Source organism: Dermacentor andersoni, chromosome 1 (assembly GCF_023375885.2).
Source record: "Dermacentor andersoni chromosome 1, qqDerAnde1_hic_scaffold, whole genome shotgun sequence".
NCBI classification, from domain to species: Eukaryota; Metazoa; Arthropoda; class Arachnida; order Ixodida; family Ixodidae; genus Dermacentor; species Dermacentor andersoni.
The window spans coordinates 81847260-81919348 of record NC_092814.1 but is presented as its reverse complement, the minus strand read 5'-3'; the positions used below and the strand labels follow the sequence as shown (position 1 = coordinate 81919348).

Sequence of the window (72089 nt, the reverse complement as noted above, 5' to 3'; positions counted from 1 at the left end):
AGGCGTCAAACACTCCCATATGTGGGCCGATGTGGGCCGATAGCGAAGATAGTGCAATACCGTCCCGACCCGCGGCGGAGGTGAAGCAGGCATTCGGCACTCCCAATACCTGGCCCGATCCCGAAGATAGTGCAATTCCGGGCCGACCCGCGGCGGAGGTGCAGTTCGCCATTAAGGTGCCCACATACACAGCTTCGCTGGTCATCCTACCTCACAGAATGCAAGGGCACTGAGTTTTTTTTTTTTTCAGATTGTTTCCCGCTTTGAGATCTTGTTTTCAACACCCTTAGGCTTCTAATCTTATTTTTCTATACTCGCAACGTAGGTGCAAACGCATCTGTGTGAAAACTTTTTTTCGGTTCAAGATGCGCGAGCCAGCACGCCATGCCACTCGGCTATGTTGTAGTAAGTAGGCAGAAAAATGTTTTTTATTCACTTTTTATTAGCAATCTATCGCACAGCAAGACATTCAATACACAACACAATAATGTAGAGCGGGAGGGAGGGAGAAGAGACAAATAGGAGGAAAGACAGGGAGGTTAGCCAGTGTAAGTACCGGCTGGCTACCCTGTGCTGGGGAAAGGGGTAAGAGTAATAAAAGGAGAAAGAAGAAGAAGAGGAGAAAAAAAAATAAATCGGAAAATTCACGCAGTAACGCGATAGTACGCGATACAACACTCAAAGGCGATCGCACAATTCGCATGTCCTTAAAAACTTCAGCAAAGCCCTTAAGGCCTTGAGTGCCGAAGCCCGTCTGGACCAGTGTCCTAGAGCTTTTTCCTCTGTAAAGGGGCGATTGTCCAGTTTCTCGAGCGCGGTCACGAGCACTGTTCTTGGCACTTTGTAGTTGGGACAGTCACAAAGGAGGTGCTCAATCGTCTCCTCGCAGCCGCAGGTGTCGCAAGTAGGGCTGTCGGCCATTCCAATGCGGAATGAATAGGAGTTCGTGAATGCTACGCCGAGCCACAGGCAGCACAGAAGTGTTGCTTCCGCTCGTGGTAACCCTGGTGGTAGACGGAGTTGCAGACATGGATCCAATCTGTGGAGACGTACGTTCCTGAACTCATTGGTATTCCACAGATTCTGCGTAAGCTCCAGAGATTGGACCCTGCCATGACTTTTAGGCTACCACCGAAAATTCAACGAAGCTGTGCCAGTCTTCTGCACAGACTAAGACTGGGGGTAGCGTTTACGCGCGGATACGTGCACCTCATGCGACGCGCCGAGTCTCCACACTGTGAGGTGTGCAATGTGACTGAGACTATAGGTCATGTGCTTTGTGACTGCCCTAAGTACGTGGAAGAGCGTGAAAGGTTGGACAACGACCTTACGCGTCTCGACAGCGCACCGTTGTCGGAGGACGTTATTTTAGGCCCTTGGCCAGATCCTCAATCGAGTTTCAAGGCCATTCAGGCATTACTGAACTTTTTAAAAACAACGGGCTTGGATTGCAGACTTTGAGCATGCCAAATTGCTTGCGATATGTTCTACATCTTCCTTCTATCGTCATCGTCACCCATCATGCACCTCTTCCCTCTTTCTTTCCCTCTTCCCCTTCCCCCAATGCCGAGTAGCTGGCTAGAGGAATATACCTCAGGCCGACCTCTCAGCATTTCATATCATTAAACTTCTCTCTCTCTCTCTCTGCGTAAGCTCGCGGGCGAGGTAGCGAAGACTTGTGGCTGCGTCTGTTCGTGACAGTGGTATTGGTATAACGTGGGCACCATCGTGGGCCGATCGGGCGGCATCATCCGCACTGTGATTGCCCGAAATTCCGCAGTGACCCGGTATCCACTGGTAGATGATGTTGTGCCACTTGTTGATTGCGTGATGGTGGAGTAGTCGGATGTCTGCCACTAGTTGCATATTTGGTCCGTGGTTGAAAGGGGACATCAGACACTGGAGAGCTGCCTTCGAGTCACATAAGAGGGACCATGACTGTGACGATTTGTGACAAATAAACTCTAGAGCAGCTGCGAGTTCTGCAGCCGTCAATGATATAATCTGAGACGTCTTGAACTTGAGGGTGACAGACTCTGCGGGAATTACCACTGCTCCAGCTGAACTATTAGAGGAGACAGAACCATCCGTGTAAACGTGGATGCGTTCTTTGTGTTTGTCATGTAGGAATGAAAGCACGGTTTGTTTGAGCGCGAAAGATGACATCTCCGTTTTCTTTTTGATACCGGGAATAACAAGAAGAGCATGGAGTGGATGGAGGCACCACAGCGGTAGAGATGGTCGTGCTGCAGGCGTGAAGTTTGATGGTAAAGTTCCGTGGTTAGCGGCAATAATCCTGCTAAACGCTCAACGAGGTCGAGCGGCAGGAAGGGAGGCGAGATGATGCGATGGAAGTCGCGCGAAGTGCCTGATATGCATCCTTAAAGCGTCGACTTGAAGATACGTATCGATAGGGTGGTCATGCGCGATGGCTATTGTTGCTGCCGTGGATGCACATCTGGGAAGTCCAAGGCAAATTCGTAGAGCTTGAGCTTGTACAGACTGGAGGGCACGGAGGTTGGTCTTACTGGTGCCACCCAGTACAGGTAAGCTATAGCGCAGGAGACCGAGGAACAGTGCGTTATAGAGTTGGAGCATCGCACTCACAGACCCACCCCACGACTTTCCCGCAAGAAATCTGAGCACGTGGGTTGTCATCAGCCATTTCCTTTTTAGGTATGAGATATGTGGACTCCAGGAGAGGTCTCGATCTATTATCACTCCTAGAAAGCGGTGCGTCTTCTCGTAGGCAATCGGATGTCCATTAATTCTGACAACGTACGGTTTCATTGCTTTGCGCGTGAAAGCGACCATAGAGCACTTCTCGGAGGACACCTCCATGCCTCGCGCTCGAAGTTAACCTGATGTTAGTGTGGCCGCTTTTTGAAGTCTGGCGCACACCTGGGGACGCGTCGATCCTGATGACCAAATGCATATATCGTCTGCATAGATCGACACATGGACGGATTGCGGAAGGGTGTGAACCAGGTCTATGAGCACGAGGTTAAATAGAGTGGGGCTCAGGACTCCGCCTTGTGGTACGCCACGGTAGGTGTTGTGTTGTGATGACGCACCATCCTCTGTTTGCACAAAGAATTACCTGTCCTTCAAGAAGCTGAATATCCACCGAAAAACAAGGCCGCCTAGGCCGACATTGCCCAAAGCGTCCAGGATGGCTCGATGGGTTACGTTGTCATAAGCGCCTTTAACATCCAGGAACATTGCCGCTGACAGCCTCCTTAGGCTTTTTTCGTGCTGAACAGAGGAGACAAGGTCGATGACGTTGTCTACAGAAGAGCGACCGCGTAGAAAGCCTGCCATAGCGTCAGGGTATAATCTGTAGTGTTCTAGATACCACTCTAGACGCGTCAGCACCATCCTCTCCATCACCTTTCCTAGACAACTGGCCAGAGCAATGGGACGATAAGATGCCACGTCTAGGGGTGATTTACCTGGTTTGAGCAGAGGCACAAGGCGGCTGGACTTCCATGCAGCAGGAACCACTCCTTCACGCCAAGAATTATTGTACACGCCTAGAAGAGCATGCCGGGCTGTTTGACCGAGGTGTCCGAGAGCTGCGTATGTCACCCCGTCAGGCCCAGGCGATGAGGAACGTCTGCAAGCTGCCAACGCCGCCTGCAATTCCTCGATGGAAAACGGATTGTCCATACGAGAATCCCTCGAGATTGGAACATCACGGGGTTCACGTGTAGCGAACGAGTGCGGTAGACCAGCAACCTTGGAACAGAAGTCCTCCGCTACGTCGATCTCTCTGCGACCTTGGTAGAGAGCCAGGCATTTGAAGGGGTGGCGTTGTTGCGGTGATGTTCGAAGACCACGCACCGTTCTCCATATATGTGACAGGGGTTTATGCGGATCGAGGGAGTCGCAGAAGGTTTTCCACCTTAGAGACTGCAGGGAGTTGATCCGACGCTGGATCTTCTTCTGTATTCATCTCGCCTCCCTTAGGTCGTAGATGGACTTGGTGCGCCTGTACCTTCGTTCCGCGCGACGGCGGATTGCTCGAAGCCGCTCCAATTCTGCTTCGAATTCCGAAAACTTAGGAATAGGCCTAAAAGCTCTTGTGGCTTCTTGAGCAGCGGCGTTAATTAGCTTTTCGATGTTGCCAGGTAGACAGTCCTGGATCTCTTGGCAATTCTTCTCCATGAGCAACGTGTATCGAGGCCAGTCAATGTGACGAAGAACTGTGGTAGACTGTGTCTTGCGTATGCCGTCGATTTTAACATATGTTGGGACGTGGTCACTACCATGCGTTTCGTTGTCCGTAAACCATTTCACACTGGCACTGAGGCATCTTGAAACAAAAGTCAAGTCCAGGCAGCTGCTGTATGTCAATCCCCGCAGAAAAGTAGGACTGCCATCATTTAGGCAGCAGAGCTCATGGTCCGACACGAAGGATAGCAGACGTCTTCCTCGGCAATCCATCTTTAAGCTTCCCCATAGCGGATGATGCGCATTGAAGTCGCCGGTAATAATCCATGGCCCAGGTGTCGCTGTTAAAATTGCACTTAGTCTCGCGTTGTCAAATCGACTCGAAGGTGAAATGTAGGCACCTACGAGCGTGAGTGCGACGTTCTTGCATTTTATCGTCAAACATACGTGCTGATTGTCGTCATCAGGTGCCACATGGTGTGAAACATACATGAAATCGCATCTGATATAAACGATGACTTTGCTGCGTTCGCTACAGGTAGCAGACATGAAAGCTTCATATCCTGATAGGCGGATGGCGTTGTCAATGTTTGGTTCACAAATGACGATTATTGGAAATTTGTTCCTAAAAACAAACGGACGAAAGTCCGAAATGCGGGATTTAATGCCTCTGACATTCCATTGGAAGAGAGACGCCTCCTTGACCTCTTTAAGGAACGAGTGTAGAGGAGCAGCCATGGTGCTTCTCAAGACCGGACAGTACTGGATTCAGGGCGTCCAGTATTTGAAGTGCGCCTCGAGCCGCCGGAGTGTGTATGGCGGTCAGTAGTACTCGTAGCGTGTTCATAAGGGCCCTTATCATGGTGACAACTTGTTTGTCGTCGTCTAGGTTGCTGCCAGAAGGTGAAGCATGATTCGGCGAGCGTGCTACATCTTGTCGCTCCACTGGTGGATCTAGCCGTGGCAACGGCGGCCACTCCTCGCATGAGGCAATGATGTTACCGACTTTCTGCTTAGGATCCTCATTGCTACTATTGCTAGTTGTATGTGGAAGTTTGTGGACTGTCAATGGACGCGGTGCATCCTTAGCAATAGCAGTGGGTTTCCTAGATCTCCGGCGACGTGAACGTCGACGACGCACCTTAGCGGCAGCCTCCCTGTGCGAGGAACCATCCCTGACCATTTGCCTCAAGACTTTCGCCTCATTTTTCACGTGTGGGCTAGTCTTTGAAGTTGCATCATGAGAGCCCTGACAATTGGCGCACTTTTGGTTTTCTGCACGACAGGCGTCGGAGCTGTGCGACCCAGAGCAACGTGAGCACACGGCAGCATTTGTGCAAACCCCACTAACGTGCCCTATCCTTTGACACTTCCTGCACTAAAGCGGCTTTGGCACAAAAGGTCGTACTATGTGTCGGAAGTGACCGACCTTGACGTGTGACGGTAGGCTGTCTCCTTTAAAAGTTAACTTCACACACTGCGAGTTCCCCAGGCGACGGGCTTGCAATATGGCAATTCCCTCTGTCGCCGGCTTGATGAGTATGTGCAGGTCAGCATCGCTTATCGAATTATCTACGTCATACACAACGCCGGCCGTAAGTTCGTGATCATCGTGTTTATAGCAGCCTACGTTATCCAGCACCTTAACATTACTGAGAATGTCTAGCGCGCTGCGGTTTGTGACATCTATAGCAAGGATGTTCTTTCGGGCGTTGATCCTTACATCTTTGATCTGACCCGGAACAAGTGCCTCGAGCGACACAGATGTGGCTTGGCGGTTGATCCGGTTTAGATTGTCGCTAGCAGCCACAGGCACAAATAAAATTGTGAGGTCTGATGGATTTCGCGTAGGGATCACAGTTGCCTTACTTGTGGAAGGAGATGTCCTGACGAGTCGTCTGTTTGCTTTGTTCTTCGCTACGGGCACGAAGTCACTGTCATCCGAGGTTTCATCACTGGTCGCTGAGTAGATCACAGTGTCCTCGCTGTCGGTGTCACTCGGGCGACTAGACCGCTTTCTCGGAGCGGCCGCTGTTGACGTAGAAGGACCAGGGACCCCTCCAGGTGACTCCACGTCCATCGCCGTAGTTAAGGGAGCGGCGTCTCCCACAGGGTAGCTTCAAATTCGCAGAGACAAAAAAGCAGCGTTCCACAATGTAGAGCGGAGTAACTTGTTAGTCAGCACAAATGAGCGCATTCTGTACTACGGCCCTACATACACAAGACAGCTTCCTAGAATTTCTCATACACAGGAAATTGCTACAGAGGCCATGTTTGTTTGCTGTGCGCACCACAACTCTACCAAAGCAATTTTTGTCGCAACAATTATCTGTGATCAATAAAAAGATTATTCAGAGCACCAGATCCACATTTCTCGCATGCCAGCAAAAAAAAAAAAAAGACTTCCTTTTTTATTCCATACAACGGGTATACTTGGCAGTACAAAAACATGCGATACCAAGTCAATTTCTTGCGTAGATCTCTTTGTGTTACTGTACCGACAAATATTCAGCTAATTATGTCGAAAATGTCCATAGTTTTTTTTACATATGTGGTTTTGTTTCACAATGCAAAATGTAAGACCACTAGAGCTTCATTCAGAGTTGTAACATTGCGAACAAGGTACCAATGCGAAATTTCGAGCGATCATAGTGCAGAGGTTTTCTAAAATTTGTAATGAACTTCTTTGTGCTATCGTCATCTAGGCATAAATGACACAGTTCCATAACGATAACAACAAATAGCGCCAAGCTTTTTTTTTTTTTTTTTTTGAGAAACAGTAAATGCAGGAGAATCAATCGGCGGTTGATCGTCAGTTGAGGTTGGGCAAGAAATAATGATGCACGAGGGTATTATCGAACGCGTAGCTTCAAAAAATTCTAATTATGGGGTTTTACGTGCCAAAACCACGATCTGATTATGGGATGTTACGTGCCAGTCGCACTCAAAATGGACGCGCGACTGTTCGCTTGAGGCACTTTGCGTGTATTCGTGAGCTTATTTCACGCTCGGAAAAACACTTATGTAGCACGCACTGAGCAACAGAAAGCTGTATCTGGCGTTTTTCAGGTTTCTCTACAATTTTTTCAATGATACTTTTCATGTAATTGTAATATTTGAGAAGTTGATTAATAAAGACTATCTAATTAGGCGGAATTAAAAAAATAATCTGAGTATCTCCAAGCGATACCAAACAACATTACCTTGGTTCTATCCAGCTACATAGCATTCGCATATTTTTAAAGTGGGGTTAAAGTTACGTGGGACACTCTGTATGTATATGTTTTTTAAAGCAACGAAAGCCGGCTGCATTCTGAGCAGGGAAACCTGCTCAGAACTTTTGAATGGTTTTCAAGACCTTCCTCTTATAGGCTGAATGTACATTATGCACTTTCTTTAACAGAGCCTATAGACTCAGTTTCGTGCGACTTGTTTGAAGCACAGAGAGAGAGAGAGAGAGAGAGAGAGAAGAATACTGGAAGGCAGGGATGTTAACCAGTCAATAGTCTGGTTGGCTACCCTACACTGGGGGATGGGAGAAGGGGAAGAGAAAGAAGGGAGAGAGAAGGTGTAGATACGTGTACGGACAGCACTTGGGTTAAAGTCACTCGAGCAAACCAGAAGTTCTGAGAAAACACAAAAGTGCCTTCACTGCCTTCTGAGCTGATGATCGGTCGGGACGGTGCTCTAATATTGTCTGTTCACTCAGAGGACGATCATCTAGTTTCCCCAATGTGTTGGACAAAGACTGTCTTTGTGCTTGAAATTGAGGACAATGGCACAATAAGTGGTCAATGTTCTCCTCGCATCCACAAACATCACATGCAGGACTATCAGCCATTCCAAATAGTGCTGAGTAGGCATTCGTGAAGGCGACTCCAAGCCATAACTTTGAAGCACAGGACAGGTGTTAGAGCTATGTTACGAGTTTCATCATTGGCTAGAGGTCATCCGTCATGAGAATGTCGGTGTCGACACAATAAGGAGGCGAAAGCATTTTAACTTTTTTAGAACACTCGTTTCTGGTGCAGCATTCTTTCTTTTCTTATTAAGATTATTCGTGATTTTGCCGAAAGAAGCCCCCCACCCCCCTCCCACTTTTGCCATATAAATGAAAGCACCGAAGTCAAGAGTGTTGAGCTGCATTAGCACTTGCACAATTTTACTAAGTAAGCTCAAGAAGATTCTGGCATCCCAAGATACATGTATGTTACCTACGTAATAATCTTTAAAGTGGAGGCTGAAATGATTGTCTGCAGAAAGAATACGCTGCACAATGTTTATGCAAGTATTGAAATATTCTGAGATAGTTTGTGAAAATAGTTCTTAGGGTTTGCTGCTGATTAGCCTATTGGAATTACAAAACGAATAAAATATGAGTAAGAAAATGTTGCCTAATTTTCAAGCTTCTGGAGCTTTGTTTTACGGCGGACTTTCTCTCACGCTGTTTCCTTTTTTTTTTTTTTTTGAGATCCACACTTATCTCCTTTATGTGCAGCATAAGCCACGCATAGGAGAACTACTGTGGCAGGTCTATGCGATACTTACTAGAGTAAAATATTTCTTATAGTTGACTGCTCTTTAGCTTATCTTTCAGTACAGTGGAACCACCGCACAACTGCGCGACCACGCCAACGTGCTCCAGAAAACATTTGTCCATGTCCTTCCATTCCTATTGAAATAATGGAGCGTCACCTTGCGTTGCAAGACTTGGCAGAACTCTGGGCTCACATGATACATCAACTTCTATGGGCAACCAGCGCTGAAACTTCGCGTGCCAACAGCAGCGCCATAACACACAGCCTAGCGAGCAGTGGTCACAGTTTACAGTAGCACATGCTACGATTTTGCATCACCAAATTCACCGCTCGTTTTGCGGCCCATGTGTCCAGCTTTTGACCTCGCTGGCCAGCGACGTGATAGAACGTAGCTGCGCATGCGCTCCTCGCAACCCGTATGGCCATGGAGAGAACTTGGCTGGGTGCATCGGCCTAAGCAAACGTTAGTAGAAGCGCGCGTCTGTTATCGCTGAACATGTCGTGCAATCTTCGTGGCCTCCCAACGGACGGTGTCAGCATACTTTAGTTACACACTCAAGCTGCCATAGCGTCTCCTGGCCAGCGCTGGTTCACCCTAGTGCTTCCCTCCTGGTAATCTTTCGGCAGGCCTAACTTCGCTGACTTGCAATACCTTTGTGTATTATTCCTCAGTCGGTTGATGACGTCTACGGTCTCTGGTGAGTATATTTTCCGCTTCTAGCCTCGTTGCGGTGGTGTTGAACCTGTAGATACAGATACATCATCAGAACATCTTGTTGGGCTAGTTGGCAAATTTTCACCAAGTTGCATGCTGTGTAAAGGAACACTACACACGGGCACACGAGACAAGCGCAGCGTCCTGTCTATGCTTGAGTGCCATGTTCTACTGTAAAGCGAATTCCATTGGCAACAAATACATGCCATATGACATCGCTTCGGTTTATGGAAACACGATATGAAAAGCCCGTTCGTTATCAAATTTTTAGTGCCCGCGTGACAAAAAAAAAACGGGACCTCCGGGATCGGCCCACGTATGGGGAGTTTTCCTAAAATAGTACTTTTAATCCATGCAGGTTAGTTCTGACTATATTTGATTGCAGGATTTCAAGTATATATATGCCTCCAAAATTTAATCAGTTCCGAGTTTTAGTGCTGCTGCTATATATTCATTTAACATGGTAAGCATTGCTGGTTTCTCAATAGCTGGCTGAGAATACAAGGCATCAGTTTTTTAGAGCTAGTTTTCTTGACCAATTAAGTTTTTTATTCATTTCGTCGAGGATTATGTAATTGAGCGTCCTATTTTTCTCGGCAAAATACCCGTAATAGGAAAACTAACATCAAATAGTTTAAAGCTGCTGGGCAACTGAGCAGTGGGATATTTGCTCCGGAAGAATTTCTGCTATAAAGCGGCAAACCAAGCTTAGAGAGAACGCGGCAGCGCCCGGCAAGAACTTTCTTCGCTGTATCGTATGCCGTATTCCCAAGCGCGGCGCGGCTTTTTACAAGCGTCAATTCGCTCATTGTCAGCGAAAACTGTTCGGTTTTTTAGTTTAGCCCGTAATTGGTAACATCGCGCACCTCAGCCGCGCAAGCCATAAAACGAAATTGGCAAGGGAGCAGTTTTTAGCGCACGCAGAGCAAATTTCGGTGCGTAACGTCAGAGGGCAACCGGCGCCGTATCAGACGACGTGGCAAAGACCGCGCTCGCCGTGCTCATGACACTTGCGCCGTGCTCTGTCGAGAGGTTTCTGTACGAAAATAATGAACTACAAGATGACAGATTCGCAACCACTAATAACTTGTTTTCCTAACCTTCATAGATCAGGGACCGCTCTTCCACTCCAACAGTCGGCACAGTCGACCACGACAGTCTAGGTTTTTGGCCGAGTCGGTGAGGACCCTTTCTGTGAAGTGGTCCGAGTGGAGGCGGTAGCTCCCATGTCAGCTCCGCCAGCACTCGCCATTTAGCTTAATTTCGCCATATATCACATCTGAAAAATGGGCGAAATACCGCGTGTCCATGATTAAAGAACACCTAAAAGTGAAACCAAAGTTGAGAGTCCGAAGAAGTGACGAAAAAATTCTGCCCTAGGCACAGGTTGAAAATTGGACAACCTATGTCGTCACATAGGTAACTCGAACTTCTTGTAATTCAAAACGCAAACGGTGACTGCTAGGTAAAATAGATTTTATTTTTTCGGCTTCTGCCGTGTTTATGAGCATTCAAAGGTGGCATAATGCTACAACAAAAACTGGTCACCGGAATGCTCTCCAGCATAACCAGTTTGTGCAGCAAGCATTCAAATACCTTCGGCAGATATAAATTGCAAGTTTTCTACTCGTGGAAAAATGAAGAGCAACCGCTAACGTATACCGAAGTGAAATTCCGTTTGCGCGTCAGCTAGCATCAATCGGCCCATGTGCAACTGTCAACAAATAGCTTCGGTTTCTACAACACCGCAGAAAAATGCGCCACGCCAAACCAAAAGAGATATTCACTTGAAAACAACCGCGGAAGATCTTCCGTTTCGTCCTATAGCTGCTTTGATAAGCGTAGGGCTTGTTTTTTTCATAACGACTGCAGAAAAAGTCTGCTTACCTCTCGTCCGCTAGGAAACGGAAAAATTTCGCCCTGCTGTTCCTCCGCGAGTCGCCACATCACACAGCCGCGCAGCTTGTTTTCTGCCCTTTCCTTGGTTTTTCCGACATTGCCGGAACGTTCGCTGGCACAGAAAGGAAGTTTTTAACTGCAGAGCATTAGAAAAATACGTGCAACGTGCACGTGCAATGAAAGCGGCAGGAGCAGACCAAGAGAATGGCAGCCGAAGCGATAAGAGCGATAGCGCCGCCCGATGACGCAACAAATGAAGACCTAAAGATATAAGACGCCGAAAAAGAAGATAGCCAAAAGTACATTTTATTTCTACACATAATTGAATTACGTAACATTATTGTTATGTAGGTTGAAAAGATAGAGCCACATATGCAAAAGTTGTTGGATTTTCCTTTGGCTCTCAGTGTCGTGACGACGCTTCATTGGCAATACCGAAACCACCCCCACTGTCCATCCACTAGCTCCGCAGCGAGCCAGCGAAGTCTAATGGTAGTGGCTCGGCCCGAGATTGGACGCGTCGGCCGCGCGTGCCCAGATACTTCTTACCTCGGGCCCAGCAGCTACCGTTAGACGTCGCTGGTCCGGAGCGGCCCGGCGGCTGCCGCGGGCCACCGTTCCCACGCTTTGCACGAGGGTGACGCCGACTGTACATGTCCGCTCTCATAGAGGCCTTCGCATTTCCTGCAGCTGTCCCCGCTGAAGTAGCGGTCTGGTAGCCGAACAAAGGGAAACTGCAGCCGTGCGCTCCAGCCATCGTTGGTGCAAAGTGTTGTCATGTGCTACTGCATCCCTGGCGTACTTTTGAAAGCGTCCGCTAGGTGGCCATCAGTGACGCCTCTATAGGCGGTGCACTACACGTATAGACCGTTCTATTCAGGGCGCCGCCATTTTGCGATCCCAGCGCCGTCTATCGCCCGGTGCCATGCTGGTGTGTGGAATCGCGCTGGAGTGTGCACGGCGAACGTGCTGCTGACGACGAGTGGCAAGTTTTCGCCCTTTCCCGATAAGGTTGAACAAGTCGTTTGGATTGGAAAACTTCTTAACGTGTCTCCACTAAGCTTGTAGCTTCAATATAGCCGCAATATCGAACGGCGACGGGCCTAGAGGCACTCCCGCAGCTCTGCCCACGATCGAAGTAGGAGGCGAGTCAAGTCTGAGCATGGTCGATACGTAACGTATACATGTAACGTGTTATTATTGCATGTCTAGCCTTGTACTCTATTAAGGTATCACTAAGGACGAAAACAATTAGAGGCGTCTCCATGTGTAATGCGGTATGCCGCACCAGCGTATCTAGAGTCGGAATCAGACTTGTCTGGAGCAGTCGAGCAGGCGTCTGACGGCTGCACGAGCGCCGCCTCTCCGTAGCTGCTGGGTTCGAGATATAGTGGATACGAGCGCCAAAAACCTGCATGCGGTATGGCTGCTCGCGGCTATTTGCGTTATCAGCCTGTACATTTTGTCACGAGTGATGGTGAACCGAGTCTGCACTTTTTCCTTGACTGCTTCGGCGCGCGCAGCGGCCGCCGCTGCTGATAAGAGAGCGAAAATGAAACGCGGTTTCTCTAATACATTCGTATCTGATTGAAGCCGAAAGACTGGCAATGTTTAAGTTATACATTTTCTGCTTTATACCATACCAAAAGAGAATAGCAACTTGATGAGACACTTCAAGCAGCATGTGGAATAGCCGTCGAAACTCCAGAAAGAGTAAAAGGAAGCTTAACCTTTTAGGGAACGCACATGAAAATGCTGAAATTGTTTATCTGGCCTTTACCATACCGAATATGACATGGTTTAGTGAATCAAAATGAAGCGGGAATCCATAACTGTAGGAAGGAGAGGTTATTACTTTAAAAAAATGCCGTTTTTTAGAAATTGTAGTATCTGTTCGCACTTATGAAGCGAATGATAGTGCGCCAAACGGAGCTCCGAATTACATCACTAATTTGGGAACATAATATTGGGATACTAAGCTCTGTAACCATTTCAAATAGGTTATTTATTGTATACATCAAATCTGTCTTCTTCCGATGCTCTAAAATACAGCATTTTGCAAAACAAAGAGATGAGTTGTGGTGCAGTGAGAAGCTCGTGAGAGAAGTGAGAAGGATCGCTTGACGCATACGTCACAGGCCTCGCCTTCATTTGTTTTTTCTCATCGCTTTTTTTTTTTTTTTTCCTGTGCTACGCATTTCCGCTGACCGCGCCACGCGAGAGCTGTTGTCTCGTTCGCGCAGCGCACGATTTTGCGCGCTGTGCACAAGGAAACACGACTAGCGGTATAATTCAGTGCTACACGAATACTGAGGCAGAACAAGCGGATCGCAGAGCGAGATCACGCGCTTGAACACGGTAGAAAATGGCATAGTTTCGGTACCTGCGCACGTGACTGCACGACAGTGGGAACAATCAGACGAAGCGAAAGTACATCTCTCTTGCTTCTGTGCGAAGTAAAACAAGAAACACGCAGATATTCCGTTCGTGTGTTTTATTATTTCTCTAAACTTCAATTCGTTAATTCAAGCAACAGATCGCACAGACCACAGTAGTTGTCTTGAATAATTCTCGAAGTTACGTGTCACCACGAGCGACGTCACACTGCGGACACGATTACGTAGGCGCAAGGGTACGATTACGTCACCGTCCGGCTTGGAGCGCGGCGGCCGCGAGTGAAGAGGGAAACGGCGTTCGGATTGAAATTTTATATCTTTCCGTGGCGCGTAGCGATGTAATACTTCGCAGACACTGTTGTTATCGCGCAATGTATGCTTTGCGCTTGTCAGCTCAAAATGGCCAGACCTGGTGAGGGGCACTTTAAGTGACGTAATTTTACTGCTAAGCATTGCACTCGGAGTGAAAGAAAAGTCGTGTTGTTGGCTTACTTTACCTGGTCTTTGATTGAAGAACAGGCCTTTCTGCGAATGTTTTCTATGTGCTACTTCAAAAGTGACTACCTTCTGTTCCCCTTTGCTACCGTTACTCAAGTTGTGGCCAAGTGCAGAATAACGTGATGATGTGTATTTCCGTTTTTAGTACAATGTTATTTTTGTTCTGCCATGTCTTTTCCATTTTGTTCAGTAGCAATGAACATGTCACGCATTTCATATACTTTTGTGCAAGTTTATAAGTAAGCTCTTGCTTTCTTTTTTTGGTATGGCTGTCAATCAAACAATCTTAGCATTTCGTTCTATTTTTTGGAATTTTGCGTGTTATTGTTTTTGCCATTACCAGTGAATTTTCCCTTTCTTTACTTGCCATGACTGTCATACACGTCGTCCGGTTTCGTGCAATATCTCAGTGCAGGCAGGTACCCAAGGGGGGGGGGGGCAGGGCCACCCCCCCTCCAAAATAAAGAATTGGAGGACGCTTAAGCTTCGCCTTCAATAGTGAAACGCGACAGCGTTCCCGTCGACCCGCCAAGGGGTGTAAGACAATGCGCTACGGCGCAGCGATCACTTACGAGGCGCCCCGCATCGGACTTTGCACCCACCAATCACGCGGTGAGCGTCGAGCAACGCAGCGTTCGGCGCGGCAACGAAACGTGCGCCTGTGCAAGCGGAACGAACCAAAGAACTCGGTGTCTCGGAGGGGGAAACGATCTACGCCAGCCAAACGTCGTGATCAGCACGGGCAGAGAGATATATAGATAGTGATCTCATGAAAGGAAGGACGCTTGATTCTGCAACCCGTGAGAGAGCACGGCGAAGCGTCGTCAGGGGAGAGGGAGTCGGGGCCGCGACGCGCCTCGCACCGGTCCCCGCACAGCCCCAATGCGCGCGTGGCTCGCCACCTTTCGGGGCAGCGCCGTACATTGAGAGGAGGGGGTCTTCTGTGTTTGCCGCAAGATGGCTCTGCGTGTGCGGAAAGCGCAGAAGAAATGTAGCGGAAACGTACTTCGCTACTCGTGTAACTGCAACTTCTGTAAGTTACATGCTCATAATTACCGATATACACCGCAGTATAACCTTCTACGGCACGTTTCTAAGACAACACCGCATTCACTAGAGGCGCTTTTGTACCGCTTTGAAGCATCGAACTCGTGGCTGAGTGGTAGCGTCTCCGCCTCACACTCCGGAGACCCTGGTTCGATTCCCACGCAGCCCATGTTGCAAGTTGTGTTTATTTATGAATTGCCGGCCGGAATTTTTCGCTCACGGCCAACGCCGCGGACGCCGACACCGGCTTTTCTGCGACACGACCTCCTTAACGCTGTCGCGTTAAAAAGAAGTGGTATACCTCCCCCCCCTGCCCACGCCACCACTCCTCACATACATTCCTAAAGCACCACCAAATCAAGCTTGAGACTTGACAGCTATTCGGCGGTCAACATATTGCTGCCTCTTTCATTCCTTTTGGATGGCGGTAGGCCGGCATCTCCTGGGTTGTGAAGGCCAGTTTTCTCATCAATTCGGCGCCCGCGCGATTAACTCGAGATGCGTTCAGTTGTCACCATCTATTGCAACGGTCACGCGCATCGCTGTTCCTTTGTTGGGTCAGCCTTTGTTTACACTCATCCAGGGACCAGGAAAGGGATCCAGTTCGTAGTAAGCTTGTCTGTATGCTCTTGGAACAAGTTGCGGCCGGAGAAAACACCAGCTGTGTTTAACTTGTCCTTTTGCCTCATTACTTCCTCGAGTGACGGCTCGCCGCGACGCTGGCAGATCCTCGAAACCATATACCCATGATATATGGGTTAGAAAGATGGAAAATAAGATCATGCGAAACAGCGTGCGTCATAGAAGCCTGCAATAACCGTTAAATCCATAAGCAGTATGAATGTGACCCGTTACCTCGTCTGGTTCTTTCCCAATTGTACAGCAATTTTCGTACCAACTGGTAACTGGAAACAATAGTCGCAAGGAGTTTATAAATTACGATTTCTACTAAGGGAGAGAGCCGAGGCAACAGCCAAACAGGAAGGAGAAGCGAAAATTAATAAATGTAACCGTTGATTGTGAAAATGTGTATGGATTAACATCATTTTATTTAAAAAGGAAGTAGAAAAAACGCCGCCGGAAGTGGAGAATGATTCCATGAGTTTTGAATGACGCTTCTACAGTTACCAGTCGAGCCGCCTGACGCAGCCACTTCTCTGCTGTGCTTATGTGGGTGTTTTTCTAACCTCCCGCGTCCGGCGCTCTACGCGGTTGTACGGGACCGGCGGCCTCGCATCGTTACGCAACTTTCCAATTAACAATACGAGTCGGTTTTGGCACTTGGTAGAGCAGTAAACGAGGGATTCAAAATAACTGTGATTGTTACGCAAATATAAGTTTCTCTATAATTCTTCCAGACCTAATACAGAAAACGCCACTAGAAATCTTTTTTTTTTTTAGACTTTCGCTTGCTTACCTGTTCTTGGCAGTGTTCTTCCTGCGCGAGTCCATTTGATGTTGTTCCTTGTTTATCAAGTAAAGAAAGGTTTATCTCACAGGCGTACCTGTGAGATACACCTTATTTCGTTTCTCTTTTGCGTGTTTACGCGTCTTTATAGCGAACGGTAGGCATTATTCGCGTTTATACAAGTAAAACTACCCCCCCCCTTACTTTCATAGAAAAGTTACCTTGGCTTGCCCCCCCCCCCCCCCCCCCTCCCGAATTACAATGCTGGGTACGTGCCTGTCTCAGTGAATATATCACAAAGCTCTCAGTGCGCATATCAGAAGTGCTTCTACACTTTGGTCCTAAGGGCATTATATAAAAATCTTTTTTATGTGTGTACATGAAAAGGCCTTCGCGTTTTCTCGAGCTTTATTTATTTATTTATTTATTTATTTATTTATTTATTTCACTGTCTGTGAACTTATGTGTTGTTTAGTAGTCATGTGCATGTCATGCCTTTTTCACTTTTGTTAATTTTCTGAGCGTGTATCATACCAAATTATGCAAAAATACTTGTTTTCGGAAACTGAAGTCAATCAAACGAGGCCAAAGATATGTTGTGTTGAGGTGGAATTTCAGGTTTGTTGAGGTTGAGGTGGTTCTGGCATAAGCTGGTAACTCAAAGTATGGACAAGACTGCGTGCGTGCTAACGCATAAAGAACCCACCGCGCACCAATCGCCAGTTCACAAACAATGCCTGGGGTAGCGCACACGCGCGATAAAAGAAATACGCGCCGCGGACAGGCAAAAAGAAAGCAAAAGTAAAGGCGCGCGAGGCATGGGGAAGGGTGAAAAGGGAGCGGAGCAGATCGGCATAATAGAAACAAAAACAAATGCTATGGAGAGGAGGCGCCGCGCGGCTGCTGTTCCGGTTGCCATTACAACGTAAACAATCGTGTGCGCCGCCATATTGCTAAAGTATCGCCCTCCTGTTAGGGCCGTAACTGAAGGGGACCTTGGCGCTAGCATCGAAAGAGCGTCTGCTTAAAAACAGCCAATGGCAGCCATGCGTAGATTCACCCTTGGGGTAAGGTCGACGGACCCGGTTTAAATTCCCACAAAGAGAAATAAAAAATAAGTTAGGATGTCCTGCAACCGCTTGCAGCGCGCATGTTCCTTGAAACTGAAACTAGCACTCGACTTCCGGGGGTTGGCCTCGGTTCTATACTCCTCAGGCCGTCTTCCTACAGGCAGTTGTTGGCTCCTTAGATGTACGATTATGTGAGCTGCCTTCAATTGGCAGTGAGAGAGAGAATCTCCAGATTATATTTGACGATATATAGCCAAACAACGCGAAACACTTTTTTTTTACACTATATTAAATGGCTGTTACAAACTCACTAACTGGAGCTAAAAATAAACGCCGTCATAGCGACAGATGCATTGCAATCAGAAGAAAAATCGAAAATTGGAATTTTCTCTTCCACTTTTGACTGGTCGTTCTCTTTAAGACTTCCTAACTACATAATAGTATTTTTACCTGAGTTTCTGGCGGTTACATTGTCTTTACGAAAAGTGATCTCCTCAATCTCGGAATTTGTTGTAGTAACGGATTCTTTATCTCCATGTTCAGCTCTCACTGCAAATAGTGGCTCGCATATATCACGTACGTTGCATTGTCTAATACCCTCTCACCCAATACTAATTAGGTTGTTATGGGTGCCTGGTCACGAAGGATTAGTCATTAACGAATTAGCAGAGAGCTAGGTGGGGGCGGCCCTTAGTGGTCTAATTGTTCCAATCCTTCCTGTATAAGCCTTCATAACTGCTACTAGGTTCAGGAGACGTGCAGTCATGCAAGACTCTTTGAACCTATCATTAATTTAAGTGATTACCGACACCTCCTATTTCCTTGGAGCAGAAACTTCTGCCGTAATAGAAAAATTGAAGTCCTGTTTACAAGATTTCGATGTCGAATACCTACATTAAACTATTTTCTGCATCAATCTGGTCTGGCGCCCTCCTCCTTGTGCTCATACTCTGGTGCGGACGAGACAATGGAACGCTTCTTCCTGTCATGTCGCCGTTTATCATCATTAACAAAACATACGTTAGAAGGGCAATTTCACGGTTCTGGATTGAATATAACGATTCCTGGCATTTTATCTTTCGGGGCCTCTTCTCTGGGACATTATCATAAGGATGTTGGTTCAGCTGTTGTGAGATACATAATTGAATCAGTACGATATTCTTGCTAAATTCTTAAATTTTATCTGACTTCATTCTTTCAGCTATTCGAAATTCTTCAATATTGCTTCTTTTTAGATTCGTTTAATCATTTTTCTTAAGTCACCCGATTCTTGGCGAATCCCCCATAGTGGATATGAGCCACTCTTAGAGGCAAATAAACAATACGGTTAGCATTATACATCATCATGTTAACCTGCTGCGCCCTAGAAGTAATCAAGGAGATCCTGTTCAGCTGTATTAATTGTACATTGGCCAAACTGGCTACTGTCAAAAGCAGCAGCGGGAGTCCGAAGAGGAAGAAGAAGACTCCATTCGGCTGAGTTACTTCTCTTCAAAATTCTAAGCTACCTCCTGCCACCCGATTATTGGCCTATCCCCCTGAGTGGGTACGTGCCAGAAAAGACGAACATCACCATCGTCATGCATGACACGTTTCGGCGGTGGCAACACGGTATGTCGTTACATCGATTCAATGCTAATCGCATAAACGTCAACATTCACCACGAAATCGGTACTTCTTTTTCATGCCTGAAATTTTCATGTCTGTATTCACGATAGGGCACATGTGATGATCTTGAATGGTGACCTTGAAAATCATTCCAGGCGCAGCAATATAATATGTTGCTGAAAACACCCACACGCTTTGTCTAATGTACGCCAGTTTTCACAGAGAAACATCCAATTAAATGCCCGCCCATCGAAAGCTGTCATAGAATTGGCACCAAACGTGAAGGTAGATCGCGCCTAGTTATATTACGAGTACTAGACTTCAGGAATAAGATAGAAATAATGAAAATTGTCTCAAAGCTTCAAGGAACAAAGTTTTACATTACTGAAGATTTCTCAGCTAATGTACGTGTCATTCGCAAAAAGCTATGGGCAGCAACCTATTTTCGTGACCATGGCTCTGTGGTGAGGCTGCGTTATGACCATGTTTTCATAAATGGTGTCCGCTACAGGTGGAATGATACAGCTAACGCCCTAGTTGACGATTCAGGTCTCGCTGCAAACGCCCCAGTGAATAATTCCAGTCTTCCTGAAGGCTTGCCAGAACTCCCCCGGCTACATCGTCTTCACATTGACGTATCCGCAACTCTTACAAGCTTACTTTCTTGAATTTGAATGCAAGAAGTCTAGTAAATAAGTTCCCGGTGTTTCTTTCCCTGGTAACCTCCTAGTCCTCTCATTTCATTGGTGTCATTGAAAGCTGGCTTCACGATCACATATATGACTCTGAAATCATTCCACCCGGCCATGTAGCGGTCCGATCAGAGCGAAAAACTGGAAAAGGAGGTGGAGTCGTCTTTTCTTTTTTTTTTCAAATCTGACTTGAAATTTTCGGTTATCTATACTCCAGCAGATCTTGAGTCTGTTTGGTGTAAATTGTACCTAGGCAAAAAAAAAAAAAAAAAAAAATCATAGTCTCCGTTTTCTACCATCTACCTGCCTCCTCCCCCGATAACCTTTTTCTTCTCACTGATTATATCAACACGTACAGTTTTCATGTATCTAGTTTAATTCTAATGGGAGACTTTAACACACCAGATATTCACTGGCCCTCCCTATCACATCGCAGTTCTTTAGGTAGCGAACTAATTAACTTTTCTTCATCTTTTGGGCTTACACAAGTAGTTGATGCCGCAACAAGACAGAACGCACTTCTTGGCCTGGTGTTTATTAGCTCAGACCTTGTTCATAAGCTGTCCAGTGTGAAATTACTGACGGAGTTTCATATCACAAGGCAGTGTTTATATCGCTAAACTGGACAGTCTGTAAACCGCGTGCAGAAATTCAAACTTTTTCGACTTTAATCGCTCTGACGATACACCTATTCTTGAAGTTTTATCAGAAGGTGTCGAATGATTTTGCACGCTCAGTAAAGACTGTGACGTGAATACACTAGTTCATCAAATTTGAAAACATTACAAACCTTTGTATTCAACACTTTGTTCCGTTAAAAAGTAAGAAACAAAAATCGTGCCATCCCTTGGATGACGAGAAATTTTGCAATTATCACACCCCGTTAGAAGACTGAGGCGTTCAAAACGCATTGATGACCCTGATGTCATTGCTAGATTCGCATCTGCCAAAGAGGGACTAAATTTGAAAATAAATATGGGCAAAGATATTTTTCTTACATGTAGAGCTGCCAGGATTGCTAAGAAATAATCCTCGGAAGTTCTGGCGTTCTGTCATGCCTGCTACTGATTCTTCATCTTCATTGACTATAAATGATGAAAATGTAACTGATCCTGCACGCATCTCCAATCCATTCAATGAATATTTCCATTCTGTGTACGCAGACGATTCTCATGTCTACCCTGCTTTTGATAATGATTCAGATTTTTCGATTTTCGACATTACAGTTAATGGTAATAGCGTCCTTAATTTTATTTTAAATTTAGACACGAAAATAATATATTGGCTCTGATGGTAATGTAAACTCGTTTTTACTTCGCTATGTATAATCGACATCACGTTATCTTGAAATTATAGTCAATAAGTGTCTAGAAACAGGAATCGTTCCTTCATTCTGGACACTTGCAAGAGTAATACTCTAGTATAAAACAGGCAACCAGACAGATGTAACGAATTACAAACCGATTTCTTTAACTTCCCACTCGTGCAAAATGCTGGAACATATTATTTACAAACACAATAAATTTTCTTGAGTCGGACAACATTGCAACTAATGTTCAACATGGCTTTAGACATGGTTTCAGTACTATCACACAGTTAACCGACTTCACCCATGACATTGCTTATCAAGTAGATTTCGGTAAACAAATTGACGCTGTCTTCATTGATTTTTATAAAGCTTTCGATTCATTACTTTATTCTCACTTCCTACAAAAATTAAATGCAGTACTAAAATATTCCCATCTGGTCGATTGGATTGCTAGTTTCCTTTCTAACCGGTCCCAATACGTCGACTTTCGTTCTGCAAGGTCATCCATTCTTGAAGTAGGCTCTGGAGTTCCTCAAGGATCAGTCTATCGTTTTTCATTTATGTCAATAACGTCCGAAAAAATTTTTCTTCCAGCATTCGTCTTTATGCTGACGATTGCGTCTTATACGACGTGATTGGCTCTGCGACTAGTTATAAGCGATTGAACGATTCCTTTGTCTCTTTCGGTGCTTGGTGTGAAAAATGGAAAATGAACATTAATCTTTAAAAAAAATGTTTTGTCCTTCACGAAAAGAGCGGCACCTGTATTTGCAACATATTCCTTGAATGGATCATCTTTAACCAGAGTTCGACAATATAAATACCTTGGTGTAACATTTACTTACAATTTCTCATGGACTACACACACTGACCAAACATTTTCGACGGCCCTAAAACAACTTGGATACATACGTCGTACTATGCAGAAGGCTCCGAAGGCAACTCTTAATGTATAAAGCTCTTGTTTGTCCCATTATCCATTATGCCGTCAAAGTGGGGCACCCCATTACCAAAACAACGCAATCAAACTAGAAGCAGTTCAGAAAAATCCATCCACTTCATCTTCCACCGGTATGACCGTTATTTTTCACCTTCATCTGCCCTCCCTATGCTGTAACTAACATTACTTTCAGTACGTCGCGATGTGGAACGATTAAAATGTTTGCACAAGATAATTAACATGCCCTATCATACTTCAAACACCGCTTGTATATCTCTCACCAAGCCTTCTTGCACGCGTAGCTTCCACAAGCTTAATCATAACCTTTTCTACACCCGCACAAGTACTTTCAAGCACAGCTTCTTTCCCCGCACTATAGAAGTATGGAATTCCTTACCTGACTGCCTTCGTTCACTCCCGATAAGCGAATTAGAAAGTGCTCTCTATGAAAACTAGTATGTGTAACTGCATGCTTAAATTAGGTTTAGTTTATGCTTTATGTTTATGCATTTCACTGTTTCGCTTCTTTTAGGATCGAAGAAAATGATATTCCAGTTCTTTGACTGTCGTACAAATACAGTTGCAAATGTTGTAAGAGTAATTGTTGATTTCACTTTATTTTTTGTTCACCAGTGTATTAACCCACTTCTGCAATATACCTCTTATGGGGCTGCAGTATGTACAAATAAATAAATAAATAAATAAATAAATAAATAAATAAATAAATATCGCAAATCTTCTCTGAAACGCGATGAAGAGCGTGAGCAATGCAAGTGACACGTTTGAGGTTATGAAACACGCACTTGAGATGGTGGGAAACGGCTTTCATATATGAAGCTTGGTAACTCGATGCGACAATCAGTCTTTCATACGAGATCCCACCGGGCGAAAACCTTTGGCAAGTATCCATAAATGCACACTAAATTGTCCAGCTGTTTGTTTCCTCCACAACGCTGAGAGGATTCCAGGCCGGAAAAAAGGGCCCGTTGAGTAGAGCCACAAGCACATTGATCACGAAGCAGTGGCACAGATCAATTGTTTCGTCCATTCGAAATGTACAGTCGAGACACCCACACATCCGCGAACGTTCTCAATGTTTTCCGTGTAAATCACTTCAAGATGCGACTTCATCAGACTTGCCTTGTCAGGGGAGTTCTGTCCCATGAAAGATAAAGTTCTTAACGGCTGTGTGATCAAGTTTGTTAAATATTCGCGACACAAGGGTCCTTCCAGGATCGCAGTTAAATTCTCGCTGGCCACTTAGGCCATGTTCTACCTTACGAAAAGCAACTTAAGGTCATCCCGTCTTCCTGAATTCGCTGGCTTGAGACACACAGCGTTGTCACACAGCATGAACCGTTTCATACGCACCCAACCATGCAAAAAAAGAAAAAAAAAGAAAATAGGTCGACCAAGTGCCGGCGCTAATGAAGACAAGGTTGACGTAGAGTGCTCAGCGATTAAAAAATATACTAATAACAGTTCTTTCGCCGCCCGATTCATGGCCGATCCCCCCAGAGTGAGTTGCACCACATCACTAGGTAACAAGAACAAGAAGGACACTCACAGCGCGTGGCTGCCTCCGCTTTTCTGCGCCCACGGTGAGCGCTGGGCGATTGCTGCGAGACCGAACGCAGTCACAATGCGTAACAAAGGCTCTCGCTTTCATCGTATACCACGATGCATCAGCTCGGTGCTCCGAACGCTCACGGTGGGCGCAAAAAGCGCCTACAGCCATGCATGCGCTCCCAGTATCGTGTTTCACTTCCTGAACGCTGTACATAGGGGTTCAAATGATACAATTAAATGGTGATTATACCTCTCAGTCTCGTTTTCATGTTCATTATTCACTCATTTCGTATTTCGTTCGCATCGTATTCCACGCGCAATTACGTCGACCTCGTCTTCTTTAGCGTTGACACTGGCCCTTTCTTCTGAGTCGATCCCGGGAACAGTGCCGTCCTTGGTGCAATGATGGTTAATTTTCGACTATTGTAACACCAATTACATGTACACCGTTACTTTTACCTACTCTGCGATAATTATCGCTTCTTGTAGGCCTCACCAAAGCCGCCGTCCAGGCATTACTGCCTCGCGCGAGCCCTGCTTAGTCCAATCAAATCGCTCCATTTCCCAAAAGCGTGCCGTAAAGTGGCTTTGCCTCAACATCTCTATATCTACGGCGGTGCACCCTTTACAGGGATATAGTGCAACGTGGTTTTATATACAGGCGCTAATCACGCCCGTAACGTTAACTAGACCTCCATTTTAATAACTCTTGCGACTCACTACAACGCTTCGGAGGCGCAAAAGAGCCTTTTTTTTTTTTTTTATAAGTAGAGACAGTTTTACCAGAGCGTTACCGTATGCTGGCTGCTACGACTGTGCATGCGCAGAGTTCAGCGGGCTCGGGTACAAGTTTACCGGAATGCTCAGCCGTATACCAACGCTTATGCCATATACCGTGTTTGCCCCCGCCCCCTCTCGCCCCCCACAACATGGCACCACCCAGCCTGCCTCGATCTTAATTCGCCCGAGATTTTTGATCGCCTTCGTGACAGCAATAAGTGATAAAATTGGCCATCGCTCATACGGGTTCCTCGAAAGCTTCGCAGTTGAAAAGCTTCGCGACTGCGAAGCTTTACTTTTGAGGAACCTGTATGGGTTTCCTTTGTAGCACTTATCTACGTTTGGGTGGACGTCTCATTTTCCCTTTATTATTTACTTCTCTCCAACTTCCGGGTTTCCGCAGCACTATGACGTCAAACTCTTGCCTTTGCTTCTGTGTTGTTGACAAATTCGACTTCGCCTGCCATCTGCTAGCCACCTGGTTAGCTCAGATGGTAGAGCGGCTGTCCCGGAAAGGCGGTGGTCCCGGGTTCGAGTCCCGGACCAGGACGAATTTTTCTTCAACTGCGAAGCTTTTCTTTCGAGGAACCCGTATGGGTTTCCTTTGTAGCCCTTAGTTACGTTTGGGTGGATGTCTCGTTTTTCCTTTATTAATTACTTATCTCCACCTTGGGGGTTTCTGCAGAACCATTACGTCAAAGCAACAATAGCAAGTACAAGATGCTTCCCTTTAGAAAGCAAACAGGATATGTAATAGCCAAAATGAACCCATGTTTTCTCTAGCAAATGCATTTACACTAGAACTTCTCTATGTGTGTAATTTACAATGTGCTGGGACTTCTGACTGACCTTCCCTTTTACAAATGTTTTAGGTTAATTGTCCATCACACAAAAAACCTGGCTGCACGCACAAATCTGCCTTTTCACTGTTGCGCACAGTGTTCCAGGGTTTGCAACACCAAACTTTAGTTCTCCACAAAACATGCTGAAAGTGGCACATCTGCCTTTTATTGTCGTACACAGCATCACAATGCTTGCAATGTCAGGCATCGACTACCAATGCCTGCAACACCATACTCGGGACACACACAAAGTGGCAGGTTAATTCTTTAATGAAAGCACCTATACATACCCCAAAAGAATGTTTATTTTCTATCTAAATATACAAAACACATCGAGAATAAGCATAACCAATGAAAAGAAATATATCGTAGAAACTTTTTCAGCAATAGGAGGAAGCACCAGGTAGAAAACTGTAAGTGGGCTTCACTCCAAGCCACCTATGGCTTTGTTTCTAATTTGTTCGGACAGCTCTCATCACATGTGAACTATAGCTGTACATTTCATTTGTTTTACATCACATGTGCGATACCACTGCAGCCAGAGATCTTGCATCCTCTCACCATGCTTTCAGAAGAAAGCGAGTTACGTGCCAAACTTCTTCCTTGTCTTGTGTTCCTGCTCTAAACCAACACGACACTTGCTGCCTGTCGTTCAGTGTTGGCCAAAGACATTTAACCCGAAACTTCGTACTCTATACCAAAACTCGACAAGAAAATGTTTTCTGGTATGTTGCCTGTAGGCAACACTTGTCAGTAAGGGGTTAATTGACTTGCTGCAAATGCATCAAGCTGAATTACATGCTCCAACTATTTCACTGCTTTAATGCAACTGCTGTGGTACAGTGGTGCTAAGACCTGGCTATTAACCAAGAAGTCATAAGTTCTAACCCTGCCCACAGATATTCTTTTTTTCTTATGAGCAGCATTTTGTGATGACAGGCAGACCAACTAAAAGAAGGCATGGCGCCAAAGCCTGTTTGTGATTTACAGAAAAAAATAAAGCTGTTTCCTCTAATGGCAAGCAAAAAAGAATAGGCACAGCACTAATAAATAACAAGTTTATTAGCGTTCCATGCAATGTTTACAGCTGATTTAAGGTATTATGGTAACAGTTGGATTATCATCAGAGGCCCTATCTACAGCTGCTGCCAGAATATGGTTTCCATTTAAAATTTGAATCTGGTGGGTTTGCTGGATCTGGGCAAGTTGCTCAGCAGTGGCGTGAACAACTTGGAAGTCACCATGCTGTGTGCAGAATACCTATGCAGAAAGAATGACAAAGTTAATTTAGCAGCAAATTATTAACATTATGTCAACAACACATAAAGTAACATAAACATCCCCTCCCACAATCCTCGATCATAACATACTCGACTTCTTGCAAAACAACAGCACCAGTGCTCCAGGTGAACTGAGTCTACAGAATTGCTCCAACTAACTCATCACACATATCGGTTCTTAAGATAGAGTAGTTACATACCAGCACATAAACTAAATAAACAACCAAGCAAGAGAAGCACAATCACACTACTAGAAGACCTTGCAGACGTAGTTAACAGCAAAATAGATAAAAATAAGATTGTAATTGGGCTTTTTTTTTTTTCAGATCTGAAAAAAGCATTCGACACGTTAGATCATGAAATACTCCTTGGAAAATTAGCCCAAATGGGATTCCGCAGGCCTTTCATAGAGGTTTTTAAAGACTGCTTCAAAAATTGATATGTCATTTGAATTCAAAATATAGACAGCGAGTTAATACACATAAAGCATGGAGTCCCAGAAGGATCCATACTAGGCCCACTGCTTAATTTGTATGTGAACTCAAAGTTATACCAATTTGCTGATGATACTGCTTAAATATTACCCCATGAAAATTTTAATGAATGCATTACTTTGTTACAGGAACATATATACAAAATAATGGCACGGTTTGAAAACAACTACATATTTTTGAACAGAGGAAAAAACACAGTTAATCTGCTTACACAGCCTGTACAAAAAAGTGCAGCTAACTGAAAATCTATACTTGCATAGTAAGCGTTGCATTGAGTGCTCTTGCCAAAGGATGCAATATGCCACAAAAATAAAGTACCTTGGTGTTATTTTCGATGAATATTTCTCATTTGTCCATCACATACAGCATGTAGCTAAATGACTCTGAGCAGTATGTGTAGTCATGTACAAAATCAAATCAGTATGTGATGTTGGGTTAAGAAAACTCACCTTAAGGCTCTAGGTGAAACTGTATTACGGTATGTAATTACGATCTACGGACTTGCTTTGCCATACAGGGTAAACATGTTAAACAGAATAATAAAAAAAAAATAACGAACAACATAGCATATGGAACAAACAGCAACTCCATCAGCCACAGTGAGCTGATGGCAGAACTAAAGCCCCTACATCCACGCGTCACCGCCGACCAGGTTAAGCACCGCCAACCTGCCCTCCTCTTCCAAGCTCCTCTCCCACTCACCCCCTCAGCTTCCGGCGTCAAGCGGAACTTACGTAGCTTCAGCTTCCTGTTCCGAGTGGAAGTGACCCTATGTTTTTTTAACGTTGTTTACTTTCGCGTCTACGGAGAGGCTTTAATTGCACCAGCTGCGGTTGAAACTGTTAATGCGATTCCATCCAAGAACCACCGCCTACTGTAATCAGCGATCTGGTCGTGTTCGCTGCTTCGCGTCAACCTGCGACAAGTTGTGCCACGAGAGACAACGTACAGTGGAATGTAGTGCCTGGGTGCTTGGAGACCGCTCCCGTTTTTCGTGCATTTGGAAAACAGCGACCGCAAACTACTACTTCAGCGGAATACAACAGCTTGTCCCCTTTGAATTCTTCTTGTTTTGAAGCATACATCCCCTCCAGCCAGCACGTATGGAGGGACTTTAGTGAAGGAGTTCGCGACGCCAATTTGTACGGCAGACGCATAGAGTTTATGCTGTTGATTCTGAGGTTGAACTTGTCTTGTACGGCAGATCGAAGGTAACGAACGTCCCAAGTGCGTGCACTGCGTGAAGAACTGCAATGACGTGAAGCTATGAAATATTACAAGTTCAAATTTGCGTGGAGGGCATTCAGTGACATGGTGAAAACAAGTGTGCTTTTCTTGTGCGATATGAGTGGAGGTGTGCAGTGAATTGGTGCGTGCGCGCGTGTTGTAACGCGTGCAAAGGTGTACGGCGAATTGTGTTAGTGTTGTGACGCGAGCAGATGTGTACGGCGAATTGTGTTCGTGTGTTGTGCCCCAGCCCATGGCTCTCCGCACTTTGTCAGAGAAAGGGGACGACAGGCAAAGCGTGCGGGCGCAGCGTACGCAAACAAGCACGTAGATGCACACGAATGACGCTTGGTGGAATGGCTAGAGCGAGCTACTCAAATTAGCACCGGTTGCCAAGCACGGGCGTCTCACCATCGTCTGCAATCACAGTGGAAATTCTCGCAGCGCAACTCCAGGAAGCGTAAACGCCGGAACCGGAAATCTTAAAACCGGACATGCCGGAACCGGAAATGCCGGAAGCGGAAATGCCGGAACCGGATTTGGTGTGAGGGGAAAAGGCGGTTGTCGCTACTTAAGAAAGCGGCGGTGGCGCGTGGATGGAGGGGCTTTAGGCAGAACATGGTATATTTGATGTTAAACAATTTTTTCTTTAGGTGGTATTTACGAAGCATTATTTTGATGACTAATTTAAAACAAAAAAACGTAAAAACTCGTGATCTGCGCAAGACAGACATTCGTTCAGGCTAAAGCGTTCACAAACTATGGTAAGAGAACGAGATCATTTTATGTACCGTTCTACTTTAACATACAAGAAGTTCCCAACGTATCGTCATTCAGGAAAATAAAAGATTTTGTACACCGCACGGTTCTGACAAGTGGCTGGGAATAATCGAAGAAAACCATGTGACAGGACTTCTGATGAACTTTCGCTAACAATTGTATAAAACAGACTGCGGTATTATGTTCTTTTTATTTGTATTATGTTCTTTTCTTTTTTAATAGTGATTGGTGACTGCTACTGTTCCAAAACATTTACAACCGTATATGATGAAGCACAGGGTTGCGCTGTACATATATTTGCGGCTGTAATACCTCTTTGCTTACACTATTGTTCGTGCAGGAAGAAATACTAGAAATTAGTCGAGCAATGGGGGAAAAGGGAGAGGGAATGGTAGGGAGGAAGGAAAGAAATTGTGTACTTGTATTATGCCTTGTTGAAGGCATATATACAGAGGTCCGCATAAAAGCATCATGCTTTCGCGGACTACAGGTTACTATCTATGGCACATATAAGAAATTTAGTTTTGCTATTGTACTTTTTTCCCCCTATTGTTTCCTCTGTTCTTAGAGCACAAGACTGTCACTCGAGCCATAGCACTGCCCAGTCCCGCTCAAAAGCATCATTGCTTTGGTGGGCTGACAAAATATTTGATTTGCATGTTTTAGGTTCTAATGAAGGAAAGAAAGAAATATTAACAGCTTTTAAGGACCTTGCAAAAGCAACAATAAAGAATATATATACCACTAAATGAATATCTTGTCAAAAAGTCGTAACATACATTTGAGTAAGGTCAAAGATAGTAAGGACTACTGTAGAATTCCCTCTATTTTGCAAACTCAATATTCCTTGATCCCAACCTATACAAAAATTCGATTACAGTAAATTTCAGACAGCCATGCTGCTAGAGGGGAGCACCACTGAAAAATCTGGTCCTGTGAACTGTTTGCCAAAATAGTTTTTTCAAGGTTATTAGTAAAATTTGAGAGATTACAGGTACACTATGGTGAATTAAAATTTTTTGATGTATGTTGTGGAACATGACACATTGTTCGATAGCAGCCCAAATCCCCAAGATGCCACACAAAGAGCAAAAGATTGTGGGTATTAAAAACAATTGAACGAGAATGTAGGATTCATGTTGCACACACTAATAATACTCTGCACAGACTTGCACGACTGCACAATCTAACAACTGTGAAGCTTCAGTAAAAATGCTAAAAAACTGTTTCAGTGCTTTTTTAAGACTACTAAGATATGTCTATTTACTATTTACCATAGTTACCCGAAAATAGGTCCAACACAATTATAGGTAGACCAATATATATTGAACTCCCTGAGAAATAAAAATAATTCATTCGAATATAGGTTGACCCACATCTTTTTATAAGAACAAGAAACTTTAAACATGACACAAGTTTATTCACCATAAGCTCAGCTACTAAATCTCGCCAGTCGATGGTGCAAGCTGCAACCTCGTCGGATGCTTCGAAGGTGTCCGCGACACAACAAACAATGTCGTCCTCGGTGCCGTCAAGTGCATTGGATATGCAGCCTTTCTTACAGCCAGTGTGGATAATCTTTGCTAACAGATGCAGCAGACTTGACTGAGGAGCTCCGTTAGCTCGGTACTTTCACTAGCTTTGGTCACAAATATAAGTCGAGATTCTTTGATCACGAATATACGTCAACAGCTCATGTTAGGGAACCTTGTCGGGAAAAAAAAACAGGTCAACTTATATTCAATAAATATGGTAGATTACCAAGGCAAAAAGCACAAAAATGAATTGATAACACCATCCACACAAAATGTGTGCATGGCATTTTTAAAAGCAAGTACAGATGCAGTCTAGTTGAACATGGTTCTTACACAAGCTATTTTGTCTGCTTCGAGAACAAAGACTTAGTCCAGGGAGTGTCGGTATTGACCATGTAATGCCTAAAGCTTCTAGATACCATCTAAGTTTCATGCAGCGTATGTGACACGGTTCCCAATAAAGACCAAAGAATTGGTTTTTTAGGACTGACATTCGACCTATATGTATTGGAATATATCTACACCATGTGGGACCTTAGGACAAAGTGAAGCACCGATAAAGTGGAAAGCGTTGAAAGCATTGCAGTTCATTTTGTTTTTGGTGATTATATGCATAATGTCAGTACGCTGAGTGCAAATTCTTGTTTAGGCTGGCCTGCTCTTGAGAACTAAAGGCACTTTCTCAGGGTAAGATTTTTTCCATAACATGTTAGACTCGAAAACTGGAATAGATAGAAACCAATATTTTTTTAAATCCATCTTATATATCTGCACACTTAGAAACCAAGTGTCAAACTGGAGCGGGACCTGAATTATAACTGAAAGCAAAGTTTATTTTTAACTAGAACTCAACTTGAACTGAAATATGTGCAGCCATTTCAGAGCTGAAGCTGAACAAGTCATAGCAAACCAATGGGACAGTTACATGTAAAACAAAGAAAATGTTACAAATCAGTTTGGCAGATGGTCCTGAAAATTTTATAGGAAATTGTATTTGTCCTGGGTGACTTGCAGTTTTGTCTACTGAACCTGACTGATAAACTAAGCATTTTATGTAAAAATATCAAAAGCACTGTAAATAAATAAATATCAACTAAGCACGAGTGTTACGTGCCCAATCCATTATATAATTACAAGGCGCACCACAGTCGGGGACTCAGGATTAATTTTTACCACCTCAGGTTTTTTAACTTGCACACCTAAATCTAAGTACATTAGTGTGTTTGCATTTCGCCTCCCTCTAAGGGCAACCACTGCAGCTGGTATCGAATCCACGAACTCAAGCTCAGGCCCATCGAAATGTGACCATGCAAGGCTCTAGCTACTGGGCTACCGCAGTGGGTCCCATTGGAGTTTAAAGGGGCCCTGAACCACCACTTGGAATTGGTGCAAAATAACATAGTCCACGGGTAGCATATGCTGCTGTGAACATCTCAGCCAAGTTATGCTGTCGTACGAGGAGTGTGGAACTCGCAAGCCTTTCCCTCAAACGCTATCTTTTCAACAGAGGGCCCTGACCTCACTCTCTTCTGAATGCTTTATTTTATCATTCCTTTAGACGGCTGCTATTCAACGATAACTGACATCAAGATGCGGTCGGCTACACGGCAAAGATACCGCGGCCGCCACCGGGTGCCACCACGAGTCCACTGGCTAAGCGCACTGCAGCTCACCGAGGAAAACTGCGTTTGGCTTATGTTTAGCGCGTCACAGGCATGAAAGGCGGAAGGTGTGGCATCTATGTTAACATACAAAATGAAATTTGAACTGCGCGCCATGGTCACATTTAGAAGGCAGAGCGTTGTGGACACGCCCCACTGCGCCCTAGTCTTCGCAGTGCAAGGCATTAAAGGAAGAACGAGAGCACAGCGAAGGCCATGTTTGATTGCCAATAACTCTACTTCTGCTGAACGCACTGAAGTACTTTTTGCAGCAAAGTATTTCTGAAATAGCCTATTCTCGCTTCAAATGCCTTTCTCCACTTCAATAAAAAGTGGTTCAGAGCCCCTTTAATACCTGCACTTTCTACTGATGGATATTGATGATAGTTACAATGATAAAGGTTGTACACAGTAATTGCATTGTTAATTAGTTGAATTTCAGTACAGTGTTATATGGTGGCCATAACTTGCTCTAATATTTTTGTCTGCCAATTTGAATAACCAAGCTGAAAATGCAGGATCACTATGTTTGAGCAGTAGCTTGAACTTAACTGGAAAAAGTCTTGGTTCGACGTCCTGTACTTCCATCTTGCTGCCTGTCTAGTGTTTCAGGGCAAAAAAAACTTATTTAAAATATTTAATTGTCTGCACTGTCTTAGACAAAGAAAAAAAAATATCAGAATAAAGATACCATAAAAATTTTAAATGTTGAAGCAATGCACCTTATAGAGAAAGAGAGAGTTATCAGTCACCAATCGTCATTTCTTTTCAAAAGATATAAACCAAGTTCTGTGCAGAAAGACCACAGGTTGACCAATAGAAGAACATGCTGACCAGCATACCTGCCCCTCAGACACTGCAGCAGCTGCTGCTAGCTCAGCTTCCTCATTGTTTCCATCCTCAATTGTTCGCAGAGAGAAAGTGCAAAACTCCGAGGCTTGTGGAACTAGCTCGATGCTGTTCATGCTGTCATCCGACACTTCTGGCTCATTGTGGACAGCCCCTGCTTTCTGGACCGATGAACCTGTTGCAGTTGAACTGGATACCTGGACAGGCAACCAATGCAGCAGCTACAGCGCACTGCTTATTCACACTTGCATGGATAATGGTCTCCACAGACAAATAAAACAGCTGTAAAAGCCGCAAAATGGATTATTATTGCCCCGAAATGTTTCCACCAAGGTTGCAATATGTTATGGACAAAAATAACATACAACATATACAGTCGAACCCACTTAGCACTATACTGTTTTTAACAATATATCGAATATAACAATGAGCAGCCGATGCACCGCCTTTTGTGAGTGTTCTATGGCGAAATAAACCACTTAATACAATGTACCTATGCTGCATTATTGATTATAAAAACTAAATCTGGCTACTGGCTGTGTGCGCCGAAAAGAAAATGAAAGCAAAATCCCTGAAAAAAAAATGCAAGCCGCCGCACCTGCCTGCATACCATATAACTTTGCCTTTCCATTCGAAGGTATGTGCCATACACACACCTTCGTAATGCTATAAGTGGGTTCAACTATACTTCTTTCTGTTGAATTAAAACATTTGAATGTTCGTCCCCTCTGCTTTTTTTTTTTTTCGACCTCGTTAAAACAATTCTCGGTTATAGCACATAACAATGGGATTTTCTTGGCACTTGAATACTGTTATAAGTGGGTTCAACTGTAATGCAGGTTATTAGTTTTTCTCAGTGTTTTTAAAGGACAATAGAAAAAAAATTACTGAGAGCTGGGAAAGCATAGGCCCCAGGAAAACACAACAGAACAAAAAAGCATAGTTTTAACTTGAAAAGAGGCAAGAAAACTCAAATTAAAATTAGTGGTCATATCTACTCAGACAGTATTGCCAATATGAGAATCAATCATTCTGCAAGACAGATGTGCAAATAGACCTGCAAGACGAGAGATGCACAGCAGAGTCTGGCCAATATTCTATGCATAAACGAAGAAACTGCTCTGCATGGGGATGTGCGAGGTACAATTCAGTCGCGATTAGCTGTGGCTCCTGGAACGGCTCATCACCTCCACGGGCATAATCTGTGTTGCATAGTAAGTTTGCAGGCAAAATTGACTCTGTCATCAATCAACGACTCTCCCAACTTTACATTGCCATCGGTGTTCACATATTTGTCAACATTGCCTAGAACCAGCTCATACTTGACCACAACCACAAAACATGGCCTTCCACATCATCACCGTCACATGGAGCTGTAAGGCAACCCCTTGTAAAATAGTTTTATTTTTTATTTTTCATGGCATGCTGGAATCGTAAGACTTGTTTGGGCATGGGCAGCAAGCACTTTGGTGTAATCAGTAAAGCCTGCAACCTGCGACATGAACTCATGTGATAGTAGCACCTTCTTTTAAAAATTGTTTTTACATATACCCATAACAATTTTTTTTTTTTTTTTTTTTTACTAAAAGTATTTCAATAAAGTTGACCCTTTAAGGAGGAGACAAGTACTCAACAAAAATGTTTATTTTCCATCTACCATAAAATTCCAAGCAAGCGCCCCCCCACCCCCTCGCAAGTCGAAATTACCAGCGTACCGGCAAAGTGGCGGGGGGAGGGGGGGCACTATCCCGGAAGGGCACCAAAATTTAATATGGCGATGACAAAATTTTTCTCTTGCAAAAAAAAAAAATGCAGTGCACATGGTTTTAAAATTTTATTAGGAAGATGAACTTTATTAGTGAAACCATCAAAAGACTCCTGAGAGCCGGTAGCAAAAAAAGAGTTTTCAGCCCTCCACTTTAATTTCGCCCCGGTTTCTGGCACCACAGCTCCAACATTTGCCAGTCCGCCATGCAGGTCGCCATCCTCCAAACCATCGAGTGTGTTTTTAATGACGCCCCCCTTGAAGGACCATGCCACTGTCTCCTCCAACACAGTGGCCCTAGCCTCGGCAACAAAATCAAGGACCTCCTGCCGCGACAGCTTCTTCAAGTTTCCTTTCGGTGTTACTCTCTTCCTCATGCATATATTCCTCCCACAAACGCCGTAAGGTGGTTTTAAACGGCTTGTTCCAATATACGTCAGCCGGCTGCAGGATGCTTGTGCAACCCACAGGCACATAGAGCACGTTGGTAGAGCACCTCGAAAGCAGTTTTCGCAACTTGCATTTTATGGATTGGTGCCTGGTCCAGCACCCGTAACCGCCACACGTCATTGTTGTTGGGGCCCCAAACTCTTTATAGCCACTCTTGCATCTTAAGTCATCCACCCGTTCTTAATGGCGATCAGACAAACATTTGCTACGAGTAAAAAAAAAGTCAGCATTGTGATACAATGAACTCGGCAACATTCTGACTTTTTGCTCTAATCAAAAATAAAATTATTCTCACCTGGTATGCAAAGGCACACAAAGGCCCTAGCTGAAATTTTCCTTGTTGGTTCTTTGAAGATAAAGAAAGCCGGGAGCTTGTGGCCGGTGGTGCGTGCAGCTAGGGCAACCATGAAGCCTCGCCAGGCACATTCAGTGTTTGCGATGCATATGGTGCTTTCGCCAACCACGCTGTTCGTCCTGTTCGCCGGATTGTCGACGCGGACCATTGTCTGATCCATATTGGCGATGTACAAAGTGTAGCCGTTGTGCTGTCGCAGGGAGTTCGCAGAAGTCCGAAAGGCACTTGCTGCCTCCAAAAATTCCTCAGGCATTTTTTGGCTGTCATTCATGGCGCGGCGCATTGCAACGCCGAACCGCTGCTTCCACCTACTTATAAATGGCTAGAAGCAACGAAGTTTCCAAACTGCATGTTGATGGCTATTTTGACACCCTCTTCAAAAAGTAGCCAGTTGCTAATGGCACGTCCTGCACTTCTTTTGCGCTCAAAGAACTCGAACAGCGCATTGTCCACGTATACACTGCACACTGGTGCGCCGTTACTTAGCTTCCGTCGAAGTTAGGCTTTCCCGAAGTTTTGCTGCAGCAAATTGTCAAAGTTCTTCTCCCATTCCCATATCTGTTTCTGGTCGAGCTTGAATTGTCAAGACGTCTGGTGCACGTTTTTCTGTTTTCTCGATGGCATTGGATGACCTAGATTTTCTTTGCTACTGTGTAGGAATGCATGACCTGACACCGCCAAAACAAAACAACAAATGGCATGTAGCATTTGGGCTGCAAAGTAGGATTGAATTGGACTGGATTTTTGGACTGAATCTGGCAAGCCAGTGTTGCCTGGGCACGGTGCATGACACTGGCGTGGAAGTGGAGGGGGCTCTTGCACAGGTGGGGGCGCTTGCTCGGAATTTTACGGTAAATTACCAAAATAAATAATACGCTGAGAACAAGCATATTCAACAAAAAGGAAAACTATATTGAGGAAAGCTTATCCAGTCATAGGAGGGCAGCACAAGGCAGAACAGTGGTAGAGAGCTTCACTCCAAGCCACCAATGGCTTCGTTAGGAACTTGTACAGACAGTTCTCATTGGACGTGAACCACAGGTGTGCAATGTATTTGCTTTACATGGCCTGTGTGATACCACTAAAGTTGGGGATCTTGCATCTGTCTGTCTTCTCGGAGCACGCTTTCTAAAGAAACCGAGCAGTGCGTCAAACGTCTTCCTCATCCTGCTCTAATCCAACAAATGAGGCTTGCTGCCTGCCATTCAGTGTTGGCTGAATACATTTAGCCAGAAACAATGAACTTCATATTGGAACTTAGGGGAAAAAATTTTCTGGTGCATACTCATCCATAAAGAGATAATGTTTGCATTGACAATATGTCACTGCCATATGCACTTGCAAATAATGAGATGAGTAACACTAGTAATTACAATATGCATCGAGGTAAGCACATAGCTACAAATCGACAAAGCTATGCTGGCTGTATCGCTTTCTTGATCCTGTACTGTAGATAGTTGTGGGCAAATCAGGAAAAGCTGACCAACAGAATGAACGAGGATGAGGAAGTAGAAGCGATGACAGAAGCCACTGAAGAAAAGCCACAGGAAAGGAGTATAAACATTTTTCTGCAGTGTAACGTGTCCGCTACAATATAGTAATTGCTTGGAACCCAGTTCACATTTTTTTTTACATTCTGTACAAATTTGTGGGTACATCATGGAATGTGGTCGAACTAAACTAGAGCAACAACACACCTCACTGATGCCAAATTAACCAAGGTAGACTGCGTTGCTGCTTTACTAACCAAAGAGACACTCACCTTTGGATTCAAAGGCAGTCCCCGTTTCTTGCGCCGAAATGCTGTACGGCATTTTGAGTCTATATTCAGCTTGATTCTGTCCCAGTCGGCATTGGTCACCTCAAACAAATGTGTTAGATGACCTGAAACAAAAGTTTTAAAAAGGAAAGCTTTAACTACAGAATGTGGTAGCACAACAGTCATTTTCAGGTAATGCCGCCAGCTTAATACACATTGTTTCCTTCAGTTCAGTAATTAAAACAGGCACAGCACAGCATGAATAAACAGATGCAAGCAGATGGGGCAGCACTGGTGTCCTCACCAACTTCAAGTGGTCACATGCTCATGTACAAGTGTCAGCCTAAAGGTTGACACTTGTTAGGGGACAAGCAATCTAGCATAAATTGACCAGCTTAAGAAAAGGTGTAGTCAGTGTTTGTATTGCCCCTTTCGTTCCGTCTTGTGTCTGTGTTTGCACACTTGCCATTCAGTAAGTTTGCAAGATGTACCAACTCGCCCAAATTAAGTCGTTGCTACTTCGTGGGTGGATTTGGTTGACATCATCAAGTTACTGAGCCAGCACTTCAACGCCCAGCCTTCCAAGTTACTTGGACGATATCGCTTTCAGAAACGAGACCAGTTCGCTACTGAATCCGTCAAAGACTATGTAACAGTTCTGCGAACTTTGGCAAAGGACTGCAACTTTGGCAACGTAGACTCCACAAAAGTAGGTCCTGATATGTCAGGCGGAACCACAGCAGTCCAGTCTTAAGCAGGGAGTACGAGGCTTCCTTTGGAGGTTATGCTATGAGACAGATCGATATGCGAGATCCATGATTATCATCTTCAACAACGGTTGCCAGCTGAGGCTAAGCTAACGTTTAATGAAGCATACATGCTCGCTTTGACTGCTGAATGAGCAAAAGATCAGCAGAGACAGATTGAAGGCAATCAGCAGCAGGCGAACAATTTCGATGTATATCGTCAGAATTTTTGCGAGTGCTTTACAAGCAAGGCACCTCAGTGCTTCCGATGCATAGCAGATCATAAGGCCGACAAATGTTTCTTCAAGGATGCTACGTGTAATTTCTTCTGCAAAAGAGGTCACATTGCAAAAGCTTGCCTCTCGAAAAAGACTAAACCACAGACGTACCAAGGAAGCCATCGTTTAGAGGAAGATGAAGTTTAGAGGACCAGGAAGACGGCCTCCTTACTGTTTTTCACACGGGTCTAGAGATGAAAACCACAGCTAGGTTCATCATGACAGTATGACTGTCCGGTCGGCCACTCAAGATGGAAGTGAACTCCAGAGCAGCATTTTCTATAAGTGAAGTGATGTTCACTCACTTCTGGCCTGACGATAACCCTGCATTAAGAGAATGCAAGCTCACTCTACAGACGTGGTCGGGAGAATGTTTGGACATCCTCGGCTTTGTGCTTATCAAGGTTTCTTTCAACAAAAACAAGGCACGGCTACCATTACTCGTGGCTGGAGAAGTTGGAGCCAGCATGATAGGAAGAAACTGGTGCAAAAAACTTGAATTTACACTGCATGGACTGAACAATCTCACGGGAACGACAATCGACGCTACATTAGCCAAGCTCTCTCTGGTCATTCATATTTAAAACAGCGCCAAAAAACACGGACAAGGGAGGACACAGGACGAGCGCTGACTATCAACAACACCTTTATTGGAGCCTGCGCAAATATATACAATTTGCAACAGGTATAAAGAGAGTGAAAGAAGAAGGGGAGGGGAAGGCGAGTCATCGTTGGTCAACTACTGCTGCGCATGCGTCAATAACATTAAACAATATAAAAGAAACCATAACATGGTGGACACAGGCCAAACTGCTTAACTTTTAAGGAACTTAAGCTCTTTATCACAAAGTGCTATGGAAGGGGAACTAACACAGGTGGCTCCTAACTGACACATTGGAAATGCCTCAAAGATTTCTCTGGCCATCTGATTGCTGTACCTTTTCAACACACGTGTGTCTTCAAGGAGTGGAGAACAGCCACACTTGACACAATGAACAGCCAGATTACTGCCAGTCTTAATCTTGACACAGTGCGCATGCTCACGCCAACGTTCATTGATACAGCATCCTGTTTGCCCTATGTAAGTGCAGCCGCAAGAGGTGGGAATGGAATACACTACATTGGTACTACAATCTACAGGCTTGGTGACATGTTGCTTATGGCACGGTCCAGGTGTTCTCCGGCTTTCGTTTATTTTTTTGCACATCCTTCTCAACTTGTTAGGCGCAGTGAACACGACCTTTATACCAGCCCGGCCTGCGGCTTTCTTGATGCGATGGGATACACCATGTATACACGGGATCGCAACAGTCCTGGTTAAGACATCACCCGCTCCGCGCTGTTTCTTGGGGGAACGAGCCTCTTGCAATAAAACTTCCGCCAAGGCTGACAACAGTTGTTCAGGATAGCCACTTGTTTTAAGCCGCTGGACTTGATTGAAGAGGCTGCTGGACATCGAGTGGTGGCAAGAGCGAACGACCGCATTTCTAAGGCCCCTAGGGTGATGGAGCGCTTCACCACTTTAGAATGGTTGGATGTGTAGGGGAGCAGGTGTTTTTTGGAACGCGGGGCATACATCCAACACGTGTGCCCTTCCTGGAGGTGTAGTGCAAGGTCTAGGAAGCGGATTTGGCCTTTTTCTGGCAATTCTCTTGTGAACGTCAAAGCTCAAATCATAGTGGGCCAACAATAGATCACTCATTATGGGCGCAATACGAGAGCCTACGCATATCCCGTTCTTTTGCACATAGAACTCTTCATTGTGCTGGATGACGGTAGATCTTAGGTAAACCTGCAGCAGGTCCAGGAAATTGGTATTGCGCCCATAATGAGTGATCTGTTGTTGGCGCACTATGATAGTCTCCTCCAGGAGCAACTCAGCACAATTCCTGTTAAGAAGGTGTTTCGCTACGTCGACGATTTTCTGGTGATCCTTTCTGCCCACCCTAATGAAGCCACAACCCTGGTCGACCAAGTGTTTGAAAAATTCAAGTGCATCTATCGAGGTTTGATGTTCACAAGAGAATTGCCGGAAAAAGGCCAAATCCGCTTCCTAGACCTTGCACTACACCTCCAGGAAGGGCACACGTGTTGGATGTATGCCCCGCGTTCCAAAAAACACCTGCTCCCCTACACATCCAACCATTCTAAAGCGGTGAAGCGCTCCATCACCCTAGGGGCCCTAGAAATGTGGCCGTTCGCTCTTGCCCCCACTCGATGTCCTGCAGCCTCTCCAATCAAGTCCAGCGGCTTAAAACAAGTGGCTATCCTGAACAACTGTTGTCATCCTTGGCGGAAGTTTTATTGCAAGAGGCTCGTTCCCCCAAGAAACAGCGTGAAGAGGGTGATGTCTTAACCAAGACTGTTGCGATCCCGTATATACATGGTGTATCCCATCTCATCAAGAAAGCCGCTGGCCGGGCTGGTATAAAGGTCGTGTTCACTGCGCCTAACAAGTTGGGAAGGATGTGCAAAAAAATAAACGAAAGCCGGAGAACACCTGGACCGTGCCATAAGCAACATGTCGCCAAGCCTGTAGATTGCAGTACCAATGTAGTGTATTCCATCCCCACTTCTTGTGGCTGCACTTACATAGGGCAAACAGGACGCTGTATCAATGAACGTTGGCGTGAGCATGCGCACTGTGTCAAGATTAAGACTGGCAGTAATCTGGCTGTTCATTGTGCCAAGTGTGGCTGTTCTCCACTCCATGAAGACACACGTGTGTTGAAAAGGTACAGCAATCAGATGGCCAGAGAAATCTTTGAGGCATTTTCAATGTGTCAGTTAGGAGCCACCTGTGTAAGTTCCCCTTCCATAGCACTTTGTGATAAAGAACTTAAGTTCCTTAGAAGTTAAGCAGTTTGGCCTGTGTCTGCCATGTTATGGTTTCTTTTATACAGTTTGGCCTGTGTCCGCCATGTTATGGTTTCTTTTATATTGTTTAATGTTATTGACGCATGCCCAGCAGTAGTTGACCGATGAAGACTCGCCTTTCCCTCCCCTTCTTCTTTCACTCTCTTTATACCTGTTGCAAATTGTATATATTTGCGCAGGCTCCAATAAAGGTGTTGTTGGCAGTCAGCGCTCGTCCTGTGTCCTCCCTTGTCTGTGTTTTTTGGCGCTGTTTTAAATATGAATGATCCGTACCAACTAGCTCGCACCCAAACCCTTCTGACTCTCTGTGGTGTTCAATGAAGCTCTCACTGGACATTCAAGGCCACCTGTACGCATTGACCTTGCTGAAGACTTGACGCCCAAGTTTTTGAAGCGCTGGCAAGTGTCATTTGCATGCGAGATGCCGTATGTCGAGAACTCAACAAACTCCAGGCTGAAGGCATAATCGAGTGAATCTCCCCCTCTCACTGGGTGACAGCAGTGGTCGTTTTGAGGAAGAATGGATCCTTACGATTGTGCAGGGATTACAAGAGCACAGTAAACACAAGCATCAAGCCAACGGTGCATCCTAAGCCAACGGCAGCAGAGTTGCTTGGAACTTTTCGAGGAGGACAGATCTTTTCAAAGATTGACTTGACACAGGCTTATCAACAGCTACACATCAACGAGGCCACTTCAGAGATGCTGAATGTCAACACAAAGGCTTGTACGCAGTGAAGCATCTACCATTCGGCGTTTCGGCCTCACCATCTATATTCCAACGCTTCATGGATGCTCTGCTCGCTGGACTGCCCGGTGTTTGCGCCTATTTAGATGACATCCTCATCATGGGAGCATCGAATGAAGAGCATCTAGATTGACTGGAAGCAGTTTTGCAGCATTTGCAACAAGCAGGTCTCAAAGTAAACATGGAAAAATGCATATCTGAGGAACACAAAGTGCAGTTCCTGGACTACAAAGTGAGCGCTAAGGGAATTGAGCTGCCGTCTGAAAAGGATGAAGCAATAACGAGTGCACCAGAACCAACCAACAAGTAGGAGCTATAATCATTCTTATGAATAAGTTTTTACAGCCAGTTCCTCTGAGACAAAGCATCCATCGCCGAACATCTTCATTGTTTACTGGACAAAGAAGCTAAGTGGAGATGGGAAGCCCTGCACAAAGCTGCTTTCAACAAACTTAAGGACGCACTACATGAGTGTATGGTTCTTGCGCATTACAATGGCTCTCATCCATTGATGCTGAGCTGTGATGCTTCACCTTACGGGTTAGGAGCAGTTCTTGCGCAGTTGGACGGAAACTGGCATAAAATACCAGTAGCATCTGTGTAAAGAACACTCGGCAAATATGAGAGAAGCTAATCCCAACTCGCCAGAGAAGGGCTTGCAATTGTGTTTACCATCACATATTTTCATTAGTATATTTCTGGTTGGCATGTACTGATAGTGACTGACCATAAGCCACTACTTGGAATAATGTGCCCTAGGAGGCAAATTCAGCAAATGTTATCACTGTGAATGCTTCGTTGGTGCATGATTTTGAGCACCTATGACTACGAGTTGTTGTACTGAGAAGGGGAAAGAGATCAGAATGCAAGTGCTCTCAGTCGACTTCCTCTTGCTTAAGATGTTGATGAATTAGCAGCACCAGGTGACGTGTTGATGACTGAAGGTTTGCGCAAACCTTCATTGACTGTCGAGGAGATAGCAAGGCTGACAGTGGAAGACTCAATGCTTTCTCAAGTTTGCAAGGGGCTACAAACAGGATCAACAGTGTCATGGCAAGGTATAAACTTCCAACCCTACAAGAGTTGGGTGCAAGAACTTTCCACATGCTGTGGTTGCATATTATGGGGCACACGGGTTGCGATTCCTACAGAGGCTAAACAGGAAGTGTTGACTCTCCTTCACTCTAACCACCCAGGAATGACTATGATGAAGCGCTTCGTTCGCAGTCACCTGTGGTGGACTGAATTGGATGCCAACATCGAGACCAAGGTGCGGTCACGTGAGACATGTCGGATACACAGCAGTCTTCCTCCAGCAGTTGCAATGCCGGAATGGCCCCGTCCAAGTGAACCATGGGAGGTCATTCATGTTGATTTTGCAAGGCCGGTGAACAACTAGAGCTTTTTAATCGCAGTGGATGCCTTCTCCAAGTGTCTAGAAGTAAGACGTGTTATCGTAGTCTACTTCTGCTGCTACGGATGTGCTCCGATCACTGTTCGCCACTTTTGGCATTCCACAAGCGATAGTTTCTAATAATGGCACAGCATTCGTTTCCCCTGAAATGCAACACTTCTTCAAATTGAACATGATCAAACACGTAACATCAGCTCCATACCACCAGGCTACAAATGGACAAGTGGAGCGCACGGTTGCAGAAACAAAGAGCCTCTCCTGCCGGCTGTCCCGGTTTTTATTTAAGCAGCATACGACACCACACATTACAACACAGAAAACGTCTACAGAATTAATGCTTGGTAGGCAGCTTTCGTCTCAACTGGATGCGCTGCATCTCCGGAAAGACACCAAAAAGGGGAAGGTGGATGACATGCGAAAAGATTATGTGCCAGGCGACAAGGTGTGGATAAAGAATTTCCTGAACAACGCCACTGTAGTAGTTGAAGATTGCAGCAAGAGGTTGTTTGCAACAATGACCCAATATGGCAGGTGGCACAGGCGTCACGTGGATCATATAAAAAGAAGATACCATATGCTGATTGGAAATGCAGTTCAGGAATCACCCCATTATTCTAGTCCAGGAAATGAATCAATCAAAGACAACGATTTCAGTACAAAAAGACCCCTACTCAGTCCAGGTGCTGAGCGTTTGACAGAAGATGCACCCACGACTTTTGACTAGTCTCTTAAAGCCTACCCAGATTTGCCCATTGAAGCAGGGACGCCTGAAAGAACGCAACAACCACAACAGTCGCAATCTGTTCCAGACTACCGTATTTACTCGCGTAATGATCGCAACCCTGAATTTTGTCGTCAAAATTCGATTTTTTTTATTTCCCGTGTAATGATCGCACCCCGAGCTTGCCGCAGCGATATGTCGTGTGCCAAGTCTAGCTAATATTGATCGCGCTTACCATCTGTCGAATGCTACGCGAACAACTCTTCAAGACAAACCAAGCGGTCTGCACGCACCAAACATTCTTAAGTAGATGCCTCATTTCATTACTTTCACCACTTTCCACACTTCCATGACCAAAAAAAGCTGCAACCAAACTTGCCTTTATTATGTGTAGGCTTTATAAAGGTTGTGGTCAACAACAACAAAAAACATGCCTTTCGATTCTTCTCATCTGCACTCGTGGGCACGCAACAAATCGCGAGCGGCAACGATAGTAGCCACGTTTACACTGATACATTAAAAGTGTACCCTATTCATGCGCCAATGCTTGTAACACAGCTAAGATATTCACCCACCCTTAGCAGAAATGTGCCGTATTAGGATACCATAGTAGTGAACACAGATGCCGCAGTTTCCGCAGCATGCCGGCCATGTGTTTCTGTCACTGGCAGCTAAGCGCGCCTATCTGTTTCTGTCCCCTCAAAGTGGACATGGCTACGTTATTGCCGTGAACGCCGATATTAGCAATATTATTCATTATTGATACGGAAGAAACTGTTTCAATGCACGTAATGTACTCACAAGAAGAAAAAAAAATCGCGTTCGGCGCGTTCGGCTTGCTCCGCCGGCTGCCATTTTTGTTTTGGTGTCCCGCAGCAAACGCGGGAAGAAAAAGTCTTTCTTTTCACGGGAAATTTAACCCGCGTAATGATCGCACCCCTGATTTTGCGTCAATTTCTCTGACAAAAAAGTGCGATCATTATGCGAGTAAATACGGTATATACCACGCAGTCGTTATGGTCATGTTCTGAAGGCGCCTGAGTGACTAGGCATTTGAACATGTCAACATAAAATTGAGTGAGATGTGTTAAGGGTTCACTAGAGGGGGGAAGTATTATATATCAGCACTTGGATGAGCGACCGAAGATGAAGAGAGCGAAGTGCGCAACCAAGGACTCTGAGCTTGTGACCACGCAGCCAGCCTTGCAGCGTTCTAAAATGCAATAAAAGGCATTTTACAAGAACACTATATGTATCATCAGAATAAATTGAAACTTGAACAGAAAATAACCGATCAGAACACCCATGGAAATGTGACATGTAATAGCTCTGTATCTGTAGTACCACATGTACATTTTGTAGACCAAATTAAGCCACTGTTACAAATGCAGGTAAACCTGGAAATGGAACAACACATTGCAGTGGTTTCGGAATCATTCTAGTTTGGAGTTATGCTGATAGTACATCATTACATAATGAGACAGATAAATAACATTACTAATCTGAAAGACACATTCATACAAATCAGCATGAGCCACTTAACAAGAGAAACCCTAAACTGCATCATTAATGACAATTAACTGCAGCAGAGCTTTTTGTCATTTCATTGAGACTAATGGCATAGTAAATACAAACCTGCCTCTGAGCATAGTATTTACACTTAGAACAGAGAAGCATGACAACAGACAACAATATCAAACCAATGTTTAGGAGCAGCAACTCACATCGAATTCCATAGATCATCAATGGGTCCAACTGCTGCTTTTTGTGTTTGCCTGAGCCTGAAATGTTGGAGCGAGCCTGTGTCTCTCTGTCAAAGAGGTGGTCAAGCAAGGTCAGGGCCATCTTCTCAGGTGTACTGCAGGTATTGTTGATGTGGAACAATGTGGTTGGATTGATAGGGCAGCGCACTCTCATCTCTGGATTGTTCTCATCCCCAAGCCACGAACCATGTGGATAATCCGCTACAACAACCACAAAACACAAGTACCAGGAATTAGGAGAAATAAAATATGCACAGGCAAGTGCAAAATCCTAAATACAGTTGCATCTCTGGCCAAACATACAGCCACGTGTTACAGAGATAAATAAACTTGATAGGACACCACCTGGCAGTGAGACATCGCTTATTACTAATGTTGGATACTACCTTGTGCAAGTTCTCCATGCTTACACTAAGAGTCCTTTGCTGCACTGGAAACTAATATTGGTAAAGTAGGTGCTCTCTTTTAATTAATCAAATCTTTACCAGCAATTCTTCTACTAATGTCTCTAGATTAAGATAAACAAACTCTTTCTACTAAAAGACAAAGAGCTCATTTAGTTAATAAACATAAGAATAAAAGTTTAAGCCTTCAGGCAGCTATCAATGGCAGTCATAGTGATGCTCACATGTGGGCTAAGGACTGAAGTAAGAAGAAGGGTAAAGATCAAGCACTCAGTCAAGCCCCCTTTAAACCAAGTGTTTCTGCACTATCATACGCATGCTCACGTGGAACATACATAAGCTGACATGAATAAGATAAAGTGAAAATCAGATGCAAGTAAGGACTTTACTTCATAACGTTTGTAAATATTACTGCATTATGCACACTAACACCCACATGTCATTGCACTTCCAGACAAGAGTTCACTTTAACCCGCTTGATAAATTTCTCAGAAAAGCTACTACAAGCCAACAATGTGATCATATGACAATGCATTCTATCAGTCTGAGAACGTGATGCAGTGATAATCAGGATGATGTATGCCCATTTCCTAAAACTTAAATCATGCAGCAAAGGAAAGCAGCCTCAAAAAGATGACAATATAATCTCTGAAACATGAAAAATAAAGTAGGAAATACTCCTCAAAGGAAACACATTCATTAGACAAACCATTGCCATATCATAAAATGCCCATCTGTCAGAAGTCAGCTAATCATCATCACTTATCTGCTACCTCCTAGATATTGGAAATAACTTCTGGATTCTTGGACTCGCAACAGACTATAGAAGAGGAAAAAAAAAATTACAAATTAATCTCGCTGCTTACCTTGGTGACATTACCACAGTGCATAATAATACTGGTGAAGAAATGGCTTTATCATGAAAGTTAACCAGAAGTTGAGTGCCGAGTTCTATTCCTCATAAGCTTAGAATTGAAACAAAATTTAGTCATACACTTAAAAATCTCGCTGTAGTAACTACTTGAAAAAAAAACAATAATTTTTATTAGTTTCTGCAAAAACTGTGAGAAAACAACCCCTCTGCAAAATAGTAGTAGAAGTAGAATTTAGTTATGGAAAGGCAGAGCACTCAAGTTCAGTCTGACCTCTCTAACGTGCAACTCTGCATTGGGCAAGGAAAAAACAGTAAGAAAAGGGGATGGAGGATCATAATGACAAGAATAAAACACAAAAAAAATATTTTCATTAGACAGTAACATGACATTATAACAATGCTGCACATCAGCAAGAGTAAAGATGGAGCTAGTTGGTATCGCATGGTGTCTATTAAACCATCATTCTTCACACATACTGAGGAGACGCATCGTACAGCCCTCCCACCTGTGACATGGCAGCTCAACGCATCACTGAAGATCAACTTCTGAACATGCCGACTGGTGCACATGGAAATGATCATCGAGGCCATCCTTTTATACATCTTTCATAGGAATTTTACTATCTGCAGTCATTCACTATGCTGAAAACATTGACAGGTGAGCATGTTAGCAATCATATGCTGGCATGAGAGAGGAGCCAATAAGTGCGGCCCCAGCCATTAGAAATTAATTTTTTATTCATCAAGGCGACCATCATGTGGTAACGCTGTCCCCAGAACTGTTGAATTTCTGTGATATTATACATGTTTTTTCATGATCCGGTCATTGCCAAGTTCCGTGAGTAGTGTTCACCTGGCAGTGCCAACACCTCTTTATGCATGTAGCCTTTACAGCACAATGAGACCAAGGCATTTTGTATCTCACAGGGAGACTACAGAACACCACTGCAAGCACCCATGCATACATCACTGAAGCACACCACCACACAATCATGGACACCACTGGAAGCCACTGTTCTGCCGTTCCACTTGTTGCCACAATGACAGCACGCTATTTGCAGGTGTGAACATTCTTTACTTCATAATATTCATTCATAAGTGTGCAAATGCATATAAAGATATAATGAAAACATTTTTAAACATCAATCACAGTACACTTAATCCCTGCTAACTTTCGTAGACCAATTTGCCATCACATGGTATGGCTCCGGCCCTAACATCAAGAGTGCCACAGTAGAGTGTTGTGGCATGCAGTTTTATGCAACTTACTGTGCTGATTCAAAATTTAAATGCCTCTTATAACTGCTAATATGCTGTTTGATTTTATCAATATAAAGTTTTTTTTGTTTTTGTTCTTTTTTTTTCATTTCTGCCACGAACTTATGACACATTTTGGTCAGTTGTCAGTCCCATTAAGCACAACTGGTTTCAAAGCTCTTTTAAGGTGTTCAATTTCAATTTTATACAGAATATTCATGAACTGTACTGGTAATGAAAGATTTCAAGATACTGTAAAACTCCTCTCAGCACAAATATTCCTCAAGACATGCACATCGCATAAAGTTGCAGCTACTAAACTTCGCAGGCTTCATGAAACTGTCAAACATGAAATTTGTGAAAATTTAAATACCCAGAATAAGAAGGTGAGGTCTTACAACACTTTACTGCTATAAAACGCAGCTGTAAGTTATAGCATAACATAGCTACATGGATTTAAAGAGAACTATAACATTACTCTTTCCTCCTTGCATGCTGATGCTGCCGGCACTTCTACTCTATAAGAAAAATCATTAAAGTAGCACAGAAGCATTATTACAACAGCCACAGATCTCACCAATAAAAGAATAATAATAATTACCTTCTGTGTTGAGAGTTATGAGGGTCACACTCGACCCTGCAGCAAAAGCTGCTACCGGTTCTTCATCCAAGGAGACAATAGCAGAAGAACCTACAGTAGATTAACATTAAGCTCCATGCCAGTTATGGTTCAATAAAAGTGATAAACTGCATTACCTCCCGAGCTGAAAAGGCAAGAAAATGCATTAGTGAAATTGTGTATGTGTGCCCTCCAGAGTTCAAAGGATGAGGGATTAAAAATTTGCTTCATTTACCTGGATAAACGGACGTACCTGCCAAGACCAGAGGAGGCTGCTGACACATGCTCTTTTACAGCAGTTGAAAGCACTTCAATTTTGTCTTCTAGTGTTTGGCACTGATCGGTTAAAGCATCCAAGCGACCTTCCAATGTTTCAAGTCTTGCAAAGATGCTTTCCTTGAAGGACTGTAGTAAAGCCTACAGATATATATTTTTAAGTAAACGAACATCTTACACATTTCCAAAAAAAATCACCAAACCATACGACACTGCAACAAAGAATTAGGCTATGTTTAGAATGCAGGACTAACAAGCACATCACATGCAGCTCATACAGATAGAATGTGCAGATAGGAAACTCACTAATCAAATTGAGCATGACTATAAAAACTGGCTTCCAGCACTTTATCAAACACCAAATGTTCTCTTCTACTTCTTTAATGGAGACGAAAGATAAAAAATGCCATAATGTGAAGATGACTTCTATCCTTCGATGCAGATACTGTTATTCACAAGTGAAGCTCCAGTCAACAGGCCAGTGCACAAATGACCAACAAGAGAATAATCACATTGATATATGGTATAAAGGCCATGAAAGCAAAGAAATGAAAACTTGGTAGAAGAATAAATGCATACAGTAGGTTATAAAATGGGCATGAACAATTATATGATTAAAGAAAACTACAAATCTCTTCTTCCCTTTCTTAAATGAAAAGAAAGGGGGTCAACTGAGGGACCCGATTTTGATTAGTCATAATCATAAGAAGCCAACAAACACTGACACCAAGGACAACATAGGGGAAATTACTTGTGTTTAATAAATGAAATAAAGAAATGATAGACTAATGGAAATGAAAGTGGATGAAAAAACTTGCTGCAGGTGGGGAACGATCCCACATGCGAAAGTTGTGGGATTGTTCCCCACCTGCAGCTAGTTGTTTTCAATCCACTTTCATTTATATTAATTTATCGTTTCCTTATTTCATTTATTAAGCACAAGTAATTTCCCCTATGTTGTCCTTGGTGTCAGTGTTTGTTGGCTTCTTATGATTCTTCGCTTTCTTGTAACATTAGAGCAGAACCTTAAATTATGTCACACCAACTAGCCTGCTGGCAAACTTTTCGTTATTATACAAACTGACTAACCAGCCAACTAAATGAGCACATCAAGTGAAGGCCCATTTTGTGATCAGTATAATGACTATCACCATTAAAAAGTCTTCACACAGACTAAACGAAGCAGCTGGCCAGCCAAAATGTAAATGACATTTGAAAAGACTTCAAGCTGGACAACACACTAATCCCAAAGACAACTCTTTGCAAGTACTTGGACAAATTACAGATGTAAGTGAGAACTTTGAAAGACAAGTAATCAGCACAATCTAAGCACGATGGAAGAAAAGAGAACTGTTTTACAAGATTCTATGCAACAAGATGTTAGCTCAGTTGAAAGCCCCCCCCCCTCCCCCCCAGGTGTACAAGACAGTGATACGACAAACAAAGTGACCTGTTTCCCTTATGAGTAGATATGGGCTTGTCATTTTCACCCATTTGCTTATAAAATTATCCTGTTGCTTGTCACTGTTTCTGCAGTTTACTGGTGTTGAAGATATTTTAATCCATAAGACAATAATTTCATGCCTATTCCTGGCATCTCGGTATTCTCGGTCCTTCACTTTCTCAAGATTTAGCATGACTAGCACCGGATCTGTCAGTGTCTATGGGTAACAGCCTTTCTGACACTGTGCTAAGACAGCATACTTGGCAATGTGCCAGGAATCCTGTCACCTGTAAACATGAAATCTGGCAAAAGTAGTTCTATCCCTGAAAGTAAAGGACCTACATTACCACCTCACTGCCACAGGCCATTAAACTTGGCTAATAATCCTTGTGCTTCAGAAATGAGAAGCACAGCCCAAATGTCATTACCAGTATTTCACTGTTCAGTCTCACACTTCTTCGAAAAAATTTGTACCTTTTATTGAATCAATAAAACATTTTAAAAGCATTCTTTCAAGTAAATATTTCACCCTGTTTTGCACCATTTTCAAACGAACCATGCCACTAATTTTGTCTTGTTTTCAGAGAGCTGCCCACTTGTCCACAGAAATTATGTGTGAAGCACAAGCAAACCCTATGAGTATTTACGACCAAAGTCGCTGGGACATAAATGTGGAGGCAGAGGAATGGAGTGACAGGGAAACGTGGAGTTGATGATAACTACACCTGAGAAATGTTCAAATTTGGCGACATCATAGCCAAGGTGCAGACATGGCTTCCATGGCAACACCTCAATATTTCTTTAGCTTCACGAAAGTGTTTATTGCCTGTGCTGAAAATATTTTTTCTGCTTCCTGCAGGGCACGCAGCAACAGTTGCGACAGATGGGGAAAAATGTTACTGCTACTCTACAAGACATTGTACATTCTATGGCCTCATTTTTAGTTACTTTAAGGTCCCACTGGAAGTGGGCGATGGGTGTCAATGGTATTTAACTGAAAACAATGTGCTTCTATTGTGATTGAGACATGCAATGAAGATCTGCACAAGCTTAACGATTCAATTAATCCTTTAGCACCTCACCACACTACAGTGTTTCCAACATGTGCAGAAAAAGAAATTAATAAAGAACAAAGGATCACTATGTCACATTTTATGATGCACCATTCACACAGCAATCAATCAAGATCATTTCCAGACAAGGTAGGCATGTTCCACTGTTAAGCATGGTACCTGACAAAACAAATTGTTTTTGACATGTAGGCACCAGAAGAAATTCTGCCACAGTAAGAGGAAACAAAAGTACATTTCAGGAACTACAGAAAAGCTAGGCTGCATATATTCAGTTGCACATCATATCTGGGCCTCTCCAGTGATGAGTGCATTCTAAAAAACACAGTTTTTTCCCATACAATTGATGCTGTTCCAAGTAGATGTACAATATGCCTATTCTTGCAAGCAGCTGAAACTTTTTGTATCCGAGACAACATAAGTGTTTTCATGTGTCCTTTGTCATTGAGAAATGCTGCTGCTATTGAAGTAATCAATGGACATTAATGTCATGGTGCCTGAAGTGCTTCATAAGCATGCACAGCGAGGCCTACAGACAATGGAGTCTGTACATAAGGTCCCAGCACGCTCAGAAGGTAGCAACATTCTTTCATGTTGGCAGTGTATTCCCAACTTTCTTGGTACCTCAAAGTTTTTCTTTCTTTATCCTCATTTTTCAAGAAGGCAACAAACAGGTTAATTGGCATTAAGAGAGATAAAAAAATTAATTGGCCCAATTCTGAGCCTTCTTTGTGATGGTGACCAATAATAGTTAAAGGTAAAGAGGACACTGTAGAAGGAAAGGAGAAGAAAAATGGCTAACGATGCTACCTTAGAGAGCGCAGGAACCTTACCTCTACAAGCAATAATAATGTGAACTCAGCCTTACGCTGTAAGGTTGATCCATCTCTCCCAAGCGCATTCGTTTTAAGCCCTTGACACCCTCAATGTCTTCGTCATTCAATGAATTGTCAGCACTGTTTGGGTGCTTCATATTCCTTTAAAAAAAAAAGATTTTCACACTTTTTCAACAAAATAAAAATTATTTTATGAAAGCTACAGACAAAGGGCTTTCCAGTGAAAAAGGTATAGATGAATATAAAGCAACTGTCCAAAACTGTCAAAAAGCAAATAACAGGAAAGAAAGAACACCAACAGCTTTGACGCATTTATTTGTGTCCTTTCATTTATGTGTCACATTCCTGTGCTAGCACTGCCCAGCATGCAGCCGTAACATTAAGCTCTGCACTCAGTACTACAGCACTAACTGAATATGAAAACAATGTGCAATCTATTAAAAGCCACAACCTCCATAAGAATTACAACTCCATTAAAGCAAAGCAGTCAGAAAACAACATTCTTGCTTAATATGAGGAAGGTAATCATGAATAAGCAGGCCAAAAAAGGAATTTACCGTAACTATCTCATAGACCTAGTCAGTAAAAAAAACTATAAATAAAAATTATAGTAGAATAGCACCAAGAGTCAGCCCAAGTAACAACAGTGCAAATTTTACAACTGCCACTCCGTAATTAGACAAATAAAAAAATTAAATTGTGGGGTTTTCCATGCCAAAACCACAATTTGATTATGAGGCACGCTGTGGTGAGGGACTCCGGAATATTTTGGACCACCTGAGGTTCTTTAACATGCACCTAAGTCTAAGTACATGGATATTTCGCATTTTTCTCCCATTAGACAAATAACAAAACTATGATCTAAATGTGTGACATTTGCACCATCAAATCTGCAAATAAATTTTTAAGGTGATTCGATGTATTACTGGCTTCTAAATTTTCTTCCAAGACGTCAAAGGCCCATTAACAGTAATAAAACGAAACATAGTCTGTTTACTTTCACTTAACATTTTCTCCCCCTCTTGCAGCGAATCAAAGCTGTGGTACAGTAACAAGGAACTCTGCTGCAGTGACTGCGAATTCCTGGTCATGATAGCTGGGGGTTATTCTGCAAGTGTTCACCTAGTGGACATGTTCATTTCGTCTGCTGATAAAGTGCTGATTTGCTGGGCGCACCTGTCTCCTTTTGATGCATACCCCAGGCCAGCCAATTAGAACTTCAGCAGCAGAAGAAATGGACGTGTTCACTAGATAGACACTTACAGAATACACCCCCCCCCCCCCCCCCAACCCTGCTCCATTGCAGGTAAAATATGACCATGCCTCTTCACGGTGGCCTTGCCTCGTGTTAAAGAATTGCAGCGTCCCTCATACAGCATACCATTTCGAAATTCTCAGCACCTTTGCTCACATTACACTGTAGCAGTTCTAATTTCAACCAACTACAGAAAATCGATGGTAATTAGAAAATGCATATCATACACTTGAGAAATTATTGCAGTTGCTCCTCAGTTACAAATGAAAAGTCTCAGAACAGGTAGGTAATATGGACAGTGTTAAAAGAGTGTAGATACCAAATATAGAGGTTAAGTGACTATAGCATAAGCTTTGCATGCTTACAAGGAACGCTTTCACGAAGTATGACTGACAGCAGGCTGCTAAAAGGTAATTTATTTCAATTTTACGGTCTATAAATGAAATGTGGCTCCCTTCTCTGGACTCATGGCAATAGCCATCATGAAAATCATTTTGAGAGCAACATAGTATGACATTAAAGACCCTGGAGGCCACGCATTTTCAGAGAGGCCAGGAGACAAACTTGCATCTGCCACCTAGCTCCGGCACCGAAGAACATGGACATGTGTGAAATTTGAGCAGACGATGGGTGAGTACATAGTCATCAGCACTTTGGTGGTTCACGTGAACTCCGTGACATCAGGTACTTAAGATTTATGTTACTCAAAGGTTATCCACCCCTACTGGCAGGAATTTCGAAATTCATAATTGTGCAAAGAAATCATTTTGTATTAAATTACTGGGGACACGATCGTGCATATGCTGGTCACTATTATGATCCCCTAGATGCTGTGTATTACCCAAGAGTAAAAAATCACTGGAGAATTTGGTGTCTGCACTCCTTTAACTGAAATTTGGTCCTGTGGCACTACCGAAACACTGCACCACACATACAAACAGAAAGTGCATTATCTTCAAAGGACTGTAGGTTAGGGTCACATGCGGTATGTGCACTTGTTGAAACCCCTGCTAGCTATTAACTGTGATATCAAGGGCTTAGCCACACCAACCCTACGACCATCACACCTGATAACTGCACAGAACTCAGCACCAGTCAACACCACGGAGCATGGTAGTTGCACTGCCCGTACAACCAGAGTGGCTTTGGCACTGGCTGCTGCTCTTATCCTCTACCGTCTTACCCTTTTCATCATCATCATCATCAGCCTATCTTTTATGTCCATTGCAGGATGAAGGCCTCTCCCAGCGATCTCCAATTAGCCCTGTCTTGTGCTAGCTGATTCCAACTTGCGCCTGCAAATTTTCTCATTTCATCACCCCATCTAATTTCCTGCCACCCACAACTGCACTTCCCTTTTCTTGGAAACCATTCTGTAACTCTAATAGTCCACTAGTTATCTGCCTGACGCATTACATGGCCTGCCCAGCTCCATTTTCTTCTCTTAATGACAACTGGAATACCAGCTATCCCCTTTTGCTCTCTGATCCACACCACCCTTTTCCTGTCTCTTAACATTATGCCTGACATTTTTCGTTACACCCCTCTTCGCACAGGCCTTGTTCTCAAGCTTCTTAGTTAATCTCCAAGTTTCTGCCCCATATGTTAGCACCGGTAGAATGCAATGATTGTACATTTTTCTTTTCGACGACAGTCGTAAGCTCCCAGTATGGATTTGGTTATACCTGCCATATGCACTCCACCCCATTTTTATACTTCTGTAAATTTCCTTCTCATGATCGGGGTCCCCTGTGCGTAAGCGGCCCAGATAAACATACTCCTTCACAGACTAAATAAAATTAAATTATGGGGTTTTACATGACAAAACCACGATCTGATTATGAGGCACACCGTTGTGGGGGACTCCGGAAATTCGGACCACCTGGGGTTCTTTAACGTGCACCTAAATCTAAGTACACGTGTGTTTTCGCATTTTGCTCCCACCAAAATGTGGCCGCCGTGGCCGGGATTCCATCCCGCGACCTCGTGCTTAGCAACCCAACACCACAGCCACTAAGCAACCAAGGCGGGCTCCTGCACAAACTCTAGAGGCTGGCTAGCAATAATGAATTATTGTTCCCTTGCCAGGCTATAGAATGTTACCTTCGTCTTTTGCATATTGATCTTCAACCCTACTCTTACATTTTCTCGGTTAAGGTCCTCAATTTTTTATTATTATTCATCCCCAGTGTTGCTGAACAGCATCATGCCATCTACAAACCGAAGGTTGTTTAGATATTCGTCACTGATCCTCACTCCTAATCCTTCCCAGACTAATGGCTTCAATATTTCTTCTAAGCCTGCAGTGAATAGCATTGAAGGAATGATGTCTCCTGCCTGACCCCTTTCTTGATAGGTATTTTCCAGCGGGCTTTTAATAAAACATAAGACCAACGAATGTCCATACACAGCAAGTACAGTGTTCAGCAACTGAAATGCAATACTCTGACCACATGGCAGCCGGCACTTCTTGCACCACCAGCAAGCGCTGGGGGATAGCCGAGGGGCTGTATGCAGTCACAATGCATCACAAAAGCTCTCGCTTTCATGCGATACAAAAAGGCATCAGATCAGCGCACACAAGTGGCACAAAATGTGCTGGCAGCCACACACTCTGAGTACTGTGTTTCAATCACTGAGCACAGTACTGGGGAAACACAGAGTAAGCCTTGTAACACTGCATGTACAATGCATAAACATTGCCCACACTAAATGACGACCTGTTAGCAACGCTTAACCTTACAACATAAAATTTCTTTATAAATGCTGAGCAAATTAATGAAAAAAACATTTAAACACTAAACCTAATTTTTTTTTTTTTCACAAGGTAATGAAGTCAGGTCTTGCCACAGTTTCTTGCTCAGTCGGTCTTGCATATGGTGCGCTCAGCTGCAGGTGCGACTTAGAAATAGAATGACTTAGTGAGCACTTAGTGAGCACCATTCTAAATACATCGGAAGGGCAAATTAATTTGGTTCAGCGTCCATTGAACCAATTTTGATGGGGTTGTAGCACATAATAGTTTTAAAATGTGCTGGCTGTTGAATGCTATTACTTGAGCTACCATTCTTTAATACCAAGTTCCCAGAAACTAGAGAATTCAATAAAATTGAGGCAAGATTACAACTTTAATTAAAAAAGACAGAGAAAGGAAACTTCAGCATGCACAAACATTAAAGCATACAAGAGGGGAAGAAAGACAAAACAATGGCAAACATGCGTCACTGCATAAAATTGTCCCAAATACTTTGAACACATGCCCATACTAACAAAGAAGTATCTCAGTGCATTGCTGTCCCTTCAATGCCAGTAAATAGCCATGGTCCAAGTATTATCCCAACTGACAATGAATTGCTGCCAAGCACTCATAGCATATAGGGTTAGTTCAGCAAAACGTGGACTATGTTACAGTCTGCCACTCATGCATGCACATGACGTGGGTATTGTATGATGAATTTTAAAAAAGGAAATGTTTAGTGCAGGCAACACCATGGCCAAAGCATCGTCTGCCACTCTCCATGAGGCGGAAAGTGTAGAATTGACTTCAAAAAGTAAATGTTTACTGCAGGCAACACCATGGCAAAAGCAGTGACACAAGGGGACGGGATAATGAAGCAATTCTATTCCAATGTTATTCCTTCTTGCCCGTCGTCAGTGGCATTAGCGGCGCTCTTCCCACATTATCACTGGAATCGACTAGCTGTGAATGATGGACGATAAACGAATATAATCGGGCGAAAGGGGGCCCTTACATATACCCCAGGTTTCCACACTTCATGGTAATCTAAATCCAGGATTAACAGCATACAAAATGACCTGCTGGCCTTCTCATCAATAATTTTTTCATTTATTCCTTTAAGCAAATTTATATTTTCCTATAAGTGAAATGCATTTGAGCATGAAATGCAGTAGCCGGAGACGTACCGCTTCAACCCTTTCCAGTTTAGCCCTACTTAACCCTACCTACCTTTACAACTTCGCAAGCAAGAACAATAGTCCTTTAAACTGCACTCTTGTGATGTCTAAAGCTGACGAAGCTGAAATTTTATGCACTACTTTGATTTATATATTTTGACGAGGAGTTCAGCAACAGTCACCTAAGCAATGTAATGCTATAATCTAATGCATAATAATCATCCGCTTTCGACGATCGAACATATACAGTTTCTGGTCTTGGCACAGAACTAGACTTGAGAATTGTGCGCATTTATTACTACATTCGCTGGTTTTAGTCACATGACATTTTGCGGACCTAAATCAAAATTGTGCTTCCAACAGTCGGTAGAGTTTAGCTTTCTCTTTTAACGATTCAACTCGGTGAATGCTTGTGCTTTCGCCAGCTGTGACCAACTACATACTGCTTGAAGGGTTGGTACTTCACTCTGGAAGAACGAGAGCCAAAGTAACTGAACGCACGGGGAAAGCGCATGTTTCTGTGGGGAAAATACGCAGGCAGCATTAATACAGCATTCAGCAGTGTACTCTTCCTGTGCGTTTCCGTCCTAGCCCTCCTACAAAAGTTATTCTCTCATGGCCCCTTGGTGCAGACAGTATTTTAGCCTGATACACGGTATACTGAGCCCAGCACTACAAAAGTTAAAATGACGAACACTCTAAACTCACCGGTTGACAAGACGACTGCCCTACCGTGTGGTGACCATCATGCAAAAAAAGTTTTAAAAAAAGTAACTGGATGGAGTAGTCAAGCCAATCCAAGTCGATATTGTGTCAACATATTTATATCAATGTTACCTAATTTTTCATCCTCAAGATAAATTTATTTGTTTAGAACACACATTTATTCGTGTATTAGTTAAAATTTGAATGACAGTATCTCAAATCTCACCAGCTGATCGCCAGAGGGTAGAGCGGCCGTAGCCGTTGGATCGGTTGGATGCCGTGGCTGTGTGTGCATTGGTGTGTGCGCCTGCGTCATGTGCGACTGATGGCTAGTTTTTCGTCTTCATCGTTGTGCGCGGGTTTCGCGCTAGCGTTCGGTGTACTCGTTGTAGAGATCTAAATGAAGTTTCGCCGAATCGCTGCTAGATTCAAGAGCCGTATTGTAGTCTCTATAATGTTTCAAAAACTATAACAAGGTGTCAGAGCAGTCTTCCGTCGTGAACATGTTGCCAGGGGTAGGTGTTTTCGGCACTGGTAAGTCGGTGCGAGTGCTGGTCCCGTGTTTGCGATCTCGTGGCTTTAAGGTAGAAGCCATTTGGGGCCGGACTATTGATACAGCGAAGGAAGCTGCTTTGGAACTGGGCATTCCGTTTTACACGAGCAAGGAAGATGAGGTCCTTCTCCGCAAAAGCGTTGATTTGGTGTGCATCATGTGCTCTCCTCACCAGCACGCCCAGATCGCCGTCAAGGCTCTAGGTATTGGAAAACATGTTCTATGTGATCGCCCTGCTGGTCTGTCACAGTCAGAAGTACTTAAGATGGTGCGAGCGGCGCAGTACTACCCAACGCTCATATCAGTGCTCTGCCACAGTCTGCGATTCCTACCAGCGTACGTTCACATGAAGCGGCAGATACAGGACGGGTATGTGGGGACTGTGCAGATAATTGAGGCTCGAGTACATTGCGGTTCTCTTGTTCATGACCGCTACGACTGGACTTGCGAAGAGTCCATGGGAGGTGGTGTACTGTCCACATTTGGCAGTCACATAATCGACATAGCAGCTTTTGTGACGGGCCTTCGCGCAGTTCGTGTACACGGCTTGACGAGGACATTGACCAAGACGACGGACACTGTGTGTGGCATCCGGCAGGTGAGCAGCGACGACTTCTGCACCTTCCAGATGGAGCTGAGCAACGGAGCATATGCAACCGTCACGCTGAACAGCCACTGCGCGGGCCAGTTCAGCCAGGAGCTTCTGGTGTGCGGCACCCGCGGCAATCTGGTGGTACGCAGCGGGGATCTGCACGGGCAGCGCAAAGGCGCCAAAGAGGAAGTGCTGTACCTGGACGTTGAGGACTTGAAACAGGCGCCGGACTGCGTGGTACCGAAGCCGCACGCCAAGGGACTCGTCAAGATGGTTACAGCGCTGCGGGATGCTTTCGCCTCGCGTGCCCATGGCCAGGGCTGGGCCAAGGAACCTACCGAAAGTGCTGCTAGTTTCGAGGACGGCCTCTACATTCAAGCGGTTATGGAGGCAGTGCGCCAATCGTCGCAGGCGCGCCAGTGGGCGCGTGTGCAGTTGTTGCAGGACGAGGGCCGCAACAAGGGTGCCTTTTGCTGCCTCTATCGCATGGCCAGTGCTTCCATGTAGCCACTCCTCAGTTTTATTTATTGCAAGATGACGCACAAGTTCTACGCACCTTGCCACCTCCACAGCACAGGGATGTAGGGGTGCAGCTTCACTTTGCAGGTCATGCAGAGTTTGCACGGGTGCTTTGTGTATATAGCCCTCATGAAATTGGTGCCACTAATTTACAGCTTCTGCTGGACAGATTTACCTGCCTGCATTTATGCAACCTTCTCTTTTTCTTTTTTTCCAGTATTTTCATGCAGGTGCAGCTGCCTTTTCATACTTATAGAGTAGCAAAGGATTGAGCACACAAAGTGTGCACATCTCTTTTTGCCGATACCTCTTAGTCCATCATTTGAAGGTGCCTGAGCAAAAAAAAAAAAAAAAATCAATGCAGCTTGGTAGTCATTGGCAAGTAGTGCCACGTCATAGTCTTCTCGAGGCTCAGAGTGAACGGAAAGTGCAGCTGCACTTATGCAGGTATACAGCAAATTGTAGGTTGTGCTAGCATTAACGTGATACATGTGCCCTCGCTGAAGCTACATGTGCATTGTTTGTCCTCTTGTGATTACAAGGTAGCTGACGATCTCAGGTTGCTTTTAATCTTTGCTGTCATTGTTAGTACCTGTTCAAGTTTTGAATGAAATTCTAGTCCTTTTCTACAAATGGCCTGTAGTGCTTATCAAGAAAAGGGTGCAGAGGCCCTTTTTGCCAATGATCTTGAACATATTTTGAGGGATTTCTCTGTTTGTGCCCACTGCTGCATTTATTTTGTTTGGCAGCTTGTTCTCATTTATACACATGTTTTGCAAGCCTATATTGCTTTTTTTTTTCTTTTTATAATTGCAACTCTGACATGTAACACCAGCACGCACACACGTATATATTAGACACGTACACACACTTGTTTCCTCTATACACTACGGTGCATCAATTTTCTCATTCTTGTTGTAAATGTTGCCACTGCAAAAGATTTGTACTTAAGGTAATACCCCTCCAGCCATTAACTAAAAGCATAGTTGTTAAACATATGTTATACAATGTTTTAGTGTATTCCGTAAAGCCGCAAGCCTATCAGAATGCAATAAAGTTCAAGGTAATCATTTAGCATTGTTGGCCGTGTCATTAATATTCCCTTTTGTTTCACATATGAGATAGCCCTCCGACTTTTATGGTAGTTGCTAACCTCCTTGCTATAATAATATGGTCTCTTTCATGAAGGCAATCCATCAGTGGTGCCTTAATGCAGGGAACACCTAATCATGGGCACTGTTTGTCACTTATAATTGTCTTCTTGAAATTTGAAATGCTGGCATATAGTATGTAGTTTTCTCGACTCTAGTGTAGTCTTGTATTGAAAGAGCCTTACCTATATTAGATAGCGAATATTTTTACTTACTTGAAGATGTTGAGTGTTTCTACACTTCTTGCAGTGTCTTAAAAACTAGACTGTCTTTTTGTGGTTGACATGTTACTTTATTCTGCCTCTAAAATTCTTGTGCAATTATGTGTCATTAAGTGTGTGTGACAGCTCTAACATTCATAAATCAGTGCACATGGAAAACATGTGTAAGGCAGCATAATGCAGGTCATTTTGCAAAGCTTATCTGGTAAGCACAGGAATCTTGTGACCATCTGAGATGTTCAAAAGGCTGTTTTGTTGTTTTTTTTCCAGCACAGAGAAAGTGGGAAAAAACATTAAAATTTCCACGTACAGTTATGCATACCTGCCATTCTCCGCTGTGCATCATTCGATTCTTGAGGCGATGATGATGACTAGAAAAGGGCAGCGCAGTTTTCAAGTGTCTCAATTGCTTTCAGTTTCATTTTGAAAACACAGCATAGCTTTCAAACATAGTGAAATACAGGATGCCCTCTGGGTTTTGGTCCAGGACTGGCATCTGGGATCTGTGGGAGGCGCATGCAACCATCAACCTGGTGGCAAAGCCTTTTCACTAAGCAGCCACTGACAACTATAGCTTCTAAGCTGCTGCACACATTTTCGCCATCTGCCAGTTGTGAATGAAACTGATCTTTGCTTGGAAATGTTCGTAAGAATTTCTGCAACAGGCTCACAAGCAAACATTTTCAAAAACTCATCTACGTAAATCGATTTGGAAGGTGGAAGCAGCCACAATTGATCTTAATGCGAGTGTGTCCAGCATGAGTGACTTGGACACTGAGTGATCTTTTTCTCGGTTACCAGATTGGCAATCTTTCATAGAAAAGAACAAGGCATTCATTTCCTTGTCCTCGCAATCCCTGTGTAATTATCGCATGTATATAAGAATAATTATTTTTTACTGCTGGAATAAGTATAAGCTATTTGTACTGCAATTCAATTTTTATGAAGTTTCCTGAAAGAAATGGTAAACAAACTGGTTCTTTTTCCCCACTCAAGATTTTCTGAAATGTTGCATCCCTTGTGGCTACTACTTTGCTGAATATGCACCAGACCCACTGATCTTTCCCTTCGATTGTGTGTGTGTACAAGTTTCAACAATAATTCGGCCAGTTACCAAAAATATGTTAACTACTTTAGGATGCTTGTTGAGATTGCGAAATTGACATTTGCTCAGCATAAATCCTAAGACTAGTACCACTTTCAAGAGACAGTCTTTAATATTTGCTAGAAAGTGCATCGGCATATCAGCTAAGATTGTCCCAAAGTGTCAAGGGCCTTTGGTATGCTACTAAGTGGAACAGCACTAATCGAAGTGCATTTTAGGGATGGATATCTCGAAAGTAGTGCTAGTCTTACGATTTCTGTTAAGCAGATATGGGGGACTTCACTGCTGCTAGGCTTCAATTTTGCAATCGCAACATGTGACAAAAAAAATAAAATTTTAGCTCGTATCTGCAAGTACATACATACATGCATACATACATCTTTATTTCAGCAGTTCACAGCTTATTACACATACCGTGCCCGCATAAGCGCAAGTCACTTGTGGGCGGGTCACGGCAGACATGAGGTGCTAGCTCGCTGCTAGCAAAAGAAGTATGACGTATATGTGACATATCTCAACAGCTTGAAGAGAACACTGAACAGGAATATTTTACTGTGTTAGTAGCATGAGAAAAAAAAATAATTTGAAAAATAAAATTTCCCTCTATTTCTTTGGGAAACACATAAATAAAAAAGATCAGAATCTTTTTGTTTACAAGACAAAAGTGTAAATAATGATAGGAACTGTTTAAAAAGCATAAGCACACAATACCTGTCAAGTATTTTGAGGATGAAGTAACCATGCTTTAATTTGTTGTTTGGCTTCTTTTTGGGAATGCCAAACAACAAATTAAAGCATGGTTGCTTTAGTGCAGTAGTGAAAGTATCATTAAAACTTTTTCTTCCTAACGTCCACCAACCTGCATAGCCTAGCTGCAAAAATAACAGGAGCCTAAATTAAGTTTTTTTTTTTTCTCTCCTTTTTTTTTTCGTTAGCAATTATATGGGCGCTCACGGTCGTGTTATTCACGCGCATGTGCAGCCTGCATTTGGAGGGTGAGATGCTGAGAGACTTGGTGTGTTTGGCTGCAAAACGGAGGTCGCCCGGTGGACACACTCTCATGCCCTGCCCAATAGACTCTGCAGCTGAGCATGGGCAGCGTTCTGCCCCCCACTGTTGGCATATAAGTGTTGTGTGCAGAAACACTAGCGTTCCTGCTGAGCAGCTGTGCGCATGTCACAACATGGGCTGCGCCAGGATTTTTCTGTTGGGGTTGGGGAGGCTGAACATGACTCTCCCCCACTTTCTTTTGGGGTACAGTTCTGTCCAAACAGAACAGACAGTACACTTCAACCTGCAAACGCTGACGGTTTTCCTTCGGTGTCATCTCGTGCACCATTGATGTGGGACGCCTGCAACGGCACTGGCGGCGCACCTCATCACTTCAGTGTTGCGAGTCGTAGCAGTTCCTTCGTGGACTGTGTCGTGCCAACATGTCACCCCCGCACATTCTTAAAACATCGTATGAGAAGCTTTAACACAACGCTAAACCTTGCTTTCGGTTTCAATGCGAACTGCCCACTTTTTCTTTAGATGTTACTCAAAAAGAAAAAAAAAAACATTGGGCACTGGAGTTGCCAATGTAAAGACTGGGGCCGCAGTCAGTGTGATGTGGCATGGGGGTCAAAAGGCAAAAGGGTAATTTTGCTTAGAGTGCACCCTTAAGCAAAATTACACCCTTTTGCCACAACAATAATCATCTGTATTGTCTGCATTTCCTTTCTTTAACGCAGCGAGCCGGTACTTCCAAGTCACAAACGGCATGCCCGTTATCAGCATGACAGAGCATTCTCGACAGGAAAGTAGCGAGCGCAGAGTTTTCAAAGAAGGAAACGCAAGGAAGACAGATGATGATTATCGTTGTGTAACAAATATACACGCCAAATGGTGTACATTTGCTTAAGCGTGTGTACACACTCTAAAAACAGTTGCATATTGGCTATGGTGTTGGGCTGCTAAGCATGAGGTCGCGGGATCGAATCCCGGCCACGGCGGTCGCATTTCGATAGGGGTGAAATGCGAAAACGCCCGTGTACATAGATTTAGGTACACGTTGTATATAAAGAACCCCAGGTGGTCCAAATGTCTGGAGGCCCCCACTACGGCGTGCCTCATAATCAGATCGTGGTTGTGGCACGTAAAACCCGATAATTTCATTTTCATCTGCCTTGCTTGCGGTTCCTTTCTTGAAAATGCTGCGCTCGCTACTTTGTCACGCTGATAACACGCGGGCTGTTCGTGACTTGGAAGTACCGAGCTCGCAGCATTAAAGGTAATGCGGGGAAGACAGATAACGATTATCGTTTTGGGAAAAAATGCGCCCCGAAGGGTGCAAATGTTTTTAAGAGTGCTATTAAAAAATTTGCACCCTTTGGTGCTTGTCTTGTCCCACAACGATAATCGTAATCTATTTTGTCCGCGTTTCCTTTCTTTAACGCTGGGAACTGGGCGTGACTGGGTACTACCCAGTCACGAACGGCTTGCACGTTATCAGTGTGACGCAGCATTCTCAACAGGAAAGTATAGCAAGCGCCGAGTTTTCCAGAAAGGAAACGCAAGCAAGGCAGGTGACGATTATTGTTGTGGGACAAATATACACCCCAAAGGGTGCAACAGTTCTAAGAGTGCGTCCCACAGCACTAACAACAGTTGCACCCTTTGGGGTGTATATTTGCCACACAACAGTAATCGTCATTTGTCTTGCGCGCATTTCCTTTCTTTAACACTGCGAGCCCGGTACTTCGAAGTCACGAATGGCATGCGCGTTATCAGCATGACAGTGCATTCTCGACAGGAAAGTAACGAGCGCAGCGTTTTCAAGAAAGGAAATACGGGCAAAACAGATGATTATTGTTGTGTGGCAAATATACACCCCCCAAAGGGTGTAAACTCTTATTGAGTTTACACTCAGACAAGAGGTACAGCCTTTGGGGTGTAAATCTGCCACACAACAATAATCGTCATCTGCCTTGCTTGTGTTTCCGTTCTTGAAACGCCGCGCCCGCTACTTTCCTGTCGGGAATGCTATGTCATGCTGATAACGCGCACGCAGTTCGTTACTGGGAAGTACCGGGCTCGCAGCGTTAAAGAAAGGAAATGCGGGCAAGACAGATGACGTTTATCGTTGTGTGGCAAGATACAACCCAAAGGGTGTAATTGTGTTTTAGAGTGTATTGTTGTGTGACGAGTATACACCCGAAAGGGTGCAACTGCTTTTAGAGTGAATATTCGCCATCTGCCTTGCTCGCGTTTACTTTCTTGAAAAATCGGCCTGTGCTCGCTACTTTTCTATCGAGAATGCTCTGTCACACTGATAACGCGCATGCCACTCGTGACCCGGAAATACCGGTCTCGCCGCGTTACAGAAAGGAAATGCAAGCAAGGCAGATAATTATTGTTGTAGGACAAGATACGCCCCAAAGGGTGCAAACATTTTTAAGAGTGCAACACATTCTTAAAGTTTAGAACCTGGGGCTTGTCGCACAAAGATATTCGTTATCTGCCTTGCTTGCGTTTCCTTTCTTAAAAACTCGGCGTTCGCTACTTTCCTTTCAGAAATCCTATGTCGCACAGATAACGCGCGTGCCGTTTGTGACTTTGAAGTGCCGGGCTCGCAGCGTTAAAGCAAGGAAACGTTTCGTAAGCAAGGCAGATAACGAGCGTCAAAAGGCGCAAACTTTTTTAAGAGAGCTCGTTCGCTTGATCGTTCGGGCTATTCGCTTACATTGACAATAATCGTCGATGGCTTCTGCATAATTTTTTATTCAATTTATTATTTTTATAAACGCCTCGAAAGTGCTTCACCGTTACTTCGTCAGACATACAATAGACTGGGGTAGTGATAGAGTACGCTCTAAGAAAAGTTTGCACCCTTTGGGGTGTATATCTGTCGCACAACGGTAATCGTCATCTGCCTTGATGCGTTTCCTTTCTTGAAAACGCCGCGCCCGCTACTTTCCTGTCGGGAATGCTATGTCATGCTGATAACGTGCATGCCGTTAGTTACTGGGAAGTACTGGACTCGCAGCGTTAAAGAAAGGAAACGCATCAAGGCAGATGACGATTATCGTTGTGTGGCAGATATACACGCCAAAGGGTGCAAACGTTTTTTAGAGTGTAATAGATATCGCACTCTTAAAAAGTTTACACCCATCGGGTCGTATCTTGTCCCACAACGATAATCGTCATCTGTCTTGCCGCCTTTCCCTTCTTTAAAGGGCTCCTCACCAGGTCTGACCATTTTGAGCTGACAAGCGCTTTTCATACAATGCGCGCTAACGATCGTGTCTGCAAAGCATTACATCGCTACGCGCCGCGGAAAAATTTGATATTTCAAACCGGACGCCGTTTGCCCTTCTCGCGGGCGCCGCGCTCCAGACCGGAGGGATGACGTATACGGGCTTGTGCGACATGTGTCTTTGCTGTGACTGCGCTCTTAGTGACTCGTAAGTTCGAGAAGTATTCAAGGCAACATCTGTTATTTTTGTAATCTGTTGCATCGATAGGCGAATTAAGGTTCAGAGAAATAGTAAAACACAAACCAAATGTCTGCGTGTATTTGTTTTACTTCGCGCCTCAGCAAGAGTAGGTAATACATCTTGTAATACTGGGGTTACTGCGCTAAGATACACGGACAGCAGAAGTAGAAAATGACAGGACGCGCGCAGACTCACAGCTGAATTTTATTGGGTGAAAGATGACATATGTATACAATGATCAAAATGAGGTCATCATGCTGATAGGCCACCCAAAATCGCTGCCGTCACAATCTTTTGTCCAGAAATTGTACCTCACAATCAGCAAGTAAAATGGATCGCTAACACATGCACGCGCTTTCTTCTTTATAACATATGCCTCGAACAGCTCCCGTGTACGACGATCTTTTTCACAATCCCTGCAATGTTTTGCTACGTGGGAATGCTCGCCAGATGACTTATTCTTAAAATTTTATTTTAGACGGATATTAATACAGCGTCCGTTCTGGCCGACATAAACACCGCGGGAGAATTGCAATTCGTAAACCACACCACGCGTGCAAGGAACAAACTGTTACCTGTGGCTTACATGGCAAGCAAAAGGGCTATGGCTAAGAATCTTTTCAATCTTTCCCAGGACCTGTGCACACAAACAGGCCATTTATAGAGGAGCAGAAAACACTACATTCACCCCATAACGTTGCGCCACGTTCTTCAAATTGTGCAACACCTTATATTGGTAAAGGATCACAGCATGCCTCTTACGCTCCTGGTTGTTGTCTTGAGTTGAAGCTGTGGCGTTACACAACTTTCTTCATCAATTTTTCGCAAGCCGCTGTTACCACAGAGCTCGGATAATCAGCTGTATTTAGTCTAACCACTTGGTGTTCAACACTCTCCGCTACTGTGCGGGCGCATGATTTCATCAGGGCAGCACCAATGCTGGACACAACAATGCAGTTTTTTACTGTTTACGTTTTTTTTTTACTTTCTTTACGTGTGTGTTAGCGCAGTAACCCCAGTAGTACAAGATGAACTTCCACCAACTAGCCCAACTTGCCGTTCTACTGAAGAGAGATGTACTTCCGTTTCGTCTGCTTGTTCCCATGTCGTGCAGTCGCGCGCGCTGACACCGAAACTGTGCCATTTTCTACCGTGCTCCAACGCGCGATCATGCTCTGTGATCCGCTAGTGTCTGCCTCAGTGTTCGTGTATCATTGACTGATACTGCTAGTCAGTTGTTCTTGTGCACAGCGCGCCGGCGCGGTGAAATAGGTGAAGCAGCGGGCACTGACGCCCCATTTGGCGACCGCTGTGTTGGACAGACTGTCTCGCACTCGCGGCGCTCGTGCTAAGTCAGTCGTGCCGGATCACAGCTTTCTCGCGCCTTACAGCGATGTACCTTGAAAATACCATCACAGATGTTTCCGTGGGAGCAGTATAGGGACCGTAGTAGAGACCGGGCCGCATAAATTGAATATCTAGAAGTCAGAGCACCTTAGCAACCGCTGTTGAAAAGTCGCTGAAAAGCCGCCGGTGACGCTGGACCCTCCTGCAACCGCTATGAGAATACGTCGCGCTACCCTAACGCTTCTTATGGTAACCTAAGCTAACCTAGCGTTAACCTAACCAAACGTGGCCGAGACGCAAATTTGAAAATAATCTTCGCGGCGTAACCGCGGTGAGAATACGCCGCGCCACTCTAACGCCTTTTACGCTAACCTAACATAATCTAACGTTAACCTAACGTGGCCGAGACGCAAAGACAATAATCCGCGCGGCGTAACCGCTGTGAGAATACGCCGCAACGCTAGCCTAACCTAAGGTAACCTAACCTAACGTGGGCGAGACGCAAAACCAATAATCCTCACGGCGTGACATGAGGCAGTGGCGTTCAACTGCGGTTGCTAAAGCGCTGTGCGTTTATTTCACTCAAAGGGGACCACTCAAAAATGCTCCTGAAAAGTCGCGGACAGCAGCATACGAAAAGCCTGCGAAGAGCCTGCAAGGCTGAACGTAGAGCGCCGTAAGGGACATCATCATCATCAGCAGCCTGGTTACGCCCACTGCAGGGCAAAGGCCTCTCCCATACTTCTCCAACAACCCCGGTCATGTACTAACTGTGGCCATGTCGTCCCTGCAAACTTCTTAATCTCATCCGCCCACCTAACTTTCTGCCGCCCCCTGCTACGCTTCCCTTCCCTTGGAATCCAGTCCGTAACCCTTAATGACCATCGGTTATCTTCCCTCCTCATTACATGTCCTGCCCATGCCCATTTCTTTTTCTTGATTTCAACTAAGATGTCATTAACTCACGTTTGTTCCCTCACCCAATCTGCTCTTTTCTTATCCCTTAACGTTACACCCATCATTCTTCTTTCCATAGCTCGTTGCGTCGTCCTCAATTTAAGTAGAACCCTTTTCGTAAGCCTCCAGGTTTCTGCACCATAGGTGAGTACTGTCCGTAGGGACAAGAAAGGTTTAATGCGGCATGACTGACTCAGCACCAGCGCCACAGGTGTGAGAAAGTCTGTCCGACGTATCTTCGGACTCAGCGATCACCAAATGGGGCGTCCGTGGCCACTGCCTCAACGCGCGGGCAGCCAGGGTCGGAACGTATAAACTCGACCCCACTCCGCAACGTCAGCACGCCTAGGGGACAAACACATACGTAGTGCCTAGGCAAAGTCAGCTATTCAAGGAGCAAAAGATTTTCTCTCTCGCACCAGCTCTTTCTCGCGCCTGCGCAAATACATCGGGCGCCTCCGAAGGTGCCACGCCCCACTGCAACATGTACTTGCTAGCCATTGTAAAGATTCGTCCGACATGGGAGAACGCAAGGAAGGAATTTTGCTTGCGGTGGCTAAAAGGGGCAACTGGAGAGAGTGTCTCTTGGCAGTGGCGCTCGCCTCCTGAAATCATGGGTTAGCGCCACTGAAATATTTTTATCTCGGCTATTAATGAACCAATTTGAAAAATTCTTGCGACTGAACGCTCCTTAGAGGGTACGTAACAACTTCCAGCGTATAACCAAAATTCGCTGTGGGGCCTGGTGAGAACGCTGCGAGCCCGGTATCTCCAAGTCACGAACGGCTTGCGCATTATCAGAGTGACAGAACTCTCGACAGGAAAGGCGAGTGCTGAGTTTTCAAAAAAGGGGAGCGAAAGCAAGGCAGATGACAATTATTGTTGTGGGACGAGATAAGCCTCAATTGGTGTAAACTTTTTGAAGAGCGCACTGTAAACATACTCTTAAAAAATTTACGCCCTTTGGGGCTTATGTTGTCCCGCAAGAATAACCGTCGTCTGTCTTGCCCGCATTTCCTTTTTTTTTTTAACGCTGCGAGCCCGGTACTTCGAAGCCACAAACGGCTTGCGCGTTATCAGCGAAACAGCATTCTCGACAGGAAAGTTGCGAGCACCGAGTTTTCAAGAACGGAAACGCAAGCAAAAAAGATAGCAATTATTGTTGGGGGACAAGATACACCCCAAAGAGTGCAAACATATTTAAGAGTGCAACGCACTCGTAAAGTTTACAACCTGTGGGGCGCACCTTGTCCCGCAACGATAATTGCTATCTTCCATGCTTGCGTTTCCTTTCTTGAAAACTCGGCGCTCGCTACTTTCCTGTCGAGAATGCTGCGTCACACTGATAACGCGCATGTCGTTCGTGACTGGGAAGTACCGGGCTCGCAGCGTTAAAGAAAGGAAACGCGGGCAAGACAGATGACGATTATTGTTGCGGGACAAGATAAGCCCCAAAGGGTGTAAATTTTTCTAAGAGTGATTGTGCATTTCGCAAAACACCCATTAGAGGGTAAGGTGTAATTTTTTTAAACGTCGCCCTTTCATATGGGGCGATATATTCTCGGACGATAACTTTCGGCGATATCACGTTCAGTGCGCGCTTATTGGCTGGTCGAGCAAAACCGGATGAGCTGATTGGCTAATTGAGTGCACTACCTCACGCGAAAGCGATAGTATCGTCGAAAGTGATCGCCTGAGAATGCGTTCCACGGATGTATTAGTTCAATCAAACGTCCTTTTCTATGGGTGTAAGGGATCAAGTATAGACACAAGAAAACACATAATGGTGCGAATGTTGTATGTGTGACCCTTCTCACGGCGATCCCGGGGACGTTGCTATGTTTGATCACGTGGTGACGCGTCCATTTCTTGCCTCAGCTGCCTCCGTTGCCTCTGTGTTTACAATGGATGTAAGTACATTTACAATGACGCTTGCGCGGCTCTGCGAACCTCTGTTACGGCGCATGTCGTAGGCGGTGACTGGGTGGACGACACGCGAAGTATGGTGGCCTCTAGCCACCATACGCGAAGCTTTGGCTATCGCTTCAGAGGTCATGCAAGCGCTTTCGGGACTCATTACGCTTTCTTCCAATTGGTGCGAGCAGCGGCAATAAAAGCGGGGCTAAATTTTTTTCCAAGCTATCCTAACTTTCCGCTTATGAATTGAATCAGTATCAGTGTGTTTAGCTATTTGTTCTTTATTTAGCAAATATACTTTTAAGGAGCGGCTTGTCACGTTTGTGACTCAGTAAAATTCCCCGGGGAATCACTATATTTTCTGCCTGATCGCTCGCGCGTGTGCTCAGTTAGGATAGACTGGTTCCT

The 72089-nt window shown here is 44.3% G+C and overlaps 2 protein-coding genes and 1 pseudogene across 4 annotated transcripts; 1 reads left to right on the top strand and 2 right to left on the bottom strand.

The window, feature by feature from the left end:
* Positions 1-26526: 26526 nt before the first annotated feature.
* Positions 26527-58917, bottom strand: LOC126546051 (protein BANP-like). Of its 3 annotated transcripts, XM_055061661.2 has the most exons (9): positions 58845-58917; positions 52999-53107; positions 49576-49757; positions 49478-49485; positions 49323-49412; positions 46148-46387; positions 37643-37764; positions 33304-33507; positions 26527-26744 (listed from the first exon to the last, which is right to left on the bottom strand). In XM_055061661.2, the coding sequence occupies exons 2-9, from the start codon at positions 53101-53103 to the stop codon at positions 26577-26579; spliced, it is 1119 nt and encodes a 372-aa protein (XP_054917636.1). In that variant the 5' UTR covers positions 53104-53107; positions 58845-58917; the 3' UTR covers positions 26527-26576. The 3 variants fall into 3 exon arrangements, with proteins under 3 accessions (XP_054917636.1, XP_072142203.1, XP_054917635.1); XM_072286102.1 differs by lacking the exons at positions 49478-49485; positions 52999-53107 and having other exon boundaries at positions 58845-58895; XM_055061660.2 differs by lacking the exons at positions 49478-49485; positions 52999-53107 and having other exon boundaries at positions 49594-49757; positions 58845-58888.
* Positions 35664-36545, bottom strand: LOC126546054 (uncharacterized; annotated as a pseudogene).
* A 195-nt stretch (positions 58918-59112) lies between the features above and the next one.
* LOC126546050 (glucose-fructose oxidoreductase domain-containing protein 2) lies at positions 59113-62198 on the top strand. Its single transcript, XM_050194119.3, has one exon. It carries the CDS (start codon positions 59345-59347, stop codon positions 60491-60493), a length of 1149 nt encoding a protein of 382 aa, XP_050050076.1. The 5' UTR covers positions 59113-59344; the 3' UTR covers positions 60494-62198.
* Positions 62199-72089: the final 9891 nt, after the last annotated feature.

What these genes read in the sequence shown, in the direction of transcription:
- LOC126546051 (XM_055061661.2), bottom strand. Translation starts at nt 53,103, where the DNA reads ATGAAGCACCCAAACAGTGCTGACAATTCATTGAATGACGAAGACATT. An exon ending in CATAACTCTCAACACAGAAG is followed by an intron (nt 46,388 to 49,322) that starts GTAATTATTATT and finishes TGGTTGTTGTAG; the next exon opens with CGGATTATCCACATGGTTCG. An exon ending in CTGCAGTGTCTGAGGGGCAG is followed by an intron (nt 26,745 to 33,303) that starts GTATGCTGGTCA and finishes CTTTCTGCATAG; the next exon opens with GTATTCTGCACACAGCATGG.
- LOC126546050 (XM_050194119.3), top strand. Translation starts at nt 59,345, where the DNA reads ATGTTGCCAGGGGTAGGTGTTTTCGGCACTGGTAAGTCGGTGCGAGTG.